Raw genomic sequence first — 60,948 nt, forward strand, 5'->3', positions numbered from 1 at the left:
TGATGAAAGGGGATTTGTGCCGGTTTAGAATTTCACTCTAGAAAAGAGAACTTTTTCCTTGATAGCATAGTCCAAACTAGCAATGGAATCCCAACATCAAAGTTTAAAATAAGATGTCACAATCAACACAAAATAACCGGGAGTTTGAAGTCCCTGGTCGTTCTCCCTAGGAATTGCAATAGAGTGCTCAATTATTGGCTATGAAGTAAGAGGAATTTAATGACAAGAGGCAAGAAATGTAAATATGAAGAAAGTAAATGAGCAAACAATAACTAAATATCAAAAGCAATTAAACACAAGGCAATTAATCAAAAGGAATGGAAATTCATTAGCTAAGGAACCTCTTGGTAAGGAGTGAGAGTCAAGGTTACCTATCCTAGCCATTGAACATATGATGATTATGAAGAGTCAATCCTACTTAGTCAATCCTAACATCGAGGTTAAGTCAAATAGACATAATTGATCTCAATCCACAAGTCCTAGTCTACTCACTAATTAGCTTAGTGAAAGACTAGAGTTAGTGAAAACCAAATCAATTAACTACCCTAATATATCAATCAAGAATGGATATCAATGACTCAAGGTCACCAAAGTCCTTACTTCCAAGCCAAGAGTGAGAAAAAACTAAGCAAACAACTAAGCCAAGCATTTTATCAAACACTTTGTGTGCATGAAAATAAAAGCATATTAAATTGCAATCAAAATAAAATCTAAAGCTACTAAGTACAAGAAAATAATAATAGCAACTCAATAAAACATCAAATTGCATTAAATGAAAATTAAAATCAACAAAGGTTCATGAACATAAAAGTGGAAAAATGGAGAAAATAACAAAAGAAATGAAGAGGATTAAGACAAGAAAGCATGAAAACATAAATGAAACTACATTAAAACAAGAATTAAAGACTAAAATTAAAGAGAAATTAAGCTAGAAACCATAAATTCTAGAGAGAATAGGGAGCTTCTCCCTCTAGAATTGACCTACAACATGATACTAAGCTACCCTAATTGCTCCTCCCTTGCCTCCTCTTGAATTAGGGTTGAAATAGCTTCCGAAATGAGTTGGATTGGGTTCTGGAGGCCCAAAATTCGCTACCAGCAAATTGCATTAAATGAGGCCATGAGCTGGCACCTGTGCGTACGCACAGATGGGTGGGTACGCACACTTTCTAATTTTTACACTTATGCGTACGCACAAAGGGTTGTGCGTATGCATGACTGCACGCTTCCACCTGTGCGTACGCACACATACTTGTGCACACGCACACTTGCTGAAAAGCTCCAAACTCCATTTCTTCATGAATTCTCCACTTTTACAGGCTTTTTTTTCATTCCTTCAATCCAATCTTTGCCTTACAAGCCTGAAATCACTCAACAAATACATCAATGTATCAAATAGAATTAAAGTATATAAATTTAGCAATTAAGGGCCTAAAAAGCATGTTTTCACTTTTGAGCACAATTTATGAAGAATTTACAAATCTAAGCTATTTCATTGAATAAGTGTAGGAAAAGTTGATCTAATCCACCCAATTAGAGCAAATAAATACCATGAAATGTGGATTAATCAACTAACTACATACAAACAAAATCATCTAGCATTGTTAAGTATGTAATATTTTTTATCATCGATTTTAAAGATTCAATCTCGAACTTGAGATAAAATAAATTCAACATTCGTATTTTTGAAAGGGCTAAAAGAGCATAAATTAGAATTGGATTAAGAAAAGAAAAACAGAATTTAATTTATATCCATACAAACAAACAATAAATTAAAAAAATAAGCATATAAGGCATGATAATGGAAGAAAAAAATTGGCAAAGATTGAAGAGAAATACGAACCAGAAGATGGAAAACGGGGTTGAGAAGGTATGGTTTGGGAGAGAGAGAGAGAGCAATCTTCATCTGAGATCTAACCTGTTTAGAATTTAGTTTAGTTTAGGGTTCTGGTGCACGAAATTGTGATGTCCAGGCTCGAACAATCCCTGGCAACGTGAGCAACTTGGTACGCGTAATCGTGATTACACTTTAATTATGTAAAATTCATGGCTCTTTCTTTCCCTGGCAATGGCGCCAAGAACATGGTGCCAATACCATGGTTCACAACTTCGATACAACTAACCAGCAAGTGCACTGGGTCGTCCAAGTAATACCTTACGTGAGTAAGGGTCGAATCCCACGGAGATTGTTGGTATGAAGCAAGCTATGGTCACCTTGCAAATCTCAGTCAGGCAGATATAAATTGATAATGGTGTTTTCGAATAATAATTAATAAAATAGGGATAGAGGTACTTATGTAATTCATTGGTAGGAATTTCAGATAAGCGAATGGAGATGCTTTTCGTTCCTCTGAACCTCTGCTTTCCTGCTATCTTCATCCAATCAGTCTTACTCCTTTCCATGGCTGGCTTTATGCAAGGGCATCACCGTTGTCAGTGGCTACATCCCCTCCTCTCAGTGAATAATATGCTCACGCACCCTGTCACGGCACTGCTATTCATCTGTCGGTTCTCGATCATGCTGGAATAGGATTCACCCTCCTTTTGCGTCTGTCACTAACGCCCAGCACTCGCGAGTTTGAAGCTCGTCACAGTCATTCAATCATTGAATCCTACTCGGAATACCACAGACAAGGTTTAGACTTTCCGGATTCTCTTGAATGCCGCCATCATTCTAGCTTACACCACGAAGATTCCGATTAAGAGATCTAAGAGATACTCATTCTAGCTTATTTCATATAGAACGGAAGTGTTTGTCAGGCACGTGTTCATAGGGGAGAATGGTGATGAGCGTCACACATAATCATCACCTTCATCACGTTCTTGGGTGCGAATGGATATCTTAGAAGCGAAATAAGATGAATTGAATAGAAAACAGTAGTACTTTGCATTAATCTTTGAGGAACAGCAGAGCTCCACACCTTAATCTATGGAGTGTAGAAACTCTACCGTTAAAAATACATAAGTGAAAGGTCCAGGCATGGCCGAGATGGCCAACCCCCTAAAACGTGATCAATAGTCTCCTAAGATGAACAATGGATTAAAACTGAGACCAAAGATGGTCCAAAAGACTAGTAAAAGGTCCTATTTATAATAAACTAGCTACTAGGGTTTACATGAGTAAGTAATTGATGCATAAATCCACTTCCGGGGCCCACTTGGTGTATGTTTGGGCTGAGCTGAAGTGTAGCACGTGCAGAGGCCATTTGTGGAGTTGAACGCCAGTTTCTGTGCCATTTTGGGCGTTCAACTCTGGTTTTGGATCCTTTTCTGGCGCTGGACGCCAGATTTGGGTAGAAAGCTGGCGTTGAACGCCAGTTTACGTCGTCAATTCTTGGCCAAAGTATGGATTATTATATATTGCTGGAAAGCCCTGGATGTCTACTTTCTAACGCAATTGGAAGCGCGCCATTTCAAGTTCTGTAGCTCCCGAAAATCCACTTTGAGTGCAGGGAGGTCAGAATCCAACAGCATCAGCAGTCCTTTTTCAACCTCTGAATCTGATTTCTGCTCAAGTCCCTCAATTTCAGCCAGAAAATACCTGAAATCATAGAAAAATACACAAACTCATAGTAAAGTCCAGAAATGTGAATTTAACACAAAATCTATTAAAAACATCCCTAAAAGTAACTAGATCTTACTAAAAACATACTAAAAACAATGTCAAAAAGCGTATAAATTATCCGCTCATCACAACACCAAACTTAAATTGTTACTTGTCCCCAAGCAACTGAAAATCAAAATAGGATAAAAAGAATAGAATATACTATAAATTCCAAACTATCAATGAAACAGAGCTTCAATCATATGAGCGGGACTTATAGCTTTTTGCCTCTTGAATAGTTTTGGCATCTCACTTTATCCATTGAGGTTCAGAATGATTGGCATCTATAGAAACTCAGAGTTCAGATAGTGTTATTGATTCTCCTAGTTCAGTATGATGATTCTTGAACACAGCTATTTTATGAGTCTTGGCCGTGGCCCTAAGCACTTTGTTTTCCAGTATTACTACCGGATACATAAATGCCACAGACACATAATTGGGTGAACCTTTTCAGATTGTGACTCAGCTTTGCTAAAGTCCCCAATTAGAGGTGTCTAGGGTTCTTAAGCACACTCTTTTTTTTTGCTTTGGACCTTGACTTTAACTGCTCAGTCTCAAGTTTTCACTTGACACCTACACGCCACAAGCACATGGTTAGGGACAACTTGGTTTAGCCGCTTAGACCAGGATTTTATTCCTTTAGGCCCTCCTATCCACTGATGCTCAAAGCCTTGGGATCCTTTTTATTTGCCCTTGCCTTTTGGTTTTAAGGGTTATTGGCTTTTTGCTCTTGCCTCTTGGTTTTAAGAGCTTTTGGCTTTTTCTGCTTGCTTTTTCTTTTTCTTTCTAAATTTTTTTTCGCCTATTTTTTTTCTATTTTTTTTCTGCAAGCTTTGTTCTTTGCTGCTTTTTCTTGCTTCAAGAATCATTTTTATGATTTTTCAGATTATCAAATAACATGTCTCCTAGTCATCATTCTTTCAAGAGCCAACATATTTAACATTCTTAAACAACAACTTCAAAAGACATATGCACTGTTCAAGCATACATTCAGAAAACAAGAAGCATTGTCACCACATCAATATAATTAAACTAAGTTCAAGGATAAATTCAAAACTCATGTACTTCTTGTTCTTTTGATGTAAAACATTTTTTTTAAGAGAGGTGATGGATTCATAGGACATTTATAACTTTAAGACATAGTTACTACTACTAATGATCATGTAATGAAGACACAAACATAGATAAGCACATAACATAGAAAATGAAAAACAGAGAAAGTAAGAACAAGGAATGAGTCCACCTTAGTGATGTCCTTGAGCTCTTCTATGTCTCTTCCTTGTCTTTGCTGCTCCTCCTTCATTGCTTTTAGATCTTCTCTGATTTCATGAAGGATGATGGAGTGCTCTTGATGTTCCACCCTTAGTTGCTTCCAATAATTGTGTGGAAGAAAATGTATCCCCTGAGGTATCTCAGGGATCTCTTGATTTGCAGTCAAATGTTCTACCACTGAGCTATAGACCTTTGATGGAAGCTTTTGTCTTCCCTTTCCTCTTTCTAGAGGCTTCTCTGGCCTTAGGTGCCATCAATGGTTATGGAAAAAAAATAAAAAAGCTATGCTTTTTACCACACCAAACTTAGAATGTTGCTCGCCCTCGAGCAAAAGAAGAAAGAATAGAAGAAGAAGAGGATATGGAGGAGATGGATGGCTGTGTGTATTCGGCCATATGGGTGGGATTGGGTGGGGAAGAGATGTTGAATTTTTGAAGGTAAGTAGGTGTATGGGTGTGAGTGGTAAATGGAAGACAGAAGGGATGAGTGTTTATTGGGAATAGAGGATGATTGAGAAGAGAGAAGAGAGTGAGTGAAGGTAGGTGGGGATCCTGTGGGGTCCACAGATCTTGAGGTGTCAAGGCATTTACATCCCTGCACCAATTTAGGCATGCAAAATGCCCTTGCACACAACTCTGGGCGTTCAGTGCCAGGTTGGTGCCCATTTTGGGCGTTCAACGCCCCTTTGCTGCCATTTCTGGCGTTGAACGCCAGAACCATGCTTGTTCTGGGCGTTCAGCGCCAGGATGCTCCCATTCTGGGCGTTCAGCGCCAGAACTATGCTCTGTTCTGGCGTTTGAACGCCAGACAGATGCTCCTCCAGGGTGTGATTTTTCTTCTGCTGTTTTTTGATTCCGTTTTTGATTTTTTTGTTTATTTTGTGATCCACATGATCATGAACCTAAGAAAACATGAAAAACAATAAAAATAAGAATTAGATAAACATTGGGTTGCCTCCCAACAAGCGCTTCTTTAATGTCAATAGCCTGACAGTGGGCTCTCATGGAGCCTCACAGATGTGCAGAGCTTTGTTGAGACTCTCCAACACCAAACTTAGAGTTTGGATATGGGAGTTCAACACCAAACTTAGAGTTTGGTTGTGGCCTCCCAACACCAAACTTAGAGTTTGACTGTGGGGGCTCTTGTTGACTCTGCTTGGAGAGAAGCTTTTTCTGCTTCCTCTCCATGGTTGCAGAGGGAGATCCTTGAGTTTTGAATACAAGGGAGTTCTCATTCCATTGAAGGACTATTTCACCTCTGTCAACATCAATCACAGCTCTTGCTGTGGCCAAGAAAGGTCTTCCTAGGATGATGGATTCATCCTCTTCCTTTCCAGTATCCAGGACTATGAAATCAGTAGGTATGTAAAGGCCCTCAACCTTTACTAATACATCTTCTACTTGTCCATAAGCCTGTCTTCTTGAGCTGTCTGCCATCTCTAATGAGATTTTAGCAGCTTGCACCCCATAGATTCCCAGTTTCTCTATTACAGAGAGGGGCATGAGGTTTATTCCTGAACCAAGGTCACACAGAGCCTTAAAGATCATGGTGCCTATGGTACAGGGTATTATGAACTTTCTAGGATCCTGTCTCTTCTGAGGCAATGTCAGTTGATCCAGATCACTTAGTTCATTGATGAACAAGGGAGGTTCAACTTCCCAAGCATCAATGCCAAACAATTTGGCATTCAGCTTCATGATTGCACCAAGAAACTTGGCAGTTTGCTCTTCAGTGACATCCTCATTCTCTTCAGAAGAGGAATACTCATCAGAGCTCATGAAGGGCATAAGGAGGTTCAATGGAATCTCTATGGTCTCTAGATGAGCCTCAGAGTCCTTTGGTTCCTCAGAGGGAAGCTCCTTATTGATCACTGGACGTCCCAGGAGGTCTTCCTCCTTGGGATTCACGTCCTCTCCTCTCCTCACAGGTTCGGCCATGGCGCTTATGTCAATGGCCTTGCACTCTCCTTTTGGGTTCTCTTCTGTATTGCTTGGGAGAGTACTAGGAGGGATATCAGTGATCCTTTTACTCAGCTGGCCCACTTGTGCTTCCAGATTTCTAATGGAAGACCTTGTTTCATTCATGAAACTTACAGTGGCCTTAGATAGATCAGAGACTAGATTTGCTAAATTAGAAGCATTTTGTTCAGAGTTCTCTGTCTGTTGCTGAGTGGATGATGGAAAAGGCTTGCTATTGCTAAACCTGTTTCTTCCACCATTATTAAAGCCTTGTTGAGGCTTTTGATCCTTCCATGAGAAATTTGGATGATTTCTCCATGTTGAGTTATAGGTGTTTCCATAAGGTTCACCTAAGTAATTTACCTCTGCTATTGCAGGGTTCTCAGGATCATAAGCTTCTTCTTCAGAAGAAGCCTCTTGAGTACTGTTGGATGCAGCTTGCATTCCATGCAGACTCTGAGAGATCATATTGACTTGCTGAGTCAATATTTTATTCTGAGCCAATATGGCATTCAGAGTATCAACCTCAAGAACTCCCTTCTTCATAGGTGTCCCATTGCTCACAGGATTCCTTTCAGAAGTGTACATGAACTGGTTATTAGCAACCATGTCAATGAGTTCTTGAGCTTTTGCAGGCGTTTTCTTTAGGTGAATGGATCCACCTGCAGAAGTATCCAATGACATCTTAGATAACTCAGACAGACCATCATAGAATATATCCAGGATGGTCCATTCTGAAAGCATGTCAGAAGGACACTTTTTGGTCAACTGTTTGTATCTTTCCCAAGCTTCATAGAGAGATTCACCTTCTTTTTGCCTGAAGGTTTGAACATCAGCTCTAAGCTTGCTCAGCTTTTGAGGAGGAAAGTACTTGGCTAAGAAAGCCGTGACCAGCTTATCCCAAGAGTTCAGGCTGTCTTTAGGTTGAGAATCCAACCATAATCTAGCTCTGTCTCTTACAGCAAAAGGGAAAAGCATGAGCCTGTAGACTTCAGGATCTATTCCATTAGTCTTAACAGTATCGCATATCTGCAAGATTCAGTTAAGAACTGAAAAGGATCTTCAGATGGAAGTCCATGAAACTTGCAGTTCTGCTGCATCAGAGAAACTAATTGAGGTTTCAGCTCAAAGTTGTTTGCTCCAATGGCAGGAATCGAGATGCTTCTTCCATGTAAATTGGAATTAGGTGCAGTAAAGTCACCAAGCATCTTCCTTACATTATTATTATTTTCGGCTGCCATCTCCTCTGCCTGTTCGAAAATTTCTGAAAGGTTATCTCTGGATTGTTGTATTTTAGCTTCTCTTAATTTTCTCTTCAGAGTTCTTTCAGGTTCTGGATCTGCTTCCACAAGAATGTTCTTATCCTTGCTCCTGCTCATATGACAAGGAAGAATGGATAGAAAAATAATAATAATAATAGAGATCCTTTATACCACAGTATAGGGATCCCTTTGTGAGTGGAAGAAAAGAGGGGGAGACAAAGCACGTGATGTAAAAGAAGAAATGCAGCTGTACTGATGGAAGAGATGTGAGATGAGATGTTAGGATATGAATGAATAAATAGAATAGGATGGGGGAGGTATAATTTTCGAAAATTATTTTGAAAAGGAGTTAGTGATTTTTGAAAATTGGTTTTTGAAAATTTGTTAGTATTTTTCGAAAATTTTTTTGAAATAAAAATAAAAATAAAAATAATTAGTTAATTAAAAAGAAATTTTTGAAAAAGGGGGAGATATTTTCGAAAATTAGAGAGAGAGAGTTAGTTAGGTAGTTTTGAAAAAGTTAAGAAACAAACAAAAAGTTAGTTAGTTAGTTGAAACAAATTTTGAAAAGATAAGAAGTTAGGAAGTTAGAAAAGATATTTTGAAAAGATATTTTTGAAAAAGATAAGATACGAAGATATTTTGAAAAGATATGATAGGAATTAGTTTTGAAAAAGATTTGATTTTTAAAATCACAATTAATGACTTGATTCACAAGAAATCACAAGATATGATTCTAGAACTTAAAGTTTGAATCTTTCTTAACAAGCAAGTAACAAACTTCAAATTTTTGAATCAAAACATTAATTGATTATGTTATTTTCGAAAATTTGGTATAAAAATAAGAAAAGGATTTTTGAAAAATATTTTTGAAATTTTCGAAAATAACTAAGAATTTTTGAAAAAGATTTGATTTTTGAAAAAGAAAAAGATAAGATTTTCAAATTGAAAATTTAATTTGACTCATGAGAAACAATTTGATTTTAAAAATTTTTGAAAAAGTCAACTCAATTTTCGAATTTGATGAGAGAAAAAGGGAAAGATATTTTTTTGATTTTTGAAATTTTTATGAAAAACACGAAAAATATGCAATGCATGAAATTTTTAGATCAAAGCAATGAATGCATGCAAGAATGCTATGAATGTCAAGATGAACACCAAGAACACTATGAATGTCATGATGAACATCAAGACACAATTTTGAAAAATTTTAATGCAAGGAAAACATGCAAGACACCAAACTTAGAATTCTTTAATGCTTAGACACTAAGAATTCAAGAATGCATATGAAAAACAATAAAAGACACAAAACAAAAAATCATCAATATCAAACAAGAAGACTTACCAAGAACAACTTGAAGATCATGAAGAACACCATGAATGCATGAAATTTTCGAAAAATGCAAGATGCACATGCAAATGACACCAAACTTATGATATGACTCAAGACTCAAACAAGAAACACAAAAATATTTTTGATTTTTATGGTTTTATGAATTTTTTTGTATTTTCTTTTAATTTTTTTTTCGAAAATCATTTTGAAAAAGAAAAATAAGGATTCCAAAATTTTTAATATGAATTCCAGGAAACTTGCCATGTTAGTCTAAAGCTCCAATCTGAGGGTTAGACATGGCTTAATAGCCAGTCAAGCTTTAGCAGAACTTTACATTCAGTAGCCAATTTGCTAAGAAAGATAAAGAAGCTCTTCTCTTGAGTCCAAAAGAATTGAGACATGGCTTTACAGCCAGTCAGGCTTCAACATGCTTCATGAAACACTAGAATTCATTCTTAAAAATTTTGAAGAAAAATATATTTTTGAAAACATTTTTATTTTAAAACCCTCTTTTTTTTTTTTGAAAACAAGTGAGAAAATTTTGAAATATTTTTGAAAAATTTTTGAAAAGAAAACAAAAAGAAAATTACCTAATCTGAGCAACAAGATGAACTGTCAGTTATCCAAACTCAAACAATCCCCGGCAACGGCGCCAAAAACTTGGTGCACGAAATTGTGATGTCCAGGCTCGAACAATCCCTGGCAACGTGAGCAACTTGGTACGCGTAATCGTGATTACACTTTAATTATGTAAAATTCATGGCTCTTTCTTTCCCTGGCAATGGCGCCAAGAACATGGTGCCAATACGTCACAACTTCGATACAACTAACCAGCAAGTGCACTGGGTCGTCCAAGTAATACCTTACGTGAGTAAGGGTCGAATCCCACGGAGATTGTTGGTATGAAGCAAGCTATGGTCACCTTGCAAATCTCAGTCAGGCAAATATAAATTGATAATGGTGTTTTCGAATAATAATTAATAAAATAGGGATAGAGGTACTTATGTAATTCATTGGTAGGAATTTCAGATAAGCGAATGGAGATGCTTTTCGTTCCTCTGAACCTCTGCTTTCCTGCTATCTTCATCCAATCAGTCTTACTCCTTTCCATGGCTGGCTTTATGCAAGGGCATCACCGTTGTCAGTGGCTACATCCCCTCCTCTCAGTGAATAATATGCTCACGCACCCTGTCACAGCACGGCTATTCATCTGTCGGTTCTCGATCATGCTGGAATAGGATTCACCCTCCTTTTGCGTCTGTCACTAACGCCCAGCACTCGCGAGTTTGAAGCTCGTCACAGTCATTCAATCGTTGAATCCTACTCGAAATACCACAGACAAGGTTTAGACTTTCCGGATTCTCTTGAATGCCGCCATCATTCTAGCTTACACCACGAAGATTCCGATTAAGAGATCTAAGAGATACTCATTCTAGCTTATTTCATGTAGAACGGAAGTGTTTGTCAGGCACGTGTTCATAGGGGAGAATGGTGATGAGCGTCACACATAATCATCACCTTCATCACGTTCTTGGGTGCGAATGGATATCTTAGAAGCGAAATAAGATGAATTGAATAGAAAACAGTAGTACTTTGCATTAATCTTTGAGGAACAGCAGAGCTCCACACCTTAATCTATGGAGTGTAGAAACTCTACCGTTAAAAATACATAAGTGAAAGGTCCAGGCATGGCCGAGATGGCCAACCCCCTAAAACGTGATCAATAGTCTCCTAAGATGAACAATGGATTAAAACTGAGACCAAAGATGGTCTAAAAGACTAGTAAAAGGTCCTATTTATAATAAACTAGCTACTAGGGTTTACATGAGTAAGTAATTGATGCATAAATCCACTTCCGGGGCCCACTTGGTGTATGTTTGGGCTGAGCTGAAGTGTAGCACGTGCAGAGGCCATTTGTGGAGTTGAACGCCAGTTTCTGTGCCATTTTGGGCGTTCAACTCTGGTTTTGGATCCTTTTCTGGCGCTGGACGCCAGATTTGGGTAGAAAGCTGGCGTTGAACGCCAGTTTACGTCGTCAATTCTTGGCCAAAGTATAGACTATTATATATTTCTGGAAAGCCCTAGATGGCTACTTTCCAACGCAATTAGAAGCGCGCCATTTCGAGTTCTGTAGCTCCAGAAAATCCACTTTGAGTGCAGGGAGGTCAGATTCCAACAGCATCAGCAGTCCTTTTTCAACCTCTGAATCTGATTTCTGCTCAAGTCCCTCAATTTCAGCCAGAAAATACCTGAAATCACAGAAAAACACCCAAACTCATAGTAAAGTCCAGAAATGTGAATTTAACACAAAATCTATTAAAAACATCCCTAAAAGTAACTAGATCTTACTAAAAACATACTAAAAACAATGTCAAAAAGCGTATAAATTATCCGCTCATCAGGTTCGCTGCAGCTGAACCATTCTTTAGTGGAAGCGCTGCTTTTAGTTCACCTATAGTGGAGTTTAGTACTATCAAGGATATGCTCTTGGTTGGGTGCAAAAATGAGCACACTCTTTATCAAAATTCAAATTATGATAGAATTACTGGAAATATGCTAAAATAGTAGATAAAACTATAAATTCTTTAGTATACAATTTCATTAAATTGATGTAACCTACTAACCTACTTCAAGTCTACACTTCTATATGCAAGTATATCAATATCAGTACATGAAAAAAGATTCTAAAAAAATAACAAACTTAAAATAATTACCTCAACCAAATCAAGTTTGAGCCTCTTGATAGGATCCAATGTTTCAAACCTTGATATTATTGAATGATTCCCTTTATATACTCATACATTAGAGAAGAAGTTCATAAGTCAAGAAAAAACTTCCTGTGAATTTCATATTGTCATAAATAGTAAACGAGGATGATCTTTCAAGTAGATATATATATATATATATATATATTCAAATTGGTATGTCGATTCTTAGTAGATCCATGAATATCCACCACCTAAGCATAAGTGCATACCTCTAAAACATATTGTCATTCATAAAGCGAAACAACAAAGCTGCAAGACCAACAATAATGAGCTAGTGCAATATAACCATTATGAAAAACAAACCAACATTGCTCAATTTAAGCAATTAAGAATTGTCTACTGTGAATAGCTAAACTAATAAAATCAAACTAATTCCAAACAATTATGATCCAAGACAATGACTTCAGCAATAACCTCGAGCATTGAAAAATGCTTAAAAGAATTTACCTGAATGGGAGTAGCAAAAAATAAACTCACGCTATTAAAAGTGCTCTACTGGTGTTGCACCCAATTACACCGGATCCCTGTTTACCTCTTCCGTTCATCTTTCTTTCACTCACCAATCATATAAATCTTCATCTCACATTCTTTTATATCATGGAGTAATAATAAGAAAAGAAAAAAGAAAAAAGAGAGTGGGAGTGGGAGTAGGCCACAAGTTATTGTAACTACTCTCATTGACTAAATATCTTTTTTTGACAGAATAATTGAATATATTACTATTTATTATACAATATGACATCATTTCTCCTACCAAACCAAACCATCAAAATATAATTTTTCATGTGAGAACAAACTAAAAATCAGGAAAGAGTACTATTTGTTATAGCAAATGATGTGATTTCACCCACCAAACCACCAAAATCTAGTTTTCCACATGAGAGTCCACTGAAAATCAGAGAAGAAAATCACTTTCCCTACCTAAACACAACGAATTCATTTTCTCTTTGAAGAAAAATTCAAAATGGGAGAAGAATCCACCTCAGTGAAGAATTCATGATGTTGCTAGTTATGTATAGATATATTGAAGAAGTAATTATAAACAAATACATTCGAGAACATATGAATGAGAAAAATTCTGTCTAAATGGAATTCAACATATAAACTACCATTAATGAAATAATAAAATGGATCTTGTAATGAAACTACAGATTGATACATGTATGACTAAAAAAATAATCCAGAACCCCCAAACATGCGGCAATTTAAAGATGAACGAAATTTAAAAACCTATCTTGAAATTAACACAAGCATTGAGAGAAAATCCTAACAACACCTCATCCACACCAGACCACTGAACGATGATGTCACGATAACAGTAGAGATTAGCTTATCTCAACTGTTTTGAATGACTTCTGACTAAAAAAGAAATGAATTTTTTAAATTAAAAGAAAATTGAAAAACTAAAAGAGAAAGGAGTAGGCCACAAGTTACCTAAGTACATCACATCTACTCTCCTTGACTCACATGCATAAATTGGCTCACCTACTCTATTTGAATAAAATTTCTTGATATTTTATCAATGAATCAATCAATCACTTTATAAAGAAAAGCACCAATATCAAAATTTATTCCAATATCAACAAATCATAACCAATATCAAGATTCAGCGATTCAGATAGGGATTAGAAGCATATACACAATTTTAAAATTCTTTCATTTTGAGCCATCTTCAATTTTACTTTAATAGTGTATCTTCCTATCTGAAAATCCTATTTTCAATCAAGACGGACAAGCTACAATGTTTTGTTAACATAAGAAAGCATTTAGTAAAAGCAATTTACATTGTGTTAGCTCCATATATTTTTCATTAGGTAGGATGTCATACTAATAAGCATAAAGTTCTTGAAATCATCAACCTAAACACTTTCTCAAAACCACACCCTTTCCCTTTTTTACCACATTTAAAGATAAACTAAATAACGCATCCTTTAAGTTTTGAACCAACTCAAGTCCATTCAAACCCCTTTTTGGCTCTTAAAACAAAAAAAATATATTTACTTTCAGCTTGCTAAAAATTTTAACATAATATATTATTTGAGTATGAATTTCATAGTTGAAATGTTAACTAAAGAATAACAAAAGCAGAAATCCAATGAAAGACCGTTTTAGAAATTTTATAGTAATTTGGATTTCAATATTTCTGGATAAAGAACCCATATGGAATACATAGATCAAGTAATGTTTCTATGGTATCAGTATTTTGCTTTCTATCGACCACAAAAAGTCATTTGTATTAATCATAACTTGTGATGAAACAGATATTAACAAACCTTAAGTAGTTGAATATATTAGAACAATATCTCCAAACATTGACTAAACCATATTTTCGAAGCCATTCTTCATAAAATTCATACACCCATCGGATATATCTGTGACCTATGCTAAGGTTAAGTAAATCATACTTTATGTCATCTATTAACTTGTATAACAAATATTCCCTTAGAATTCCTGAAAGATAAAATAACATTGCATTAGATAAAAAATATTTTAATTGAAGAAAATAGTTTAAGAATCAAACCCTAAACTTCCATTGATTTTGTAAGAATCATAAACCAGTTCTCCCTTCCTATCATTATGGTTTTTCAAGGGTCAATAGAATATGAAATTAAAAAGATGAAAGAGAATTAAATCTTCTAACAGATCAATTAACAAACTAAAGAATATGTATATTACCTGATCATCTAGAAGAAGTTTAAGAATTTGATTTCTGAACTGATAGCCACTGAAGAAACATCAATATTTTATCCTTTTTACCTTTATGGTCGACCGTGTAGAATATGAAAAATAGAGAATATTGTTTATGGGTTTGGAAAGGAAAGAAGGAGATAAATTTAAACTATTTGATGAAATTGGAAATGGTGGATATCAATAAAGAAGGTTTTGGAAACTTCGAAGAAGCTTGAATGGGAACTACAACCAAATAATGAGCAAACACCATTATCAAGCAGGGACAGTAGTGGTGGTGAGCTTCAGAATTCGATGAAGAAGAGTGAGAAGATTAGGTTAAGTTCCAGAAAAGAAAACAATTAAGTACCCTAGAAATAAGACGATGCGAAGTGGAAAAGAGGGTAGAGGCCAACAGAGTAGGGAGAACAAATGGTGGAAGGAGAAGAAATGGTGAGAGGTTACTGATACCAGAACCAAGCCTTTAAAAATGGCATGATGATGTGATTTGAGTGAGAAATCCGTGGTTGGACAACCCTTTTTTTCCACGATGACCCTAAACTCTAACCTAATTCCTTAGCTGTGCTGAACCCACATAGGGTGAAGCAACATGAACAGAAGATGGAGTGAAAAATATGGGATTAGAAACAAGAAAAAATTGTTCAAGCAAGTTAGGTAACCAAACCACCCCTGAACATTTGATTAGTCAACCTACGATGATCTAAGCACCGTCACCAAGTACACCATCTTCTTTATCCTCAGCTTTTGAAACAAGAAGCTAAAATAGGAGAGTTTGAATACACTACATCCTAACAAAGATTTACCGATAACACATAATAGAAAGAAAGAAACCAATGATGCAATTCCAAATTTAAAATAAAAAAAACAAATGGAGAAAACAAAACCAGAAGCATAGATTTATAGCATAACCCTAATCTAAACATCCATCCCAAGTAATGTTCAAAAAAGATTAGAATGCAGAACTCAAAGACACATGCAGAAGAATACCCAAGCTAGAAACACTAACAATTCAATTCTATAGTAGTCATATAACAAATAGAGACACACATTGAAAAGATAAGAATTCACAAGATTTTCATTTTTGATAGAATCGAACCGTAGCAACTAAAGCAGAACTCTCTTCGGATGGAACATTCAATTAGACTGTACCAACAGTGACTAATTTCAAATCAATTGTCACATTGCGTGATCGTCACGATCCCTAACAATCTGCAACTGCAATTCTTCCATAACTCCTGCATCATCCGACGACATAATCGAAGAAGAATTTTCCAAAAAAAAAAGAGAAAATTCTACATCAGTTATGGCTCCACGAGATTTCTTTGTGTTATAGATATATCAATTAATATGTTTGGCTCAGTTACATAATGCACGAAAATCTGTCTCTCAACAAATTTCTCTCGGCAAGTATATCAAATTCTCCTCAAGTAAAATCTCACAATAGAGTGAGGTCGAATCCCACAGGGATTAATTGGTTGATCAACTTTAATTAGAGGAGTGTTCTAGTTGAACTGAACCAAAGTTGAATTGAGAATTGCAGAAAATTAAATGGCGGAAAACTTAAATGGCAAGAAATGTAAATAACAGAATGTAAAAGGCAGAAATCAAATTGTAGAAAGTAGATTACAGGAAATTAAATTGCAGCAACTTAAAAGGGATTGGGGATTATTCAGCATAAATGTAAACAGCAGAAAATTAAAGAAAGGGAAGATCAGAATGGGGAATTCATTGGGCTTAGGAGATATTGCATTCTCCGGATCAAATCATTTTCATCTCTTCCTCAATCAATGCATTCATTGATCTTCTTGGCAATCTCAGGTGATTGGATCCCAGTGTCTTGGCTCACCAATCTCTCTAAGCTTGAACAATTGCCCAATGTCTTGATTTAATTGCTCATGGGAAGAGATGAAGTTTGGTCACTGATTATACCACACACTTTCATAGATCAAAGTATTGGTAGGGTTACATGTCACTATATCCATCCAACCCCTAAAATAATCCGATGTGAGAAAGCATTTCTAGCATGATTTCCTTATTCCTCTCTCAAGGTTCAGAGGAAATCCAATTATGAACAATTTTTTTGTTAAGACAATTGTTCAATTGAATGAATATTGAAAGCTTTCTAGCAAAATCAAGAGAAAAAATAGAAGAAGAATGAAAACTATTATCAATCCATTGAATTACAACAGAGCTCCCTAACCCAATGAAGAGGGGTTTAGTTGTTCATAGCTCTGGGAATGGAAATTGAAATTGAAAAGTGCATTCAAAGTAACTGAATTACAGAGAAAGTAAATTACAGAGTATTTCTAATTCTGGATCCCCAAATCCTAATCTCCTTTCTAACTTAAACTCTTTGCTATTTATACACTTTCTTCAATTGGTCTTCAAGTCTTTGGATTGGGCTTTTGGCATTTGTTGAAGCAAGTTAGAGTGGCTCTCAACGATGTTGAAGAGGGACATTTGGCAACTAACGTTCATACTTTGGACGGGTGCCTAATTATAACAGAATTGGCAGAGTTGGTATCAACATTGGTGATCAACGTTTACAGGAAAACATTGGGTCAAACGCTTTTTAAAAGAAAAGGAATTCTGGGCTTTGCCAGCAACGTTTAACTCAACGTTGGTGCACCAACATTTTCCTGGTGGCACGTACGCGTCGCCCACGCGTACACGTGGATGGTCATTTTTGCATTCCACGCGTGCGCGTAGCTCAAGCATACGCGTCAAACTGCTAAAATTTGCACTCATGCGTACACTTCATTGCAAATTTTCCCAACTCCAGAAATAAAAAATTATCGCAGACGTTGGACTTAACATTGGTTCACCAATGTTCCCTCCAACGTTGGCCTGCTCACGCGTACGCGTCACCCACACGTGCACGTCGCTGCTAATTTCTCCAACTCCATATTTGAACTTTTTATTGCAGGCGTTGGAGGTAACGTTGGTTTGGCATCGTTCCCTCTAACCTTCACTTTGTCACGCGTGTGCATCACCCACGTGTATGCGTGGAGTATCAATTACCACAGTTTCCGCGTGCGTGTCGCCTACACGTGCGTGTCGCAACCAATTCTTCCAACTCCAGAAACCAAAATTTATCAAAGACGTTGGAGGTAACGTTGGTTTACCAACGTTCTTTCCAACGTTGGCACCAGTACTTGCAAAACGTTGCAATTCACCCTTTTCCTCCAACGTTGGAGGCAACGTTGGTGTGCCAACTTTGGCCACCAACGTTGCTTCCTCTTCTCCTCTCCATGGCCCTTTTAGTTGCTTGCTTGCTTGCCTTTCTTCATCTTCCTTCTATGGCCTTTTGTTGCTTGCTTCTCTTTACCTATCATCAATCAACATATACATCAAACCTTTGCTAGATTCACAAGAGTCTGCATCATTCATAATAAATAAGTAGCTATAGCATAAATCTTATGAAAATGGATCAATTTAACCCTGTTTGAATGAATCAAGGTGTGTATAAAACTTCCATCCAAATACTTACTTATTGCTCAAGAAAGTGCATAAAACCTACTACAAACAAAAGAAAAAGGCTAGTGAAACTAGCCTAAGATGCCTTGGCGTCATTACACTACGTTAAAATTCAAAACTAATCAATTTTTACAAGTTTCACTTGTATGCGTTTTAGAGTATCATAGGTTTTATTATGAAATAAAAAATATTTTATTTTTGAATTGTGTAAAGATAGAAATATTTACGTTATGTTTATTATGATGAGGGTATTTTAATAGGCTAGTCAATAAAATTAATTTACACGTATTTTACTCACAAGGCCACAAATATTACTCTAAAAATTACTTTTAGCGGTCATTTATTTTATTTTTAACGAAAATAAAAATAGCCACTAATACATTTACAGACAATTAGACATTAGCCGTCTTATGCTTTATCACTAAAAAGTTTTAGTGACAATTACGCAATTTTCAGTAAAGACCTTTTTAATGGCTGCTAAAAGTTATAACTTTTTACGACAATTATACCATTGTCGATAAAGACCATTTTAATAGCCACTAAAAGTTATAACTTTTTGCAACCATTTTCTCAGAAATTTATATGGCCAGTAAAAATAATTCTAAGATTATAATGTTATTCATTTTTAGTTGCCATTGTTATTGCTGCTAAAACCTTAAGTCATTTTTTTAATTATATTATACTCATTTTATTAGAGCTAACAAGCTATTTTTTTTCGAAAATCTCATTTTTTTTAGAACAATTATTATTATTTGTAAATAACATAAATATACTAAAATTAATTACTACAAAATAAAATATTTCATTAAACACAATATCCATTACAAGTCTATATATACCATTTAGCTAGGAAGTAGGTTTTAATGTAATCCAAGTCTTAAGCATCAAATATGGAAAATTGAAATAGCAACATCTAATAAAATATATCTTAAAATGAGTTGTTGGTGATCAACACTTGGATTCCTATAGTTAAGAAACCAGATCATATGCATCTGGCTTTCCCTTGGTAGTTTTGTCAAAGAAAAAAGAATAGAATGAAGTGATGGTCAATACAAAGGATGCCATGTAAGCTTTTATCCTAAGATTACTTGAGTGTTCCCATGCCTTTGCAAACAACATAACAACACAGACGATGAAGCTCAGAACACTATAGAGAAATGTTTTGAGCAAGTTCCACTCACCAAATAAAGTGTTAAAGGCAGAAGTCATAGCATAACAGAGTAGTCCAATCACAGCTGAAGCAATACCCACAAATCTCCATAGCATAATGTTTCTCCTCTTTTTTATTTGGCTCTGAACTACTTCCCAAATTTCTTCTTATGCTTCTTAGCCTACAATTAAAATTAAAACCCAAACATTCCACTACAACAAATATGGGTTTTGGCAACGCCAAATTTTGTAACATCTTAAAACCGTTCTCTTAGATAGTTTTAGACAACGGTTTTTTTTAGTGTTACCAATGAATTCAATTTTTCATTATTTTATAGCAACAAACTAAAACCGTTCTCTTTGACTATTTTAAAGAACGGTTTTATAACCGTTACCAAGATTTGTTTTTAGGCAACGGTTTTTTATTGTTGTTTAAATAATTGTACAAAAGAAATGCATAAAAACCGTTGTCAAAATGCTACACTTTAAAACCATTCTATTAGATAGTCTTAGACAACGATTTTTACAGTGTTGCTGTTGAAGTTCAATTTTTCATTACGTTATAGCAATAAAAAAAACCGTTCTCTTTGACTATTTTAAAGAACGGTTTTATAACTATTACAACAATTTTTTTTCAAACAATAATTTACTAATATTCTTTAAATAATTATCCAAATTAAAAGATACATATAAAAATAATTATAAATAATCATATAAATTTAAACAATTTTTTCTATAAATACTATAATTTATAGAATACTCAAAAATTATTGTTATAAATATATAACAAATATTATTTTTGAAAATAACAAAATTAAAATAAATTTATAATAAATATTATATATTTTTGTTATAAATATATAAAAAATATTATTTTAAAAAATAAATTTATAATAAATTAAAAAATTAAAATTAAAATAAATTTATAATAAATATTATATATTTTTATTATAAATATATAACAAATATTGTTTTAAAAAAAATAAAATTAAAATAAATTTATAATAAATATTATATATTTTTTGTTTAAACTCCCTCTAAATCCTAACATAACCAAACTTGGAGAAACTCTCTTTACTAAAAATAATTAAATATATATTTAATCTAAAGTAATTAGGAGTGATATGTAATTTTTTATAATAATTAAAATTTAAATTAATTATAATTTTTATATAATATTTATTATAATTGAATATTTGGTATATTTAAAATTATAATTTTGTTAATTAAAAAATAAAAAAGAACTATATAATTTAATTTAAATAACTTATATTATGAATAATTTATGACTTAATTTGAGTTTTTTATTTTTAGAAAATAATCTATTAAGAATGATTAAATTAATTTTTATAAATATTTTGAGATTAAGTTAATTAATATTTTTGTATAATTTTATTATAATTAATTATTTTATATAATTTAAAATTAAAATTTTTATAATAAAAAATTATATAATTTAATTTAAATAATTGATATTTTGAATTTAAACGTTAATTAGTAAATCATAATTAATATGTTTATTTATAATTTAAATTAAAAATAATTATTTTTATTCAATAATATATTAATAAATAATATTTTTAAATAATTATAAATAAAATATATTTAATTTTAAAATTATTATTCTATTCAATAATTTTATTAAAATATCTATTTTATCTATATTATTTTATAAAAATTTAAATAATATTCATATTATATTGTTTTATAAATTATATTATTTCATAAATTATATTTTAAATATTTTATCTATATTGTTTTATGAAAATTTAAATGCTAAATTTTCAAATTAAATAAAAAATTCTAGTTTCCAAATTGAAAAACCTAACTTTAGAACTCCACCCCTCCTGAGAAAAGAGAAACACAGAGAGAAGAGAGAAACCTAAACCCCGCGATGAAGAAGAAGGGAAGGAGAGGGAGAAGAGCACGCCGGCGTCGCGCCTCACCGCCGTGGAGCCCATCACACGCTTCGCCGCCGTCATGTCACCGTCAATCTGGCCGTGCAAGGGGGAGAGCTGCCGCTGCGGGAAACGCGATGGTGGAGAGGACGCCGCCAGCTCTGTCGCACCTGGTCGCTGTCGAGTGATGACAAGTCATCATATGCTAGCTTTGCAAGCATTTTTCACTTGTTTCATTAGGTTTTATGCACTTTCTTGAGTTACAAGTAAGTCATTTGAGTAGAAATTCATGTGTACTTGGATTCAATCAACCATGAGTAAATTGATGCATTTTCATGAGGTTTTATGCTATAATTGCTTATATGTCAAGGATAAGAAGAAGTCTCATGATTTTAGCTTAGCTTTGATGCATTTGTTTCGTTGATGATAGGTGGAAAGGAAGCTAAAGAAAGGAAAGGCAAAGAGGCAACTAGAAGGCCATGAAAGGAAGCAAAGGGAAGCAACGTTGGAGCCAAAGTAGGTGCTCCAACATTGCTGGAAACGTTGCTCCCCACAGCCTGAAGGGGTATACTTCTAACAAGAATAACTTGAGCTACAAAGCTCCAAATGAGGTGATTCCATAAGCATTGGAAAGTAAGAATTGAGAGCTTTCCAAGCATATATGGCACTACATGGTGGACACAAAAATTGAGGGAGAAAACTGCCCCAAAAAGTGCATAAACAAACATGGCACCAACTTGTAGTAAGGCCAGCTGACCTCTGCACCTTCGACGGAGTATAACTCGAGCTGTGGAGCTCCAAATGATGCGCTTCTAACGGCATTGGAAAGTAGACATTCAGGGCTTTCCAAAAATATATAATAGTATGGGGTGCACAGCACGTTTGAGCTTCCGAATCTGGCAATGTTCTCAACGTTTGCGCCAACATTTGCCTCAAACTTGAGGTCAAACGTTGGCTCAACAATTAACCCAGGAGAAGCCAACGTTTGCGCCAACGTTTGCCTCAAACTTGAGGTCAAATGTTAGCTAAAAACAAGCCCTAGAGAAGCCAAAGTTTGTGCCAACGTTTGCCTCAAACTCGAGCTCAAACGTTGGTTCAACAACAAGCCCTGGAGAAGCCAAAGTTTGCGCCAACGTTTGCCTCAAACTTGAGGTTAAACGTTGGCTCAAAAACTAACCCTGGAGGAAGCAAAGTTTGCGCCAACATTTGCCTCAAACTTGAGGTCAAACGTTGGCTCACAAATACACCAGGGGGACTTAACATTTGCGCCAACGTTTGCCTCAAATTTGAGGCCAAACGTTGGCACAATTACACAATCAGGGGGACTTAACATTTGCGCCAACATTTTCCTCAAACTTGAGGTCAAACGTTGGCTGCAAAATGGCCTTGGAGGGAGCATGTTTGAGCTCACGTTTGACCTCAAACCTGAACTCAAACATGAGTGACAGATAATTACCGTTCTGCATAATTTTAACAATCCAACGTTTGAGTTAAAGTTTGCCTCAAACTTTGACTCAAACTTAAAGGCTCCAGAGTCCAAATTGCAAACGGATTTTTTCTCAAGTCCATGAGCAACCAACTGAGGCTATCTTCAATCCAATTCCATCAAGGCCAAGGCCCAAATTCAAGGCTTCAAGACCATTAGAAGAAAGTGTATAAATAGAAGTTAGTTTGATTTAGAATAGGACATCAACTTTTACTTTTGAATTTTTCACTTCTGTTAGAAATTGGAATTGTAATTTGGAGAACTTTGATCTTGGATCTGGGAGGAGAATTGAATTCTCTTCCTCTTTAGATTTCTTGTTTTCTTTACTGCAAAGCTTTACTTTAGTTTTGGTTGTTGAAAATTGAGGAAATTTTGTCTCAATCTCACCTTAAGATCTCTCTTTGTTTCTTTCACTGCACCATTGGAGAATTGAGATTTAAAATTGATTTCTGAATTGGATCAAGGAAGGTAGTGAGATCTAGACTTAGTTTTCTTGTCTCTTGACCCCTGAGATCTGGAATTTCCTTTCTGTTCATCTGCTAAGGCTTTTTCAAGCCAATTTACTTTCTTGTTTGAGATCTACTTCAATTCAATTCATCTTTTACTTTCTTGATTGTTACAATTTACTTTTCTCTTGTTTAATTTCTGCAATCCCAATTCCCAATTTCTTTTACAATTCAAGCAATTTACATTTCTTGCACTTTAAGCTTCAGTCATTTACATTTCTTGCAATCTAAGTTTCTGCAATTTATATTTCTTGCACTTTAAAATTCAGCTTCTTTAATTTCTCTACACTTTAAATTCTTGTCAATTATCCCTCTCCCTTTAAATTTCATGCAATTTAGTTTCTGTTGGATACAAATCACTCAACTCAACTCTTGTTCGCTTGACTAAATCAACCACTAAACCAAAATTGCTCAATCCTTCAATCCTTGTGGGATCGACCTCACTCACGTGAGTTATTATTACTTGATGCAACCCGGTACATTTGCCGGTGAGTTTTGTGTTGGATCGTTTTCCACACATCAAGTTTTTGGCGCCGTTGCCAGGGATTGATTAGATTGACAATGATTAAGTAAGGTGGTGGTCTAGATTAAGCATTTTTTCTTTTTCTTTTTACTAAGCATACTAACTGTTTGAATTTTTGTTTAAGCTAACACTAACTTCACTCTAGCAATAGAGTGTTTAATTTTGGTTCCTGGTTCTGTGTTTATGTCAGGAGGAAGAAGCGATGAATCCACACCTTTTGATCCTAAAACACTTTGGAGGTTGAGAAGAGAACCAAGAAATGGAGGAAAATCCAACAAATCCACAAGTTGGAGTGGCCAACGACAATGGTCAGCCCCAAAGGAGAGTATTGGCTTCATATACATTTGCTAATCCAAGGCATTGTGGGAGTAGCATCCTTACCCCAAATATCGATACAAATAACTTTGAATTAAAGCCCCAACTCATCACCTTGGTGCAGAACAACTGTTCTTATGGAGGAGGCCCCTTGGAAGATCCAAACCAGCACCTATCCACCTTCCTGAGGATATGTGACACAGTGAAGACCAATGGTGTGCATCCTGCCAGTTACAAATTGTTGCTGTTTCCATTTTCCCTGAGGGACAAAGCTACTCAATGGTTGGAGTCATTTCCAAGAGAAAGCATCAACAATTGGGAGGATCTAGTGAGCAAGTTCTTAGCCAAGTTTTATCCTCCTCAAAGGATCATCAGGCTCAAAACAGAGATCCAAACATTTACTCAGATGGATGGAGAGTCATTGTATGAAGCATGGGAGAGATACAAAGCTTTACTCAGGAAGTTTCCACCAGAGATGTTTAATGAATGGGATAAACTCCAAAACTTCTATCAAGGACTGACATTAAAATCTCAAGAGGCTCTGGATCACTCAGCTGGAGGCTCTTTGCAACTCATGAAAACTGCAGAGGAGGCCCAAAATCTCATTGATATAGTGGCAAACAATCAATACTTCTTTGCTCATCAAAGACAACGCCAACCATCACAAAGAAAAGGAGTACTAGAATTGGAAGGAGTGGACACCATCCTAGCTCAAAACAAGATAATGCAGCAGCAGATTCAACAACAATTTGAGCAGATGGCTAAAAAGATTGATAGCCTCCAAGTTGCAGCAGTAAATACAAGCCAACCATAAACTCCTTGGGGGCAGAATGAAGAAAATCAAGAGGATCAACAGCAAGAGCAAATTCAATATGGGCACAACCAAGGTTTTGGATCAAGTGAAGTTTATGGTGACACTTACAACCCCTCCTGGAAGAATCACCCCAACTTCAAATGGGGAGACAATCACACTTAGACTCAACAGCCATGGCAAAGGAATTCAACCCAAAACAGTTGGAAAAATACAAACCACAACAACCAGCAAAACACTAACCACAATCCATATAGAAAACCCCAAAACAACCACCCAAATTCCAACTATTATCCATCCAATAATTCAGTCACTAACCAAAACAACCATCATCCACATTCTACCCACAAAATAACCCCACAAATAGTTCAAACAACTTCCAGCAACAACCATCTCACTTTACACAACCACAACCAAATCCAGACTCCCAAAGAATCTCTAGTCTAGAGATAATGATGGAGAAACTCATGAAAAATCAAGAGATGGCAAGACAAGATCAGGAAGTAGCACGAAAGGATCAAGCAACAAGTAAAAACCAAGAGACTTCAATCAAAAACTAAGAAGCTTCAATCAGAAATCTTGAGAGGCATATGGAACAAATGGCTAAACGAATCGCAGAAATTGGTGAGAAGCAATCAAGTGCATCCCCTAGTGCCACTCAAGACCACCCAAGGGACAAAGGAAAAGCTACAAAGTGGGAGGAGTGCAAAGCAATCATAGTGGGAAGTGAGAAGACTAGGGAGAAGGAAGCCATCAATCAAGAAGAACACAACAGAGAAGTTCCACAAGAAGAGACAGAAGAGAGGAGTGAAGAGGAGAGAAAGACCAAGACTGCAAAAAGCTCAAAGAGAGATAAGAACATCCTTGAAATACAGCTACAAGAGAAGAAGGAAGGGGTGAAGCCAGATGTCCCAAACTTCCGTACCCTCAGAGGTTCAAAAAAGAAAACGAGGATAAGCAATACTCAAAGTTCCTGGACATATTCAAGACACTCAGCATCAATATTCCTTTCTTAGAAGCACTTGAACAGATGCCATTATATGCCAAATTTATGAAAGAAGTGCTGATGAGCGGATAATTTATACGCTTTTTGGCATTGTTTTTAGTATGTTTTTAGTAGGATCTAGTTACTTTTAGGGATGTTTTTATTAGTTTTTATGTTAAATTCACATTTCTGGACTTTACTATGAGTTTGTGTGTTTTTCTGTGATTTCAGGTATTTTCTCGCTGAAATTGAGGGACTTGAGCAAAAATCATATTCAGAGGTTGAAGAAGGACTGCTGATGCTGTTGGATTCTGACCTCCCTGCACTCAAAGTGGATTTTCTGGAGCTACAGAACTAAAAATGGCGCGCTTCCAATTGCGTTGAAAAGTAGACATCCAGGGCTTTCCACCAATATATAATAGTCCATACTTTGGCCGAGTTTAGACGACGCAAAAGGGCTATGAACGCCAGTTCTACACTGCAGTCTGGAGTTAAACGCCAGAAACACGTCACGAACCAGAGTTGAACGCCAAAAACACGTTACAACTTGGCGTTCAACTCCAGAAGAAGCCTCTGCACGTGTAAACTTCAAGCTCAGCCCAAGCACACACCAAGTGGGCCCCGGAAGTGGATTTATGCGTTAATTACTTACTTCTATAAACCCTAGTAACTAGTTTAGTATAAATAGGACTTTTTACTATTGTATTAGACATCTTATGATTTTTAGTTCATCTTTGAATCATATTGATCACGTTTGGGGGCTGGCCTCTCGGCCATGCCTGAACCTTCATCACTTATGTATTTTCAACGGTAGAGTTTCTACACTCCATAGATTAAGGTGTGGAGCTCTGCTGTTCCTCATGAATTAATGCAAAGTACTACTGATTTTTATTCAATTCAACTTATTCCGCTTCTAAGATATTCATTCGTACTCCAACATGAATGTGATGAACGTGACAATCATCATCATTCCCCCACGAACGCGTGCCTGACCATCACTTTCGTTCCACCTTAGATTGAATGAATATCTCTTGGATCTCTTAATCAGAATCTTCGTGGTGTAAGCTAGATTGATGGCGGCATTCATGAGAGTCCGGAAAGTCTAAACCTTGTCTGTGGTATTCCGAGTAAGATTCAGGGATTGAATGACTATGACGAACTTTAAACTCGCGAGTGCTGGGCATAGTGACAGACACAAAAGGAGGGTGAATCCTATTCCAGTATGATCGAGAACCTCAGATGATTAGCCGTGCTGTGACAGAGCATTTGGACCTTTTTCACAAGAGGATGGGATGTAACCATTGACAACGGTGATGCCCTTACATAAAGCTTGCCATGGAAAGGAGTAGGACTGATTGGATGAAGACAATAGGAATGCAGAAGTTCAGAAGAACGAAAGTATCTCTATACGCTTATCTGAAATTCCCACCAATGAATTACATAAGTGTTTCTATCTTTACTTTCTATTTTTATTATTTATTTTCGAAAACTCCATAACCATTTGATATCCGCCTGACTGAGATTTACAAGGTGACCATAGCTTGCTTCATACCGACAATCTCCGTGGGATCGACCCTTACTCACGTAAGGTTTTATTACTTGGACGACCCAGTGCACTTGCTGGTTAGTTTTATCGAAGTTGTGACAAATCATAAATTAAGATTAGAGCACCAAGTTTTTGGAGCCATTACCAGGGATCACAATTTCGTGCACCAAGTTTTTCGCGCCGTTGCCGGGGATTGTTTTTAGTTTGGACAACTGACGGTTCATCTTGTTGCTCAGATTAGGTAATTTTCTTTTCAAAAAGTTTTCAAAAATCTTTCAAAAATTTCTCCTTTATTTTTAAAAAAAAAAATTTTTTATTTATGTTCTTCAGAATTTTTAAGAATGAATTCTAGTGTTTCATGAAGCATGTTGAAGCCTGGCTGGCTGTAAAGCCATGTCTAAATCCTTTTGGACTGAGGCTTCCAAACCATCTTCATAGAGGCAAGTTAATTTGATAATTAATGAGTAGTATATCTGAGTTACGTGCTGAAGCTTGGCTGGCCATTGGCCATGTCTAGTATTTTGGACCGGAGCTTTCACTGAAAGCTTGGCTGGCTAGTGAGCCATGTCTAATTCCTGGACTGAAGCTTTAGACTAAGAATGCAAGATTCCTAGAATTCATATTAAAAATTTTGGAATCCTTATTTTTCTTTTTCAAATTAATTTTCAAAAAATACCGAAAAAAAAATTAGAAAATCATAAAAACCAAAAATATTTTGTGTTTCTTGTTTGAGTCTTGAGTCAAATTTTAAGTTTGGTGTCAATTGCATGTTCATCTTGTATTTTTCGAAAAAATCATGCATTCATAGTGTTCTTCATGATCTTTAAGTTGTTCTTGGTAAGTCTTCTTATTTGATCTTGATGTTTTTTTTTGTTTTGTGTCTTTTCTTGTTTTTCATGTGCATTTTTTTCCTTCATAGTGTCTGAACATGAAAGATTTCTAAGTTTGGTGTCTTGCATGTTTTCTTTGCATTGAAAATTTTTCAAAAATATGTTCTTGATGTTCATCATGACCTTCAAAGTGTTCTTGGTGTTCATCTTGACATTCATAGCATTCTTGCATGCATCATGTGTTTTGATTCATAATTTTCATGTTGTGAGTCATTTTTTTTGTTTTTCTCTTTCATCATTAAAAATTCAAAAAATAAAAAAAATATCTTTCCTTTTTTCTCTCATAAAATTCAAAAATTTGAGTTGACTTTTTCAAAAATTTTTAAAAATTTAGTTGTTTCTTATGAGTCAAATCAAATTTTCAATTTAAAAATCTTATCTTTTTCAAAATCTTTTTCAAAAATCAAATCTTTTTCATTTTTCTTATTTTTCGAAAATTTTAAAAAAATATTTTTCAAAAATATTTTTCTTAATTTTATATCATATTTTCGAAAATATCTTCAACAATTAATGTTTTGATTCAAAAATTTCAAGTTTGTTACTTACTTGTTAAGAAAGATTCAAACTTTAAGTTCTAGAATCATATCTTGTGATTTCTTGTGAGTCAAGTCATTAATTATGATTTTAAAAATCAAATATTTTTCAAAACTAATTCTAATCATATCTTCCTATCATATCTTTTTTTTAAAATCTTATCTTTTTCAAAAATTTGATTTTCAAATATCTTTTCTAACTTCTTATCTTCTTATCTTTTCAAAATTGATTTTCAAGTCTTTTTCAACTAACTAATTGACTTTTTGTTTGTTTCTTATCTTTTTCAAAACTACCTAACTAACTCTCTCTCTCTAATTTTCGAAAATCTCTTCCCTCTTTTTCAAAAATTCTTTTTAATTAACTAATTGTTACAATTTTTAATTTTAATTTGATTTCATTCCTAATTTTCGAAAATCACTAACCCCTTTTCAAAATTTTATTTTCAAAAATCCTCCTTCTCTCTCATCTCCTTCTATTTATTTATTCATCTACTAACACTTCATCTCACCCAAATTCGAACTCCCTCTGCCATCTGTGTTCGAATTTTCTCTTCTCCCTTCTTTACATTACATTCTTTTCTTCTTCTACTCACACAGGGGAACCTCTATACCTGTGTAAAAAGGATCCCTATTATTATTATTTTTCTGTTCCCTCTTTTTCATATGAGCAGGAGCAAGGATAAGAACATTCTTGTTGAAGCAGACCCTGAACCTGAAAGGACTCTGAAGAGGAAACTAAGAGAAGCTAAAATACAACAATCCAGAGATAACCTTACAGAAATTTTCGAACAGGAAGAGGAGATGGCAGCCAAAAATAATAATAATGCAAGGAGGATGCTTGGTGACTTTACTGCACCTAATTCCAATTTACATGGAAGAAGCATCTCCATCCCTACCATTGGAACAAACAATTTTGAGCTGAAACCTCAATTAGTTTCTCTAATGCAACAAAACTGCAAGTTTCATGGACTTCCATCTGAAGATCCTTTTCAGTTCTTAACTGAATTCTTGCAGATATGAGTGGTATGCGAAATTGTTACTCAGGTTGTGAATTATTGTTCGAAATTGATTCCCTGGCGATGGCACCAAAAAAATGGATACATAGAACCATGGTCTAAACATATCTTCACAACTTCGCATAACTAACCAGCAAGTGCACTGGGTCGTCCAAGTAATAAACCTTACGTGAGTAAGGGTCGATCCCACGGAGATTGTTGGTATGAAGCAAGCTATGGTCACCTTGTAAATCTCAGTCAGGCGGATATAAAATAGTTATGGAGTTTTTGAAATTAATACTAAAATAAGGATAGAAATACTTATGTAAATCATTGGTGAGAATTTCAGATAAGCGTATGGAGATGCATTCATTCCTCTGAACATCTGCTTTCCTGCTGCCTTCATCCAATCAGTCTTACTCCTTTCTATGGCTGGCTTTGTGTAAGGATGTCACCGGTGCCAATGGCTACTTTCAATCCTCTAGGGAAAATGGTACAAATGCTCTGTCACAGCACGGCTAATCGTCTGGAGGCATTACCCTTGTCGTTGGTTGCATCCTATTCCTCTCTGTGAAAATGGTCCGATGCGCTGTCACTGCATGGCTAATCATCTTGGAGGTTCTCGATCATACTGGAATAGAATTTACTATCCTTTTGCGTCTGTCACTACGCCCAGCACTCGCGAGTTTGGAGTTCGTCACAGTCATTCAATCCCAGAGTCCAACTCGGAATACCACGGACAAGGTTTAGACTTTCCGGACTCTCATGAATGCCGCCATCAATCTAGTTGATACCACGAAGATTCTGATTAAGAGATCTAAGAGATACTCATTCAATCTAATGTAGAATGGAAGTGGTTGTCAGGCACGCGTTCATAGGGAATGATGATGATTGTCACGTTCATCACATTCAGGTTGAAGTGTGAATGAATATCTTAGAGGCGAAATAAGATGAATTGAATAGAAAACAGTAGTACTTTGCATTAATCTTTGAGGAACAGCAGAGCTCCACACCTTAATCTATGGAGTGCAGAAACTCTACCATTGAAAATACATAAGTGATAATGGAGTTCAACGGTGTCAGCCCCAGAGGGGAACCGGAATAACCAAGACTATGAATACAATGATAAAAATTTCTATTTATAATAAACTAGTCACTAGGGTTTACAGAAGTAAGTAATTGATGCATAAATCCACTTCTGGGGCCCACTTGGTGTGTGCTTGGGCTGAGCTTGAAGTATACACGTGAAGATGTCATTCTTGGAGTTGAACTCCAGCTTTTGTGCCAGTTTGGGCATTGAACTCCACTTTGCAACTTGTTTCTGGCGCTGGACGCCAGAATTGGGCAGAGAGCTGGCGTTGAACGCCAGTTTGCGTCATTTAAACTTAGGCGAAGTATGGACTATTATATATTTCTGGAAAGCCCTGGATGTCTACTTTCCAATGCAATTGGAAGCGCTCCATTTGGAGTTCTGTAGCTCCCGAAAATCCATTTTGAGTGCAGGGAGATCAGAATCCAACAGCATCAGCAGTCCTTCTTCAACCTCTGAATCTGATTTTTGCTCAAGTCCCTCAATTTCAGCCAGAAAATACCTGAAATCACAGAAAAACACACAAATTCATAGTAAAGTCCAGAAATGTGAATTTAACATAAAAACTAATGAAAACATCCCTAAAAGTAACTAGATTCTACTAAAAACATACTAAAAATAACGCCAAAAAGCGTATAAATTATCCGCTCATCACAACACCAAACTTAAATTGTTGCTTGTCCCCAAGTAACTGAAAATCAAATAGGATAAAAAGAAGAGAATATACTATAAATTCCAAACTATCAATGAAACATAGCTCCAATCAAATGAGCGGGACTTATAGCTTTTTGCCTCTTGAATAGTTCTGGCATCTCACTTTATCCATTGAGGTTCAGAATGATTGGCATCTATAGGAACTCAGAGTTCAAATAGTGTTATTGATTCTCCTAGTTCAGTATGATGATTCTTGAACACAGCTATTTTATGAGTCTTGGCCGTGGCCCTAAGCACTTTGTTTTCCAGTATTACCACCGGATACATAAATGCCACAGACACATAATTGGGTGAACCTTTTCAGATTGTTACTCAGCTTTGCTAAAGTCCCCAATTAGAGGTGTCCAGGGTTCTTAAGCACACTCTTTTTTTTTCTTTGGACCTTGACTTTAACCGCTCAGTCTCAAGTTTTCACTTGACACCTACACGCCACAAGCACATGGTTAGGGACAACTTGGTTTAGCCGCTTAGACCAGGATTTTATTCCTGTAGGCCCTCCTATCCACTGATGCTCAAAGCCTTGGGATCCTCTTTATTTACCCTTGCCTTTTGGTTTTAAGGGTTATTGGCTTTTTTCTGCTTGCTTTTTCTTTCTATTTTTTTTCTTTTTTTTTTCTGCATGATTTGTTCTTTGCTGCTTTTTCTTGCTTCAAGAATCATTTTTATGATTTTTCAGATTATCAAATAACATGTCTCCTTGTCATCATTCTTTCAAGAGCCAACATATTTAACATTCTTAAACAACAACTTCAAAAGACATATGCACTGTTTAAGCATACATTCAGAAAACAAGAAGCATTGTCACCACATCAATATAATTAAACTAAGTTCAAGGATAAATTCAAAACTCATGTACTTCTTGTTCTTTTGAATTAAAACATTTTTTATTTAAGAGAGGTGATGGATTCATAGGACATTCATAACTTTAAGACAAAGTTACTAACTACTAATGATCATGTAATGAAGACACAAACATAGATAAGCACTTAACATAGAGAAAACGAAAAACAGAGAAAGTAAGAACAAGGAATAAGTCCACCTTAGTGATGGTGGCGTTTCCTTCTTGAGGAACCAATGATGTCCTTGAGCTCTTCTATGTCTCTTCCTTGTCTTTGTTGCTCCTCCCTCATTGCTTTTTGATCTTCTCTTATTTCATGAAGGATGATGGAATGCTCTTGATGTTCCACCCTTAGTTGTCCCATGTTGGAACTTAATTCTCCTAGGGAGGTGTTGATTTGCTCCCAATAGTTTTGTGGAGGAAAATGCATATGAGGCATCTCTGGGATCTCATGGTGATGAGCTTCATGCGCCTCTTGAGCTCCATGAATGGGCTCTCTTGCTTGCTCCATCTTTTTCTTAGTGATGGGCTTCTCTTCCTCAATGTGAATGTCTCCTTCTATGGAAGCTCCAGCTGAGTAACATAGATGGCAGATAAGATGAGGAAAAGCTAGCCTTGCCCCAGGAGAGGGCTTTTTGGCTATTTTGTAGAGTTCAAGGGAGATGACTTCATGAACCTCTACTTCTTCTCCAATCATGATGCTATGGATCATGATGGCCCGATCCACAGTAACTTCAGATCGGTTGCTAGTGGGGATGATGGAGCGTTGGATGAACTCCAACCATCCTCTAGCCACAGGCTTGAGGTCCAATCTTCTTAGTTGAACCGGCTTGCCTTTGGAGTCAATCTTCCATTGAGCTCCTTCCACACATATGTCCATGAGGACTTGGTCCAACCTTTGATTAAAGTTGACCCTTCTAGTGTAGGGGCGTTCATCTCCTTGCATCATAGGCAAGTTAAACGCCAACCTCACATTTTCCGAACTAAAATCTAAGCATTTCCCCCGAACCATTGTAACATAGTTCTTTGGATCCGGGTTCTTACTTTGATCATGGTTCTTGGTGATCCATGCATTGGCATAGAACTCTTGAACCATTAGGATGCCGACTTGTTGGATGGGATTTGTTAGAACTTCCCAACCTCTTCTTTGAATTTCATGTCGGATCTCCGGATACTCATTTCTTTTAAGTTTGAAAGGGACCTCGGGGATCACCTTCTTCTTGGCCACAACATCATAGAAGTGGTCTTGATGAGCTTTGGAGATGAATCTTTCCATCTTCCATAACTCGGAGGTGGAGGTTTTTGTCTTCCCTTTCCCTTTTCTAGAGGATTCTCCGGTCTTAGGTGCCATCAATGGTAATGGAAAAATAAAAAGCTTATGCTTTTACCACACCAAACTTAGAATATTGCTCGCCCTCGAGCAAGAAAATAAAGAATTAGATGAAGAAGAAGAAGAAAAGATGGAGAAGAGGGGGAGGTGTCTTTCGGCCAAGAAGAGAAGAGAGGGTTGTGTTGTGTGAAAATGAGGAAGAATGGAAGGCTTTATATAGGGAAGGGAGGGGGGGTTAAGGTTCGGCCATATGGGTGGGTTTGGGTGGGAAATTGATTTGAATTTTGAAGGTAGGTGGAGTTTATTGGGTAGGTTTATGGGGAAGAGTGGGTGGATGTGAGTGGTGAAGGGTTAATAGGGAAGAGAGATGGAGGTGATAGGTGAAGGGTTTTGGGGAAGAGTGTTTATTGGGAATAGAGGATGATTGAAAAGAGAGAAGAGAGTGAGTGGAGGTAGGTGGGGATCCTGTGGGGTCCACAGATCCTGAGATGATCCTGTGGGGTCCACAGATCCTGAGGTATTCAAGGATTTACAACCTTGCACCAAATTAGGCATGTAAAATGCCCTTGCACACAACTCTGGGCGTTCAGTGCCAGGTTGGTGCCCATTTTGGGCGTTCAACACCCATTTGTTGCCCATTTCTGGTGTTGAATGCCAGAACCATGCTTGTTCTGGGCGTTTAGCGCCAGCTCCTCTCCAGGGTGCAATTCTGGCGTTCAGCGCCCAGATGATGCCCATTTTGGGTGTTCAGCGCCGAGATACTGCCCATTTTGGGCGTTCAGCGCCAGAACCATGCTTTGTTCTGGCGTTGAACGCCAGGCAGGTGCTTCCTCCAGGGTGTGATATTTCTTCTGCTGTTTTTGATTCTGTTTCTAAATTTTTCGTTTATTTTGTGATTCCACATGATCATGAACCTAAGAAAATATGAAAAAAATAAAATTAGATAAATAAACATTGGGTTGCCTCCCAACAAGCGCTTCTTTAATGTCAATAGCTTGACAGTGGGCTCTCATGGAGCCTCACAGATGTGCAGAGCTTTGTTGAGACCTCCCAATACCAAACTTAGAGTTTGGATATGGGGGTTTGACACCAAACTTAGAGTTTGGTTGTGGCCTCCCAACACCAAACTTAGAGTTTGACAGTGGGGGCTTTGGTTGACTCTGCTTTGAGAGAAGCTTTTTCTGCTTCCTCTCCATGGATGCAGAGAGAGATCCTTGAGTTGTAAACACAAGGTTGTCCTTATTTAATTGAAGGATCAATTCTCCTCTGTCCACATCAATCACAGCTCTTGCTGTGGCTAGGAAAGGTCTTCCTAGGATGATGGATTCATCCTCTTCCTTTCCAGTATCCAGGACTATGAAATCAGCAGGGATGTAAAGGCCTTCAACCTTTACTAACACGTCCTCTACTTGTCCATAAGCCTGTTTTCTTGAATTGTCTGCCATCTCTAATGAGATTTTAGCAGCTTGCACCCCATAGATTCCCAGTTTCTCTATTACAGAGAGGGACATGAGGTTTATTCTTGAACCAAGGTCACACAGAGCCTTAAAGATCATGGTGCCTATGGTACAAGGTATTATGAACTTTCCAGGATCCTGTCTCTTCTGAGGCAATGTCAGTTGATCCAGATCACTTAGTTCATTAGTGAACAAGGGAGGTTTATCTTCCCAAGTTTCAATACCAAATAATTTGGCATTTAGCTTCATGATTGCACCAAGGAACTTGGCAGCTTGCTCTTCAGTAACATCCTCATTCTCTTCAGAAGAGGAATACTCATCAGAGCTCATGAATGGCATAAGAAGGTTCAATAGAATCTCTATGGTCTCTAGATGAGTCTCAGATTCCTTAGGTTCCTCAGAGGGAAGCTCCTTATTGATCACTGGACGTCCCAAGAGGTCTTCCTCCTTGGGATTCACGTCCTTCTCCTCTCTTGTGGGTTCGGCCATGGTAATTAATTCAATGGTCTTGCACTCTCCTTTTGGATTCTCTTCTGTATTGCTTGGGAGAGTACTAGGAGGGATTTCAGTGATCCTTTTACTCAGCTGGCCCACTTGTGCTTCCAAATTTCTAATGGAAGACCTTGTTTCATTCATGAAACTCACAGTGGCCTTAGATAGATCAGAGACTAAATTTGCTAAGCTAGATGGATTCTGCTCAGAATTCTCTGTCTGTTGCTGAATGGATGATGGAAAAGGCTTGCTATTGCTAAACCTGTTTCTTCCACCATTATTAAAGCCTTGTTGAGGCTTTTGATCCTTCCATGAGAGATTTGGGTGATTTCTCCATGATGGATTGTAGGTGTTTCCATATGGTTCACCCATGTATTTTAACTCTGCTATTGCAGGATTCTCAGGATCATAAGCTTCTTTCTCAGAAGATGCCTCTTGAGTACTGTTGGATGCAGCTTGCATTTCATTCAGACTCTGAGAAATCATATTGACTTGCTGAGTCAATATTTTATTCTGGGCCAATATGGCATTCAGAGTATCAATTTCAAGAACTCCCTTCTTCTGAGGCGTCCCATTACTCACAAGATTCCTCTCAGAAGTGTACATGAACTGGTTATTAGCAACCATGTCAATGAGTTCTTGAGCTTCTGCAGGCGTTTTCTTTAGGTGAATGGATCCACCTGCTGAAGTATCCAATGACATCTTTGATAGCTCAGATAAACCATCATAGAATATATCCAGGATGGTCCATTCTGAAAGCATGTCAGAAGGACACTTTTTGGTCAGCTGCTTGTATCTTTCCCAAGCTTCATAGAGGGATTCACCTTCTTTCTGTCTGAAGGTTTGAACATCAGCTCTAAGCTTGCTCAGCTTTTGAGGAGGAAAGAATTTGGCTAAGAAAGCCGTGACCAGCTTATCCCAAGAGTTCAGGCTGTCTTTGGGTTGAGAGTCCAACCATATTCTAGGTTTGTCTCTTACAACAAAAGGGAAAAGCATGAGCCTGTAGACTTCAGGATCTACTCCATTAGTCTTAACAGTATCACAGATCTGCAAGAATTCAGTTAAGAACTGAAAAGGATCTTCAGATGGAAGTCCATGAAACTTGCAGTTCTGCTGCATCAGAGAAACTAGCTGAGGTTTCAGCTCAAAATTGTTTACTCCAATGGTAGGAATGGAGATGCTTCTTCCATGTAAATTGGAATTAGGTGCAGTAAAGTCACCAAGCATTCTCCTTGCATTATTGTTGTTGGGTTCAGCTGCCATCTCCTTTACTTGTTCGAAATTTTCAATAAGGTTGTCTCTGGATTGTTGTAATTTAGCTTCTCTTAGTTTTCTCTTCAGAGTCCTTTCAGGTTCTGGATCAGCTTCAACAAGAATGCCTTTTTCTTTGTCCCTGCTTATAAGAAAGAGAAGAGAAAAAGAAAAGAAGAGGAATCCTCTATGTCACAGTAAAGAGGTTCCTTATTGTTAATAGAAGAAGAAAAGGAATAGGGGTGAAGAAGAATGAAGAATCCAAACACCAAGGTGATGATAGGAGCAGAGATGTGAGATGAAGAGAAGTGTTAGTAGATGAATAAATAAATAGAAGGAGATGAGGGAGAAGGATTTTTGAAAATAATTTTTGAAAAAGAGTTAGTGATTTTCGAAAATAGTTTTTGAAAAAGGTTAGTAGTTTTTCGAAAATTCAAATAAAAAATAAAATAATTAGTCTAATTAAAAAGAAATTTTGAAAAAAAGGGAAGATTTTTTTGAAAATTAGAGAGAGAGAGTTAGTTAGGTAGTTTTGAAAAAGGTAAGAAACAAACAAAAAGTTAGTTAGTTAGTTGAAACAAATTTTGAAAAGATAAGAAGTTAGGAGGTTAGAAAAGATATTTTGCAATCACTTTTTTGAAAAAGGTAAGATAAGAAGATATTTTTGAAAAGATATGATAGAAATTAGTTTTTCAAAAAGATTTGATTTTTAAAATCACAATTAATGACTTGATTCACAAGAAATCACAAGATATGATTCTAGAACTTAAAGTTTGAATCTTTCTTAACAAGCAAGTAACAAACTTGAAATTTTTGAATCAAAACATTAATTGATGATGATATTTTCGAAAATTATGTGATAAAAATAGAAAAAGATTTTTTTTTTGAAAAATGTTTTTAGAATTTTCGAAAATAACTAAGAAAAATGAAAAAGATTTGATTTTTGAAAAAGATTTTGAAAAAGATAAGATTTTCAAATTGAAAATTTGATTTGGCTCATAAGAAACAACTTGATTTTAAAAATTTTTGAAAAAGTCAACTCAAATTTTTGAATTTGATGAGAAGAAAAAGGGAAGGATATTTTTTTTTTGATTTTTGAATTTTTAATGATGAGAGAGAAAAACACTAAAATGATGCAATGCATGAAATTTTTAGATCAAAACAATGAATGCATGCAAGAATGCTATGAATGTTAGGATGAACACCAAGAACACTATGAAGATCATGATGAACATCAAGAACATATTTTTGAAAAAATTTTAATGCAAAGAAAACATGCAAGACACCAAACTTAGAATTCTTTAATGCTTAGACACTAAGAATTCAAGAATGCATATGAAAAACAAGAAAAGACACAAACCATGCAAAGATCAAACAAGAAGACTTACCAAGAACAACTTGAAGATCATGAAGAACACTATGAATGCATGAAAATTTTCGAAAAGAATGCAAGATGAGTATGCAATTGACACCAAACTTATAACATGACTCAAGACTCAAACAAGAAACACAAAAATATTTTTGATTTTTATGATTTTATGATTTTTTTGTATTTTTTTTTAATTTTTTCGAAAATCATTTTGAAAAAGAAAAATAAGGGTTCCAAAATTTTTAATATGAATTCCAGGAATCTTATGCTCTTTAGTCTAAAGCTCCAATCAAAGGGTCAGGCATGGCTTAATAGCCAGCCAAGCTTTAGTATGTAACTCAGACATGACACGCCTAACATGCCCTACAGGCATGGCTTTACAGCCAGCCAGGCTTCAACATGCTTTATGAAACACTAGAATTCATTCTTAAAAATTCCGAAGAAAAAAATTTTTTTTGAAAACATTTTTAAATTTTTTTTTCGAAAACAAAGGAGAAATTTTTGAAAGATTTTTTTGAAAAATTTTTTTGAAAACTTTTTTGAAAAGAAAACGAAAAGAAAGTTACCCAATCTGAGCAACAAGATGAACCGTCAGTTGTCCAAACTCAAACAATCCCCGGCAACGGCGCCAAAAACTTGGTGTTGTTGCCAGATCAAACTTGGCACTGATGTTACCAGACCAAAAGCTTGCCGAAAACTCGAACAATCCCCGGCAACGGCGCCAAAAACTTGGTATGCGAAATTGTTACTCAGGTTGTGAATTATTGTTCGAAATTGATTCCCTGGCGATGGCACCAAAAAAACGGATGCACAGAACCATGGTCTAAACATATCTTCACAACTTCGCATAACTAACCAGCAAGTGCACTGGGTCGTCCAAGTAATAAACCTTACGTGAGTAAGGGTCGATCCCACGGAGATTGTTGGTATGAAGCAAGCTATGGTCACCTTGTAAATCTCAGTCAGGCGGATATAAAATAGTTATGGAGTTTTCGAAATTAATACTAAAATAAGGATAGAAATACTTATGTAAATCATTGGTGAGAATTTCAGATAAGCGTATGGAGATGCATTCATTCCTCTGAACCTCTGCTTTCTTGCTGTCTTCATCCAATCAGTCTTACTCCTTTCTATGGTTGGCTTTGTGTAAGGATGTCACCGGTGCCAATGGCTACTTTCAATCCTCTCGGGAAAATGGTCCAAATGTTCTGTCACAGCACGGCTAATCGTCTGGAGGCATCACCCTTGTCGTTGGTTGCATCCTATTCCTCTCTGTGAAAATGGTCCGATGCACTGTCACTGCATGGCTAATCATCTTGGAGGTTCTCGATCATACTGGAATAGAATTTACTATCCTTTTGCATCTGTCACTACGCCCAGCACTCGCGAGTTTGGAGTTCGTCACAGTTATTCAATTCCAGAGTCCTACTCGGAATACCACGGACAAGGTTTAGACTTTCCGGACTCTCATGAATGCCGCCATCAATCTAGCTGATACCACGAAGATTCTGATTAAGAGATCTAAGAGATACTCATTCATTCTAATGTAGAACAGAAGTGGTTGTCAGGCACGCGTTCATAAGGAATGATGATGATTGTCACGTTCATCACATTCAGGTTGAAGTGCGAATGAATATCTTAGAAGCGAAATAAGATGAATTGAATAGAAAACAGTAGTACTTTGCATTAATCTTTGAAGAACAGCAGAGCTCCACACCTTAATATATGGAGTGCAGAAACTCTACCGTTGAAAATACATAAGTGATAATGGAGTTCATTGGTCTCGGCCCCAGAGGGGAACCGGAATAACCAAGACTATGAATACAATGATAAAAATTTCTATTTATAATAAACTAGTCACTAGGGTTTACAGAAGTAAGTAATTGATGCATAAATCCACTTCCGGGGCCCACTTGGTGTGTGCTTGGGCTGAGCTTGAAGTCTACACGTGGAGAGGTCATTCTTGGAGTTGAACGCCAGCTTTTGTGCCAGTTTGGGTGTTAAACTCCACTTTGCAACTTGTTTCTGGCGCTGGACGCCAGAATTGGGCAGAGAGCTGGCGTTGAACGCCAGTTTGCGTCATCTAAACTTGGGCAAAGTATAAACTATTATATATTGCTGGAATGCCCTGGATGTCTACGTTCCAATGCAATTGGAAGCGCGCCATTTTGAGTTCTGTAGCTCCAGAAAATCCATTTTGAGTGCAGGGAGGTCAGAATCCAACAGCATCAGCAGTCCTTCTTCAACCTCTGAATCTGATTTTTGCTCAAGTCCCTCAATTTCAGCCAGAAAATACCTGAAATCACAGAAAAACACACAAATTCATAGTAAAGTCCAGAAATGTGAATTTAACATAAAAACTAATGAAAACATCCCTAAAAGTAACTAGATTCTACTAAAAACATACTAAAAACAACGCCAAAAAGCGTATAAACTATCCGCTCATCAATGTGACACTACTAAGACTAATGGAGTAGATCCTGAAGTCTACAGGCTCATGATTTTTCCGTTTGCTGTAAGAGACAGAGCTAGAATATGGTTAGATTCTCAACCTAAAGATAGCCTGAACTCTTGGGATAAGCTGGTCAAGGCTTTCTTAGCCAAGTTCTTTCTTCCTCAAAAGCTGAGTAAGCTTAGAGTGGATGTTCAAACCTTCAGACAGAAGGAAGGTGAATCCCTCTATGAAGCTTGGGAGAGATACAAGCAACTGACCAAAAAGTGTCCTTCTGACATGCTTTCAGAATGGACCATCCTGGATATATTCTATGATGGTCTCTCTGAATTAGCTACGATGTCATTGGATACTTCTGCAGGTGGATCCATTCACCTAAAGAAAATGCCTACAGAAGCTCAAGAACTCATTGACATGGTTGCTAATAACCAGTTCATGTACACTTCTGAGAGGAATCCTGTGAGTAATGGGACGCCTCAGAAGAAGGGAGTTCTTGAAATTGATACTCTGAATGCCATATTGGCCCAGAATAAAATATTGACTCAGCAAGTCAATATGATTTCTCAGAGTCTGAATGAAATGCAAGCTGCATCCAACAGTACTCAAGAGGCATCTTCTGAAGAAGAAGCTTATGATCCTGAGAACCCTGCAATAGTAGAGGTGAATTACATGGGTGAACCATATGGAAACACCTATAATCCCTCATGGAGAAATCACCCAAATCTCTCATGGAAGGATCAACAAAAGCCTCAACAAGGCTTTAATAATGGTGGAAGAAACAGGTTTAGCAATAGCAAGCCTTTTCCATCATCCACTCAGCAATAGACAGAGAACTCTGAACAAAATTCCTCTAATTTAGCAAACTTAGTCTCTGATCTAAGGCCACTGTGAGTTTCATGAAAGAAACAAGGTCCTCTATTAGAAATTTGGAGGCACAAGTGGGACAGCTGAGTAAGAAAATCACTAAAACCCCTCCTAGTGCTCTCCCAAGCAATACAGAAGAAAATCCAAAAGGAGAGTGCAAGGCCATTGACATAGTCAACACGGCCGAACCTAGAGAAGAAGGGGAGGACGTGAATCCCAAGGAGGAAGACCTCCTGGGACGTCCAATGATCAATAAGGAGTATCCCTTTGAGGAACCAAAGGACTCTGAGGCTCATCTAGAGACCATAGAGATTCCATTAAACCTCCTTATGCCATTCATGAGTTCTGATGAGGATTCTTCTTCTGAAGAGAATGAGGATGTCACTGAAGAACAAGTTGCCAAGTTCCTTGGTGCAATCATGAAGTTGAATGCCAATTTATTTGGTAATGAGACTTGGGGAGATGAACCTCTGATGGGAAGCAGAAGCTGGTGAATTAAAAATTTATTAAAATGGTTACGTTGCAAGTATAGTTCTTAACTCACCGAAAATCTGCCTATCAATTTAGAAATATGTCACAGAGAGTTTAAATTAAAATTACTTGGAGTTTTAAGTCCCAGGTCGTCTCCTAACGAGTTGCAGAAAAGTGTGCTGTTTTATTAATCAGATGTTCCAAGAAGTTGAGCTAAGTAAATTGGAATTTAAATTGAGGAATTTTAAATAATATAAATAAAAGCCTTGACTGGGAATTGATCAGTTAGAATCTCTATCATTGATGGAGTGATTTTTAAGATTGATTTATAATTAACGGTTACTCTGTTTGGTTATCCTTTACTAGGTAAGGGAAAGTCAAACAAGTTGGACTGCCAAATCTATTCACGAGTTACAACCCACTTGGTTCAAAGGGATTGGCGTTGGTGACAGGATAGCAATCCAACATTTAATCCAACTATAAATTTCTCCTTCGATCCTTCCAACTCAAGAGTTCCTTTTTAATCAACTCCCTATCAAGTAATGAAACTACTCACGCATTGTAAATAAAGGATCCATGGCACATGAAAGGGAATTAAAAGAAGACATGATTATTGGAATTGAAATTGAATTAAAGAGAAATAATCCTTGCATTAATTAATCATAAAAGTATCTGAATAAAAAAATTGAACATAACAAAGAACATGGAAGAATAAAACCAAGTTAAGAGAACAAACTAGAGTGATGAAGTCTTGATGTGGAAATAACTCTTCTCAATGTTCCAATGCTAAGATCAATTGAAAATTAAAATCCAAAAAACTAGAGAGAAAAACCTAAGAGAGTGAAAAAAACTGGATCTAAAACTACTGAATGAATGTGTGTGTTGTTTCTGCATATTCTCTGACTCTAGTCTGCTGTTCCGAGCCAAAAATTGGGCCGAAATAAGGTCCAAAATCGCCCCCACCGAATTCTGCAGATTATGCAGATCGCACATGTCACGCGATCGCGTCGTCCATGCGGACGCGTCGCTTGCACTTCTTCCTCTCCACGCGTTCGCGTCGTCCACGCTACCGCGTCGCTTGCGCTTTCCAATCCGCGCGGCCGCGCAAGCCATGCGGCCGCGTCACTGCGATTTGTACTCCTTCGCGCGGTCGCGTGAGCCATGCGACCGCGTCACTTCTCGCTGGTTATCTCCTCAAATTCTTGTGTTCCTTCCATTTTTGCGAGCTTCCTCTCCAATCTCCATCTTATTCATGCCCTATAAGGCCTGAAACACTTGACACACAGATCATGGCATCGAATGGAATAAAGGAGAATTAAAAGTAAATAATTAAAGTCTCTAGGAAGCAATTTTCAAACATGTACTGAATTTAGGAAGAAAATCTAAATGCATGCTAAATTGATGAATAAGTGGGCAAGGATCATGACAAAACCACACAATATAAACCATAAAATAGTGGTTTATCAACCTCCCCACACTTAAACATTAGCATGTCCTCATGCTAAATTGAAGGAGACAAGGAAATAAGTATGAACATGTAGAAACTCTTGAAATGCAATGCAATCCTACGTATATAAATAAATGCAACTATATGATTATTGTCCACTTGATCAAAAGTAAATAAGCCCTTCAAAACAGTTACAAATCAAATTCCACTAATTCTATCATTATACAATAAAACCGATAAAAGTGCAAGAAGATAGCTTATGAAAGCAGGAAACATGAAAATTCAAGCATTGAACCCTCACTGATAATGTATGTACGCTCTAATCTCTAGTGTATAGGGTAATCACTCAATTCTTTTCTAGTCATGTTTTCTAACTTTTGTTTTTCTCTTAACCAATCAACAACAGTTAATATACCAATGCAAAAATCATGAGGTCTTTTCAGGGTTGTAATGGGGCCAAGGTGCAGGTAAGGATATACATATGGCTAAGTGAGCTTTATAAATTGAATCTTTAATTAACCTAAGCTCTCACCTAATATACATATATTCTATATACTTTTAAATTCATGCTTAGCTACCCATAATTCCCTTTTTCAACCCATACTCATGTTTCAACTTTGTATTTTAATTCTATCATATGTGCATTGATCTTTGAATTCTGAATTTAACATTGGGGTAATTTTGTCCCCTTATTTATTGATTTATTATTTTTTTTTTGATTATAAATAAAGCTTATCAATGCACATAGATTTTTCATTCTCATATCTTCACATGAGTAGGTATCCAAATCCCCTTTAAATTTTCATGACACATTCCCTCAACAACTTTTATTTCCACAATTTCCCATACTTAACTAGCACACACAATTCTATCTTAAGCTAACCAAAGATTCAATTTGGGATATATAATTGTTTTTTCGGCTTAAGGTTAGTAATGTGGTAAAATATCGAACAAATGGGAATTAAAGGCTCAAAGTGGTTAACAAAGGTAATTGAGAAGGGTAGGCTTGATTTGGATAAGTGAGTTTAAACAAATAATGGCCTCAATCATGTGCAAGCATGTAAATATAATAAATACTGGACATATAAGATAAAACAAAATATAGACTACAATCATAGAGAAGTAAACACACAAGAATAAAATGCTTATGGTTAAATAGTGTAACCATACATAAAGGCTCAAATCTTTCACAGGTTGTGTGTTCTTTAGCTCAAACATCATGTTCCAAATACAACTTAAGCAGATTTATCATAAAAATTTTGAAGAATTAGTGAAATTTTGTTCCAAAGATAGATTTTTAAAAGAAACTTATTGTCTTTTCAATCAAGTAGAACATGCATGCAACTATTCTAACCTATGCAGTTTATTCTATTCTATAAAAGAAAGAAAATCTAACTAAAATATCCTAATTATTGGTGCCAGAGAAGAGAATTTACCTCCGGAAGTCAGGTACTGACCGACCTCCCCACACTTAAGGCTTTGCACCGTCCTCGGTGCCATCTGTCAGGAACAGGGGTGGGCTGGTGGCAGTATCTCCATAGTCGGGATCATCATGGCTCCCGGTACTGGTAAAAAAAGTGGAGTCCGGGGTGTCTAAGTCTCTGAAGCGTCCCTTGAGTAGCTCCTTGAGGTGTTTGAATCGGCGCTCGTTACGGCGCTCTCTCATCTTAGCTTTCAGTTCATGCCGATCCAATTTTTCAAGTATCTACTGGAGCAATTTCTCGGTTGTAGATGCTTGTGGTGTTGAAGAAGGAATATCTTCAACTGGCTCAGTAGGCTGGCTTGTAGTGGCTACTGAAAGTCTGAGGTATTTCCCGTGAGGGATATATTGATCATCCCGTGGAAGCATGGCTTTGGTGTCCCCAGCTCTGTAGGAGACTCCAGCTGCTGAGACAAGATCTGAGACCAAGGCGGGAAAAGGTAGGTTGCCGGCGATTTGTACATGCTCCATAGCATTCCGGATGTGTCTTGAAAAATTTAGAGGTTGGTCTGTAAGGATGCACCATAGTAGAACAGCCATGTCTGCAGTGAAGGAGGACTCATGAGTGCTCGAAAAGACGTAATGGGACATGATCTGTGCCCATACGCGAGCCTCCAAGGTAAGTACGGAAGCCAAGATTTCCTTAGAGCGGGAACGGTGGTATCCGTAGATCCAACGGCTGCCAGGTAAATCGATGACTCCGAGAACAGAGTCCCAGTCAAATTGGTATCTCTGGCGCTGAAGGGTGGCTTCTTGAAAAGCGTCCATTCTTGCAGGAATAGGGGGAAGACTCAGAACTTGCTGAATGGCTTCTTCTGTGATGGGGACTTGCTTCTGCTGAACATAAACAGACTACAGGGTCGGCATGTAGAAGTTGGAGTAGAACTCAACTACCCAAGAAAGATTGACCTGCCTTGGCTGTTTCCGTAGGAAACCCCATTGTCTTCGCTCAATTTGCGGCTCAACAAAGGTGGCAATATTGGGCGGGAGGATAAGAAGGTATTCATTGTTATAGTTCCTTTCTGCCAGGATGGGGAACATCTGCTCACAGTAGCGATTGGAAAATCACGCAACGTCCTTTGCTGGAAAGGCTTTCTCCTTTTCGTCAACCTTTATTATCCTCTTGACTCGTTTTGTTGAGGGCTTGACTGCGGTTGAAGAAGGCTCTGCCACTAATGCTCTTTTAGTTCCTCTTCTTGCTGGTGGTCTGGAAGTTGCTTTCTCCTTTCCTTTCTTGGTGGCCATCCTGAAAGAAGGAAAGAGAAAGAAAATTAAATGCAAAGAACAGTTGGCTATGAGTCAAGAATATTTACAATAACCAATAATAAGGCACACGTTTGCAATTCCCCGGCAACGGCGCCATTTTGACGTCGGGATTTTTTTGCCAGTAAAGAATGTCATAAAAACAGTCGCGTTGTAGATATAGTCTCTAAACCGACAAAAATCCCTTCGTACAAACGTGTTGATTGTCATAAGTAACAAATCCCTTTGAAATTGATAACCGAGTATTCAAACCTCGGGTCATCTTCTCAAGGAATTGCAGGGAGGTGTGTTCTTATTATTGGTTATGGAGATTGTAAATTGGGGTTTATTAGGAAGTAAGGTGGGAATATGTTATATGACAAGTTCTATTAATGTATAAGATAAGAAGCAGCAATAGTAAATGGTAGAGGAAATAAAATAATAATAATAAAAATAAGCTCTTGGCAAGGTATTAGAAATTGGAAGTCCAGACCAAGTTATCCTTATCAGTCAAGTGATTAATTAGTTTGATCTTCAAATCCTAGTTAATTCCTAAGAAAAGATTGGGATTATTGAAGCTCAGTTCAATTAGCAAAGATAACAATTAACAATTATGCTATTAAGTTGGATAACTCCTGAGTTACTGATTTCTTAACCAAAACCAAAAGGGAAAAAGTAAATCTACTGGAATAAAAATGTCTTCAGATGGGAAGCAGTAATCATGTAAATAAAAGAAAGCAATATTAAACTGAAATACCTCAAATTGCATTAACAAAAGAACTTAAATCTGACATAGACATGCATGGAAAAATAAATAAAATAAAGAACCTGGGATTGAGAATCACTCCTAAAACTAAGAGAAGTCCTAAATCCTAATCCTAAGAGAGAGGAGAGAACCTCTCTCTCTAAAAACTACATCTACTCCTAAAATTGTGAATGTGAGAGCCTCTTATGAATGGATGCATTTCCCCACTTTATAGTCTCTAATCTGTGTTTTCTGGGCCGCAAACTGGGTCAAAAACAGTCCAGAATTCGCTGGGTTCGAATTTTGCCATGCTGGATTTCCGTCATTGTGATGCGGTCGCATGGATCACACGATCGCGTTGCCTAGCGTCAAGGAAACTGTATCGTATTATATATCAAATCGAAGCCCCGGACATTAGCTTTCCAACGCAACTAGAACCGCGTCGTTTGGACCTCTGTAGCTAAAGTTATAGCCGTTTGAGTGCAGAGAGGTCAGGCTGGATAGCTTAGCAATTTCTCCAACTTCTTGCATTCCTTCCACTTTTGCATGCTTTCTTTCCATCCTCCAAGCCATTCCTGCCTTATAATATCTGAAAACACTTAACACACATATCAAGGCATCTAATGGTAATAAGAGAGGATTAATAATAAGCAATTATAAGTCCAAAGAAGCATGTTTTCAATCAAAGCATATAATTAGGAAGGTAAATGTAAAACCATGCAAATAGTATGAATAAGTGGGTAAAGAGTTAATAAAATCCACTCAATTAAGCACAAGATAAACCATAAAATAGTAGTTTATCAACCTCCCCTGTTCACCAATGAACTAAATGCATTGGATCAACTGAGATTGCCTTAGAAGAAACAGGATCCTGGAAAGTTCCTAATACCTTGTACCATAGGCACCATGACCTTTGAGAAGGCTCTATGTGACCTTGGGTCAGGAATAAACCTCATGCCACTCTCTGTAATGGAGAAACTGGGAGTCTTTGAGGTACAAGCTGCTAAAATCTCATTAGAGATGGCAGACAATTCCAGAAAACAGGCTTATGGACAAGTAGAGGACATATAAGTAAAGGTTGAAGGCCTTTACATCCCTGCTGATTTCATAATCCTAGATACTGGGAAGGATGAGGATGAATCCATCATCCTTGGAAGACCCTTCCTAGCCACAGCAAGAGCTGTGATTGATGTTGACAGAGGTGAACTAGTCCTTCAATTAAATAAGGACTCCCTTGTGTTTAAAACTCAAGGTTACCCTTCTGTAAACATGGAAAAAGAGGCACAGTAAGCTTCTCTCACTGCAGAGTCAACCAGAGCCCCCACAGTCAAACTCTAAGTTTGGTGTTGAACTCCCATATCCAAACTCTAAGTTTGGTGTTGGGGAGTCTCAACAATGCTTTGAACATCTGTGAGGCTCCATGAGAGCCCACTGTCAAGCTATTGACATTAAAGAAGCGCTTGTTGGGAGGCAACCCAATTTTTATTTATCTAATTTTAATTTATTTTTATTGTTATTTCATGTTTTATTAGGTTCATAATCATGTGGAGTCACAAAATAAATCAAAACATTAAAAACAGAATCAAAAACAGCAAAAGAAAAATCACACCCTGGAGGAGGATCTTACTGGCGTTTAAACGCCAGTAAGGAGCATCTGGCTGGCGTTCAACGCCAGAACAGAGCATGGATCTGGCGTTAAACGCCAGAAATAAGCAGCATCCTGGCGTTCAGACGCCAGAAATGCATAGTGAGGAAAGCTGGCGCTGAACGCCAGAAATATGCTGTATCTGGGCGCTGAACGCCCAGAACAAGCATCATTTCGGCGTTTAAACGCCAGAATTGCATGCAAAGGCATTACACATGCCTAATGGGTGCAGGGATGCAAATCCTTGACACCTCAGGATCTGTGGACCCCATAGGATCAACTCAACATCTGTGGACCCCACAGGATCCCCACCTACCTCCACTCACTCTCTTCCCTCTTCTCAATGTTCATCCTCTCTTCCCAATAAACACTCTTCCCCAAAACTCTTCACCAATCACCTCAATCTCTCTTCTCTATCACTACTTCACCACTCACATCCATCCACTCTTCCCCATCAACCTACCTCATAAACTCCACCTACCTTCAAAATTCAAAATCAATTTCCCACCCAAACCCACCCTATATGGCCGAAACTAAACCCCCTCCCCTCCCTATATAAAGCCTCCCATTCTTCCTCATTTTCACACAACACAACCCTCTCTTCCCCTTCTTGGCCGAATACACCTCTCCCTCCTCTCCTCCATATTTTCTTCTTCTTCTTCATCTATTCTTTCTTCTCTTGCTCGAGGGCGAGCAATATTCTAAGTTTGGTGTGGTAAAAGCATAAGCTTTTTGTTTTTCCATTACCATTGATGGCACCTAAGACCGGATAATCCTCTAGAAAAGGGAAAAGGAAGACAAAAGCTTCCTCCTCCGAGTCATGGGAGATGGAAAGATTCATCTCCAATGCCCATCAAGACCACTTCTATGATGTTGTGGCCAAGAAGAAGGTGATCCCCGAGGTCCCTTTCAAGCTCAAGAGAAATGAGTATCCGTAGATCCGACATGAAATCCAAAGAAGAGGTTGGGAAGTTCTAACAAACCCCATCCAACAAGTCGGCATCCTAATGGTTCAAGAGTTCTATGCCAATGCATGGATCACTAAGAACCATGATCAAAGTAAGAACCCGAATCCAAAGAATTATATTACAATGGTTCGGGGGGAATACTTAGATTTTAGTCCGAAAAATGTGAGGTTGGCGTTCAACTTGCCTATGATGCAAGGAGATGCACGCCCCTACACTAGAAGGGTCAACTTTGATCAAAGGTTGGACCAAGTCCTCATGGACATATGTGTGGAAGGAGCTCAATGGAAGATTGACTCAAAAGGCAAACCGGTTCAACTGAGAAGACTGGACCTTAAGCCTGTAGCTAGAGGATGGTTGGAGTTCATCCAACGCTCCATCATCCCCACTAGCAACCGATCTGAAGTTATTGTGGATCGGGCCATCATGATCCATAGCATCATGATTGGAGAGAAAGTAGAAGTTCATGAAGTCATCTCCCTTGAACTCTACAAAATAGCCGAAAAGCCCTCCCCCTTGGCAAGGCTAGCTTTCTCTCATCTTATTTCCATCTATGTTACTCAGCAGGAGCTTTCATAGAAGGAGAAATTCCCATTGAGGAAGAGAAGCCCATCACTAAGAAAAGGATGAAGCAAACAAGAGATCCCACTCATGGAGCTCAAGAAACGCATGAGGAAGCTCACCATCAAGAAATCCCTGAGATACCTCAAGGGATGCACTTTCCTCCACAGAATTTTTGGGAGAAAATCAACACCTCCCTAGGAGAATTAAGTTCCAACATGGGACAATTAAGGGTGGAACATCAAGAGCACTCCATCATCCTTCATGAAATTAGAGAAGATCAAAAAGCAATGAGGGAGGAGCAACAAAGACAAGGAAGAGACATAGAAGAACTCAAGGACATCATTGGTTCCTCAACGAGAAAACGCCACCATCACTAAGGTAGACTCATTCCTTGTTCTTACATTCTCTGTTTTTTGTTTTCTTTATGTTAAGTGCTTATCCATGTTTGTGTCTTATTACATGATCATTAGTATTTAGTAACTTTGTCTTAAAGTTATGAATGTCCTATGAATCCATCACCTCTCTTAAATGAAAACTGTTTTAATTCAAAAGGACAAGAAGTACATGAGTTTCGAATTTATCCTTCAACTTATTTTAATTATATTGATGTGGTGACAATGCTTCTTGTTTTCTGAATGAATGCATGAACAGTGCATATGTCTTTTGAAGTTGTTGTTCATGAATGTTAAATATGTTGGCTCTTAAAAGAATGATGACAAGGAGACATGTTATTTGATAATCTAAAAAATCATAAAAATGATTCTTGAAGCAAGAAAAAGCAGTGAATACAAAAGCTTGCAGAAAAAAAGAGAGAAAAGAAAAAAAATGGCGAAAAAAAAAAGAGAAAGAAAAAGAAAAAGCAAGCAGAAAAAGCCAAAAGCTCTTAAAACCAAGAGGCAAGAGCAAAAAGCCAGTAACCCTTAAAACCAAAAGGCAAGGGTAAATAAAAAGGATCCCAAGGCTTTGAGCATCAGTGGATAGGAGGGTCTAAAGGAATAAAATCCTGGCCTAAGCGGCTAAACCAAGCTGTCCCTAACCATGTGCTTGTGGCGTGAAGGTGTCAAGTGAAAACTTGAGACTGAGCGGTTAAAGTCAAGGTCCAAAGAAAAAAAGAGTGTGCTTAAGAACCCTGGAAACCTCTAATTGGGGACTTTAGCAAAGCTGAGTCACAATCTGAAAAGGTTCACCCAGTTATGTGTCTGTGGCATTTATGTATCCGGTGGTAATACTGGAAAACAAAGTGCTTAGGGCCACGGCCAAGACTCATAAAGTAGCTGTGTTCAAGAATCAACATACTGAACTAGGAGAATCAATAACACTATCTGAACTCTGAGTTCCTATAGATGCCAATCATTCTGAACCTCAATAGATAAAGTGAGATGCCAAAACTATTCAAGAGGCAAAAAGCTACAAGTCCCGCTCATCTGATTGGAGCTATGTTTCATTGATAGTTTGGAATTTATAGTATATTCTCTTCTTTTTATCCTATTTAATTTTTAGTTGCTTGGGGACAAGCAACAATTTAAGTTTGGTGTTGTGATGAGCGGATAATTTATACGCTTTTTGGCATTGTTTTTAGTATGTTTTTAGTAGGATCTAGTTACTTTTAGGGATGTTTTTATTAGTTTTTATGTTAAATTCACATTTCTGGACTTTACTATGAATTTGTGTGTTTTTCTGTGATTTCAGGTATTTTCTGGCTGAAATTGAGGGACTTGAGCAAAAATCATATTCAGAGGTTGAAGAAGGACTGCTGATGCTGTTGGATTCTGACCTCCCTGCACACAAAGTGGATTTTCTGGAGCTACAGAACTCAAAATGGCGCGCTTCCAATTGCGTTGGAAAGTAGACATCCAGGGCTTTCCAGCAATATATAATAGTCTATACTTTGGCCGAGTTTATATGACGCAAAAGGGCGTTGAACGCCAGTTCTATGCTGCAGTCTGGAGTTAAACGCTAGAAACACGTCACGAACCAGAGTTGAACGCCAAAAATACGTTACAACTTGGCGTTCAACTCCAGAAGAAGCCTCTGCACGTGTAAACTTCAAGCTCAGACCAAGCACACACCAAGTGGGCCCCGGAAGTGGATTTATGCATCAATTACTTACTTCTGTAAACCCTAGTAACTAGTTTAGTATAAATAGGACTTTTTACTATTGTATTAGACATCTTATGATTTTTAGTTCATCTTTGTATCATATTGATCACGTTTGGGGGCTGGCCTCTCGGCCATGCCTGAACCTTCATCACTTATGTATTTTCAACGGTAGAGTTTCTACACTCCATAGATTAAGGTGTGGAGCTCTGCTGTTCCTCATGAATTAATGCAAAGTACTACTATTTTTTATTCAATTCAACTTATTCCACTTCTAAGATATTCATTCGTACTCCAACATGAATGTGATGAATGTGACAATCATCATCATTCCCCCACGAACGCGTGCCTGACAACCACTTCCGTTCCACTTTAGATTGAATGAATATCTCTTGGATCTCTTAATCAGAATCTTCGTGGTGTAAGCTAGATTGATGGCAGCATTCATGAGAGTCCGGAAAGTCTAAACCTTGTCTGTGGTATTCCGAGTAGGATTCAGGGATTGAATGACTGTGACGAACTTCAAACTCACGATGCTGGGCGTAGTGACAGACGCAAAAGGAGGGTGAATCCTATTCCAGTATGATCGAGAACCTCAGATGATTAGCCGTGCTGTGATAGAGCATTTGGACCTTTTTCACATGAGGATGGGATGTAACCATTGACAACGGTGATGCCCTTACATAAAGCTTGCCATGGAAAGGAGTAGGACTGATTGGATGAAGACAACAGGAAAGCAGAAGTTCAGAAGAACGAAAGTATCTCTATACGCTTATCTGAAATTCCCACCAATGAATTACATAAGTGTTTCTCTCTTTACTTTCTATTTATTTATTATTTATTTTCGAAAACTCCATAATCATTTGATATCCGCCTGATTGAGATTTACATGGTGATCATAGCTTGCTTCATACCGACAATCTCCGTGGGATCGACCCTTACTCACGTAAGGTTTTATTACTTGGACGACCCAGTGCACTTGCTGGTTAGTTGTATCAAAGTTGTGACAAATCATAAATTAAGATTAGAGCACCAAGTTTTTGGAGCCATTACCATGGATCACAATTTCGTGCACCAAGTGCTAACAAAGAAAAGACCCTTGAAGGAAGGACAGATTGTTGAGATGACAAAGGAATGTAGTGCTACCAGAGAAGAAGGATGATCCTGGAAGGTTTTATATACCTTGTACCATAGGAGACATAACTATTAAAAAATCATTCTGTGACCTTGGTGCAAGCATAAACTTGATGCTTCTATCTCTTATGAGGAAGCTTCAAATTTTTGAACTGAAACCCACTCGAATAGCCCTTCAAATGGCTGACAAGTCCATTCAGCAAGCACTTGGAGTTGTAGAGAATATGCTGGTAAAAGTGGGGAAATTCCTTCTCCCAGCTGATTTTGTCATCTTGGATATGGAGGAAGACCCTAACACTCCCATCATCCTGGGGAGGCCTTTCCTGGCTACGGGCAGAGCATTGATAGATGTTGAAAAAGGGGAACTGTTGTTGAGAGTGCATGATGAGCACCTAGCATTCCATGTGTTTAAAACCCTGCATGAGCCCACTCAAGAAGAAGACTATATGAAGGATAAAGCCAGGGACCAAAGCTTGAAAGAGGCATTCAATGAGTTAACTCCAAGACTTCTAAATCCATGCTTAAAAGAGGTGGAGATGGTGCAATAGACCAAAAAAATCAAGGAGGAACTAGATCCAAAACCCCCAGATGAGAACCTCGACACTCCAGATAAAGAACCACTAAGGCATGAATTATCTTCTGAGAAAGAAAAGAAGAAGAGACCAAAAGGGTGGAGAAACAAGAAAATCCCCACTGAAGGTTTCTCACCAGGGGATAAAGTGATGTTAAACACCCAACCAATGAAGGTGTGTCCACAATTATCTGAGTATTATACTGTGAACCGGATCCTTTCACTTGAACACCTAGAGATCATCAAAGAGGAGACCGGAAGGAAGTTTACAGTAAGAGGAGAAAAGCTAAGGCACTATGATTTTCAACCCCCATGATCAAAGGATAAGATGTCAAGCTAGTGACAATTAAGAAGCACTTGTTGGGAGGCAACCCAATCTGAGGTAGTTCACTTTTCATATCTATTTCAATAAAAGGGTTAATTAGACTTATCTATATTGCAAGGAGCTAAGTTTGGTGTTGCACACCAAAATAAATTAAGGGAGAATGAAGGATTCTAAGTTTGGTGTTCCACCAAAATTTCATTTAAAAGCATATTCTCACCTTCTGCATACATGGCTGCTAGCTCCGAGCAATTAGATAAACCAATTAACCAATTGTTTACTTTTTAGTTTTTCTAGTTTTTATTGCCTTTAGCAAATATAAAAGGATTTCACATATGGTTAACCTGTTGCATCAGAGGCATTGGCAAGAAATTAAGTTTGGTGTTCTCACATCAAAATAAGTTTGAAAGCCGTCTTAAATTCATGCATATTAACCATTTACTTAAGGGCTTGAGAAGCAAGCCACTTTTGAGAGTTATGCAGGAAAGAAGCCAACATTTGGAGATAGTCTGCATTATGACTCAAAAGGGACACAACCGAAGGAAGAATGAAAAGCTGCAACACAACAGGTTGTATTTACACTCAATCCTTATTGTCGGGAAGTGCTTTAATTTGGGGAATTCTTGTATGTCTTGCTAAAGTGTTTATTTGGTTGCAAGTGGAATTGTTTGTCAAGAATGCTGATCTGCATAATGTTTGTTGTCCATTACTTAGCTTTGAATTTTGTTTTGTTTTCCATATGCTTGAATAATAGAGAAATATTTGAATTAGGAAGTAAATATCCAATGTTGCATAAGTTAAAATGAAAGTTAGTGGTGGTATTTGTTGATTTAATGCATGGCTCATGAAATGAATGCTGCATAATGATATGTTCTTTGGAGGTGAAACTAGTTTGCTGCTATAAATGCTTGTATCATTAAAAATCCCTTGGGAATAAAATAAAACAGAAAGAAAAAGAAAGAGAAAAAGCCAAGAGTGGCAAAGAAAACAAATGATAAGGCTAGGCACCAATAGCTTAGACCCTAGGACACATGCCTGTGGTGTTTTTGTACTAGGATATGCTTGGACAAGTAAGTTCTGAGGAGTATTTCAAAACTTGGCCACTTAGATCAACTGATTTGGGATTGCCAACTGAAAGTCCACAATAAAGAGCAGCCTAGCCACAAAACATTTAGTTATCCAAAGAGATGCTGGGCATCAATGATCCTAGGAAGAAAAGGGTGAGCCATGTGTCTGTGGTGAAGAAATGTTGAGCAAAATTAAGCCAAAGGCTGCTGCAACATTTGCCACCAAGCCTTCAAAGAATAATAAGCTCTCTGAGCAAAACAAAGAAGGAAAAGTTAGCAAGGGAACAAGCAAAAGTAAAGCCTTATAGCAGCAACCTTAGTGAATCTTTGAGGAAATATATCTTGTGTAACAGCAAGTAATAAATGAACCACCATTGTCTGCATAAAAACCCCATGGAATAAATTCAACTATATGCTCAATAAGAATATGCACACTTCTCTGTTTCATGTCATTATCTCTTATGTTTAATGCTTGCTTGGGGACAAGCAAGATTTAAGTTTGGTGTTGTGATGACAAGTCATCATATGCTAGCTTTGCAAGCATTTTTCACTTGTTTCATTAGGTTTTATGCACTTTCTTGAGTTACAAGTAAGCCATTTGGGTAGAAATTTATGTGTACTTGGATTCAATCAACCATGAGTAAATTGATGTATTTTCATGAGATTTTATGCTATAATTGCTTATATGTCAAGGATAAGAAGAAGTCTCATGATTTTAGTGTAGCTTTGATGCATTTGTTTGGTTGATGATAGGTGGAAAGGAAGCTAAGGAAAGGAAAGGCAAAGAAGCAACTAGAAGGCCATGAAAGGAAGCAAAGGGAAGCAACGTTGGAGCCAAAGTTGGTGCTCCAACGTTGCTGGAAACGTTGCTCCCCACAGCCTGAAGGGGTATACTTCCAACAAGAATAACTTGAGCTACAGAGCTCCAAATGAGGTGATTCCAAAAGCATTGGAAAGTAAGAATCGAGAGCTTTCCAAGCATATATGGCACTACATGGTGGACAAAAAATTGAGGGAGAAAACCGCCCCGAAAAGTGCATAAACAAACATGGCACAAACTTGTAGTAAGGCCAGCTGACCTCTGCACCTTCGACGGAGTATAACTCGAGCTGTGGAGCTCCAAATGATGCGCTTCCAATGACATTGAAAAGTAGACATTCAGGGCTTTCCAACAATATATAATAGTATGGGATGGACAGCACGTTTGGGCTTCCGAATCTGGCAATGTTCTCAACGTTTGCGCTAACGTTTGCCTCAAACTTGAGGTGAAACGTTGGCTAAAAACAAGCCTTGGAGAAGCCAAAGTTTGCGCCAACGTTTGCCTCAAACTTGAGGTCAAACGTTGGTTCAACAACAAGCCCTGGAGAAGCCAAATTTTGCGCCAACGTTTACCTCAAACTTGAGGTCAAACGTTGGCTCAAAAACTAACCCTGGAGGAAGCAAAGTTTGCACCAACGTTTGCCTCAAACTTGAGGTCAAACGTTGGCTCACAAATACACCAAGGGGGACTTAACGTTTGTGCCAACGTTTGCCTCAAACTTGAGGCCAAACATTGGCATAATTACACAATCAGGGGAACTTAACGTTTGCGCCAACGTGTGCCTCAAACGTGAGGTCAAACGTTGGCTGTAAAATGGCCTTGGAGGGAGCACGTTTGAGCTCATGTTTGACCTCAAACATGAACTCAAATATGAGTGACAGATAATTACCGTTCTGCATAATTTTAACAATCCAACGTTTGAGTTAAAGTTTGCCTCAAACTTTGACTCAAACTTAAAGGCTCCAGAGTCCAAATTGCAAACGAATTTCTTCTCAAGTTCAAGAGCAACCAACTGAGGCTATCTTCAATCCAATTCCATCAAGGCCAAGGCCCAAATTCAAGGCTTCAAGACCATTAGAAGAAAGTGTATAAATAGAAGTTAGTTTGATTTAGAATAGGACGTCAACTTTTACTTTTGATTTTTCACTTCTGTTAGAAATTGGAATTGTAATTTGGAGAACTTTAATCTTGGATCTGGGAGGAGAATTGAATTCTCTTCCTCTTTAGATTTCTTGTTTTCTTTACTGCAAAGCTTTACTTGAGTCTTGGGTGTTGAGAATTGAGGAAATTCTGTCTCAATCTCACCTTAAGATCTCTCTTTGTTTCTTTCACTGCACCATTGGAGAATTGAGATTTAAATTCAAGTTTTCTTACTGTTTTGATCTTTAATTTGTTTGCAATTGATTTCAGAATTGGATCAAGAAAGGTAGTGAGATCTAGACTTAGTTTTCTAGTCTCTTGACCCCTGAGATCTGGAATTTCCTTTCTGTTCATCTGCTAAGGCTTTTTCAAGCCAATTTACTTTCCTGTTTGAGATCTACTTCAATTCAATTCATCTTTTACTTTCCTGATTGTTGCAATTTACTTTTCTCTTGTTTAATTTCTGCAATCCCAATTCTCAATTCCTTTTACAATTCAAGCAATTTACATTTCTTGCACTTTAAGCTTCAGTCATTTACATTTCTTGCAATCTAAGTTTCTACAATTTATATTTCTTGCACTTTAAGATTCAACTTCTTTAATTTCTCTGCACTTTAAATTCTTGTCAATTATCCCTCTCCCTTTAAATTTCATGCAATTTAGTTTCTGTTGGATACAAATCACTCAACTCAACTCTTGTTCGCTTGACTAAATCAACCACTAAACCAAAATTGCTCAATCCTTCAATCCTTGTGGGATCGACCTCACCCACGTGAGTTATTATTACTTGATGCGACCCGGTACAATTGTCGGTGAGTTTTGTGTTGGATCGTTTTCCACACATCATCGAGCTCGCCGTCGAAGACACCACCGCCGTCACTGTCAAACCCTAGCCGTCGCAGTCGCCGTCGACACTGTGGCAGAGAAGGAGGAAGGATGCGCGAATAGAAGAGGGAGAAGGAAGCTGCGAAGCCATCGCCATTTCTGCTCGGGGTTGTCGCCGCTGCCAAAGAAGACGCGTCCGAGAGAGAGAGAACCAAGGGGGTGACGCGTGATGTGACTCGGGGGTTGCATCGGTAAAGAATTTCTCAATAAAGTCGCATTGCAAGTATAGCTCTACCAATAACAATCCTCGAGTATCAATTTAGAAGGGATTTTGGTTGTCACAAGTTCAACCCCAATAAAAATAACTGAAGTATTCAAACCTCGGGTCGTCTCACAAGGAATGGGCAAATATGTGCTTCAACATTGGTTAGAAATCTGGGGTTGTGAGTCATGAGCAAGAAATTAAATGAAAAATCTTAACAAGCAAGTAATCTTAAAATGCAAGAAATTAATTCAAATGACTAAAGCAAGATATGAGCAATTCCAAACTAATGGGATAACATTCAAAGTAATTCTACACCAAACTAAACAACTACTATAACTAAGACAAAATAATCAAGACTTTTGGGTTTTCAAATATGAATAATAAAAGCAACTCTTGGCTAGACATGGGAATTGGGGTCACTATCCTTGTCTAATAACCATATCTTGACAATTATGAGGAACCAAACTCATTAAGTCTACTTCTATACTTGAAGTACGTTAAATGGCTTGGTCAAGATCAACCCATAAGGTCTAACCTCACTACTAATTAACCTAGTAGTAGGCTAGTGCCAATGGCTATTAAATTGACCACTAAGGGTTCCCAAATCATCAAATCCATTAGACCCAATGACTCAAGTTTACCCAATTTCCTTAGCCTAGGCCAAGAGTAAAAAGAACTACTCCATAATCAAGGTAAACAATTCATCAAACAACATGGTAAGCATTAACAAAAGACATGTTCAAAGTGCAATTAAATTGAAATTAACAAGTACCCACTGATGAGGGGAACTTTTGCGTGGTCTAGAAATTTGCGGATAAATCCTCGTTGCAAGTATAGTTTCTAAACCTTCAAAAGTCCTTTCATACAAACGTGTTGGGTGTCACAAGTAACAAACCCCTTTAGAAATTATTAACCGAGTATTCAAACCTCGGGTCGTCTTTGTAAATCATGTTGCTTGTATGCGAAGTTTGTATTCGTAGGTTTTGATGAATGACAAACCAACAAACGACATGAAAGACAAACCAACAAACAACTTGAATGAACAAGCATGTTGAAAGATCAACCAACATTCAACGTTGAGGAATGAAGAGTTGAAAGCAACACAACAACAACAAGAAACTCAAGTCCACAACATTTGAAGACAAGTATAGTGTCTTAGGACTTAGGTAACTTCTTGTTAAGAACCAATTGCTAAATCTCTCAACACACACTCACAAAATGTTTTGATGCACATCTTGCAATTCGATGCTAGCCAAATGGTTTAAAAACTTGTTTTCAAAGGTACAAAAGCATAGGAATTGACTCCAACAAGTTTGAGATCAATCCTAAGTATTTTGAAGTGATTTTAAGCCATTCTTTAAGGTTTGCATCGATGCACACTCATCTTGCATCGATGCAAAGCATGCGACGACTTGTTGCATCGATGCAAAGATGTTTGCATCGATGCAACCTAGCTGAAAATTCAAATTTCAGCTTCAAAGACACATTTGCATCGATGCAAAGTGTTATGCATCGATGCAAATGATTCAAAAACATAAAAAACGGCTAGTTTTGACAAAAAGGCTCCATCCCATTAACTCCCCAACGTTTCTAAGGTTTGGGGAGTCTATAAATAGATGGATTGAAGCCTTATTTCAAATACTTGAGTATTTGCAAACTATCTTGTTCATATTCTTTCATTCTACACATTTTTTAAGGTGTTATAATACACAATTTGAGAGAGCAATATCAATTGGTTCAATAGTGCTAAACTTGTAATCATACACTCTTCTAGAGAGTACTCATTTCGTCTCAACAATTCTTTGAGAATTGTTTTCTTGTACACTTTGTAAATTGGAGTGTGATCTCCAAGGTTGAGTCAAGAGTTATAAACACTATAGTCGGTGAGGATACCAAAGAAGTATACTAAGTACTCAAGGCAAATCTTAGAGAAGGTATCTCTAAGTGGAGTGGGTTAGTATACGAGTGGTGATCATATACCGTGAGGTGTTAGAAACTAAGGACTCGGATTGTAAAAGGTTTTGCGCGAGCACCTTGAAGCTTGGCAATAGTGGAACTTCTCAATAGCGATTGAGAAAGAAAGTGGACGTAGGACAAGGATTGTGCCGAACCACTCTAAATAGCGTTTGCATCTCTCCAAACTCATCTCTTCAATATTATTGTCTTTTACCTTTGAGCAAATAAATTGTGATCAAAAAGTAGCTTCGTAAGTACTTAAGGAATAGCTTAAGTCCGATTGGTGAAAAGCTTGATCAATTTATTTGAGTTGGTGTCTATTGGAAAGTAAAAGCT

General features: G+C 37.3%; 2 non-coding genes across 2 annotated transcripts; one reads left to right on the forward strand and one right to left on the reverse strand.

Moving 5' to 3' along the window:
• Positions 1 to 36,676: 36,676 nt before the first annotated feature.
• LOC112752814 (small nucleolar RNA R71) lies at positions 36,677 to 36,784 on the forward strand. The gene has a single exon (XR_003177228.1). It is a non-coding gene; the product is annotated as a small nucleolar RNA R71 (small nucleolar RNA).
• Positions 36,785 to 41,169: 4,385 nt separating this feature from the next.
• On the reverse strand, positions 41,170 to 41,277 carry LOC112752380 (small nucleolar RNA R71). Its single transcript, XR_003176819.1, has one exon. It is a non-coding gene; the product is annotated as a small nucleolar RNA R71 (small nucleolar RNA).
• Positions 41,278 to 60,948: the final 19,671 nt, after the last annotated feature.

The sequence above is a fragment of the Arachis hypogaea genome, chromosome 15 (genome assembly GCF_003086295.3).
Source record: "Arachis hypogaea cultivar Tifrunner chromosome 15, arahy.Tifrunner.gnm2.J5K5, whole genome shotgun sequence".
NCBI classification, from domain to species: Eukaryota; Viridiplantae; Streptophyta; class Magnoliopsida; order Fabales; family Fabaceae; genus Arachis; species Arachis hypogaea.